At 37.6% G+C, this 72,089-nt stretch overlaps 1 protein-coding gene, 2 long non-coding RNA genes and 2 other non-coding genes across 6 annotated transcripts; 4 read left to right on the forward strand and 1 right to left on the reverse strand.

The window, feature by feature from the left end:
* The first annotated feature begins 17,098 nt into the window (after positions 1–17,098).
* LOC145559774 (uncharacterized) lies at positions 17,099–20,516 on the forward strand. The gene is made up of 3 exons (XR_014092944.1): positions 17,099–17,269; positions 19,203–19,366; positions 20,220–20,516. It is a non-coding gene; the product is annotated as an uncharacterized LOC145559774 (long non-coding RNA).
* Positions 20,517–26,363: 5,847 nt separating this feature from the next.
* On the reverse strand, positions 26,364–26,470 carry LOC145561073 (small nucleolar RNA R71). Its single transcript, XR_014093658.1, has one exon. It is a non-coding gene; the product is annotated as a small nucleolar RNA R71 (small nucleolar RNA).
* Positions 26,471–55,824: 29,354 nt separating this feature from the next.
* On the forward strand, positions 55,825–55,931 carry LOC145561134 (small nucleolar RNA R71). The gene has a single exon (XR_014093712.1). It is a non-coding gene; the product is annotated as a small nucleolar RNA R71 (small nucleolar RNA).
* Positions 55,932–59,042: 3,111 nt separating this feature from the next.
* Positions 59,043–61,703, forward strand: LOC145559775 (uncharacterized). Of its 2 annotated transcripts, XR_014092946.1 has the most exons (5): positions 59,043–59,738; positions 60,327–60,396; positions 60,748–60,813; positions 61,120–61,218; positions 61,322–61,703. It is a non-coding gene; the product is annotated as an uncharacterized LOC145559775 (long non-coding RNA). The 2 variants fall into 2 exon arrangements; XR_014092945.1 differs by having other exon boundaries at positions 60,748–61,218.
* A 442-nt stretch (positions 61,704–62,145) lies between these two features.
* Positions 62,146–64,099, forward strand: LOC145557641 (uncharacterized). Its single transcript, XM_081618816.1, has 4 exons — positions 62,146–62,248; positions 62,693–62,943; positions 63,057–63,645; positions 63,741–64,099. Exons 1-4 carry the CDS (start codon positions 62,146–62,148, stop codon positions 64,097–64,099), a joined length of 1,302 nt encoding a protein of 433 aa, XP_081474942.1.
* The last annotated feature ends 7,990 nt before the right edge of the window (positions 64,100–72,089 follow it).

Genomic DNA, 72,089 nt, shown 5'->3' on the forward strand with positions numbered 1-72,089 from the left:
AAACTCCGTTTTCATGAACCAATTCTCGCTAATCATTCACCAATTGTTTTCATTCATCATCAACAATCATTCATCTCTCTTAAAACATTCAATTCTTTCTTTCAAACTTTTCTTTTTCATACAAAATTCCGCATTCGCAAGATCTAGAAACACCTAGCCATATTCGAAGTTGCCTTCGCCCTAGACGTGAAAGGTTTAATTATTGAGGGTTTGGTCCCAAATCTCTCTTCCAATTATTTAATTTAATTTTTTTGTTTATTACTTTCCTTGAAGTTACTAACTTGTGTATTTTGTTATTAGAAAGAGATACGAGGCATCAAAGTAAGTACTTTATTGATTAATTGATATTATGATGTAGAGATCATGTTTATATTGTTATTGATATTCCTAGTATCATGTCTAGGGTATTTTTAATATTAAATATGATTGTTATGATGCTTCCTACGTTCTTCCTAATATTTATGATTGTTAGTATCATGTTATGGCTAAAGCTTTGATTTTTATTGCTTAGTGACATGCTAGGGTTTGTTATTATTCTTGTTAGTATCATGCCTAGGATCTTGCTATTTTTATTATGCTTTAATATTAACATGAACATGATGATGATTATTTTATTTATGAATATTATTATTATTATTATTTTGATGATGATATTATAATTTTATTATTCATGATATTTATTATTATTATGTTGCTTGATTTTTATTGTTATTGCTTGATCACACCTTTTATGCATGTTTAAAGGGAATTTGTACTTGTCATCACGCTTAATAAGATATTAATAATCTTGTTTAGGGTTAATTGTGATTATAATTCAAGTGATCGCCAATGATAGATTTATTTGTGCATTAAATTCAACCAACATAGATTAAACAGGTTTAGGGTTAATCATATTGATTGCATGTTAATTAAAAAGCGCACATGAATACGATCAGAATAAAGTAGAGGCCTATTATTAGGGCAGGTTCAATCTCTTTTAGGTTGGATTTGTACCTTCATCCCCGAACCCTTATTTGGTTCTAGACCTTATGGAGTTGACGATCTCTTAGATCGTTAAGGGGTGTAACCTTGACCTCGTGAACGGTTTACAAGTTCCTAAAACTTGTTGGCGACTCTTTTGCTGTATCTTCTTCCCTTTTGGACGCCACCGTACTTTAGTGTATGATCACAGTGGGGTTCAAGCTTGTGGGATTAAAGCTTGAAATTATGCCCTACAGTAACAGACGTTTCAGGTGCCCGTTACGAATAACTACTTATTCGTATATTCGTAACGGGCGTTTCAGGTGCCCGTTACGAATAATCTCCGAATAAGACAAAAAATTAGGGGCATTTGTAACTAGCATTTTAGGTGCTAGTTACAAATACCCCTATTCTTCTTTCCATTTACCACCCATATTATTACATTCTAAAAGACTTATTATTCCTTGACCTTGACAAACAACAATACTAATAACACCTGCATATTTGCAGTAAAATATCATGTAAATGCTAGACAAATCCTGTATTACATACTGTACTACTACTTCTTTTTTTATACTCTCCTATATACACTTATGACTTCCTGTTAAATTCTCAACAAATTTCATCTGACATCATTAGAACAGTTGCATCTGCATTCTCTTGTCAGCATTCTCTTCCTAACCTTGTTTTTCATCTGCATCAGTTGCAAATAACATATCCCCTGCAGGCTGCAGCTGTATTGACCGGTCTCTTGGACTCATCGATATTCCCTGAGGTCGAACCAGGAAGATTATGGATGACAGAGGAAGATGGTGGTAAAACTAACTCACCACTCCCATGAGCAGACTCCATAATAATAATGCATGACCCAGCACAAGCCTTCTGTGTACTTTCAAGACCTGAAACCAAAACAATATTAATCTAATTGTCCGGATAAACTGAAACAGTAAACAAAACACACTAGTAGAGAAAGAATTATACATAACACCACATAAAAATTATCTGGTCACAGCCCATGTAAAGAACTAAAGAAGGCATCTTGATAAATATTCTCATCACCTTCACAAGTATATTATCTTTTTTAATCCATATAAAACTCTAGTGTATACTCAATTTACAAAAGAGAGTCAATGTTCCAACTTTGGCCATTAGGAACAAAACAACATTATACACTCTTATCAATTAATTAAAGATAGCAAGAGATAATATAAAAAGAGGCCAACATAAACCAAATTGATATAGAGCTCTAGAAGAATAGTTTGATGTAAACCAAATTGCTTTACATAGAAATGTTACAAAGATAATAGAGAAAACAAAAGAAATTTGGTCTAATATCCCTAAATAAAAAGTAATAAAAAGAATATGATCCTTCTTCCTCCTAATAGACATATTAGCATCTATATATCCATAGCATACCTTCAAAAATAGTCAAAAGTCAGACCATAAATCACTGATGGGCATACATATCATTTCCAAGATACCATTAGTCACTACAGAATTGTAAATTATCAATCTATGTGAAAGTAAAAGGCATTATAATACACTTATCATAAAATTATGCATAAAAGAATATTAATCTGACAAACTAACAATAATTCCACACATTAAATTAAAATAATAATAAGAATAGTAATTAATGATTCAGTTGTGCCATGGCTATATGCTTTAGATCAATTAGTTCAATAAGGCCCATATACAGGGTCTGTTAAACATCATGCTTTGACAGGACACATTAAACTCCATTAACCTAATAAAATCCACATTATTTTATTCCAGTATTGAGTAAACTAAATTACGTTACTTGTTCTTGGTTAGGTCAAGCCACCATGCCTAATACATCAGAAAAAGGAAAAAAGTCAGATATTCCCAGAATTCGATTGTTATCATTTTAACAAGGCAGCCAAATCTTTTATACTGTGCATAATATAATTTATTTGTTAGAAGTCCGCAAACAATTAAGCCTCAACTCATATTTTCCTCCCTCATAATGGATATGACATACTACCACATAGGCATATAAAACTTCAACCATCAATAGAAACATGTTAGATGATGATACGAAGAAGAATCATATAAAATGTAGATACACACCATTTTATATATTTCATCATTCTAATCAATCTAACAACTTATAGAAATTAGGTAGACACTAAGCCCTTGAAAATTTCTACGGGTATTTAAACCGATCAAGAGTCTCACCTGTCTCAGTAGAAAAGAGCATAAAACTAAGACTAAAACTACATTAACAAATTCCCCTTCAATTGACAGCAAAACTCATTTTTTTTCATCAAAACTCAGTCATCTAGCTCAATTCATAACAATTCAGAGTAATTCTTTCCCTCACCACACATTTTGCAACATCTTAACCACAAATCAAAACCACCCATCAAAATTTACCACCAGTTAATTCCACAAGTACTCTTTTACGACGAAAAGACTTCCCAAAAAAATTCTTGTCACGCTAAACACAAAGAATTTGAAAATTGAATTACAATATTATTGTAACTACTATAAAAAGTTTTTTTTTTTTTTTTTTGAAAAAATTATTTTAGTGGATAAAATCAAATTGTAATGTATCCAATCTATCCATTATAAAAATAATTGAAATAGGAGTCAACCAAAAAATTATAATTATTAAAAAAACTTGCCCGACAAATGTTTCATTTTCCTTACATTTTGCAGCCTGTCAATTTAAGAATACGAAACTTGACTTAATGATTTGGGACAGGAACATGGCCAAAGGTGACCATCACGAGCCTTTTTACTATCATGATCCATGGCTGAACTAAGAATTAAATTAACGACAAACCCTCAAATGTAAAACATATATTCAATGAAAAAAAGGTATTTTACCTCAGATCTGCTTTATTCCTAACTATAGCCAAGATCTCCAGTCGACAGAAGACACCATCAGCGATGAACTTTCGCTTCTTGCTTATCTTAATCGCCATTGTTATTGTGATTTTCGAGTTACAAATAACAGAGAAGATAACCACCGAGGAGAGAGAACTGAGAAGAGAACCGAGGAGAGAAAAGAGAGAGACGGCTGCAAGCTTGCAAATGAGGAGCAAAAAGAAACAAAATGAGGGTTTTTTAAAAACATAATATCCAGCAAAATTAACCCAAACCCATAAATCATCCAAATCAAGTCACACATATTAGATCAAACAAACCCATAAAGAAAAAAAATCAAAATGAACCCAGAAAGAAAAATTTTAAAAAAACCCCCCAAAAAAGAGAAATTAGTTCACCTTCAGAGATAGAATTTTGAATCTCGGCACATTTTGCATTCTGAATCTACCTAATCTTCGCGAGTAATTCACCAACAGGACCTGGAACCACCATCGAAGCATCTTCAGTCGTAGAAGTTAGGGTACTATCTTATGCTTGTTCCGTTGTTCGTATATCCACATAGAGATGAAAAAAATGGAGGAGATTGAGTGAGGAGAAGAGGGATATTGAGTGAGGAGAAGAGGGAGATAGAGTGAAATGATAGAGGAGAGAGGAAAGAGGAGCATGACGGCTTGAGAAGAGTGAAAGTAAGAAACCCTAGTTATAACTATAAAAACGGGCTTTTCTCATTAGTTGGGCCAAATTCAACATTTGTAACGGGCGCTATCTTGTCTATTACGAATAAATAAGTATTCGTAACGGACATTATATTGTCCGTTACGAATAAATAAGTATTCGTAACGGACATTTTATTTCCCGTTACGAATACTTATTTATTCGTAACGGTCAATATGGTTCCCGTTACGAATAATATGTATTTGTAACGGACTTTTATTTTGTCCGTTACGAATATGTTTATTGTAATGGGCATAACTTTTCCCGTTACAAATAGCCTGTTACGAATGACAATTTTTCCACTAGTGCATAACTCATAACGAGTGGAGTGAACACTCTTTTTTACCTTTGGATTCGCGATTTAGAGGCGTTCGTAGCATGTACCTCATTAATGGGAGAGGAAGAAGAAGGATGGTCGTACTTCTTTGCTCTCACACTATTATCTTTCAGAAGGTCATCTTCAATGTCAATGCCTATATTATACATAGCCTTGAAAGTATTCAAGTTGTGTCTGTATTTTAAGTGCTTTGAATACTTCCCTTGAAGATTCTTGATAAACATCCTCACATATTCTTTTTCGGTAGGAACCTTGACCATATTAGCAGAAGTTTCCCTCCATTTGTTGAAGAAAGAAGTGAACCCTTCGTTTTCTTTTTGTTTTAACATCTCAAGTTGTCTGTGGTCTGTTTCGTCTTGAATGTTACATTTATATCTATCTATGAAAGCATTTGTTATGGAATCCCAAGAAGAGGTTTTCTCTTTGTCAAGGGAAAAGAACCATTGTTGACAAACGGTCTCAAGGGATAAAGAAAACAAAGAATAAAAGACTTTCTTATCAATCCCCTTAATATTCATTACAGTTTCAAAAGCTCTTAGATGAAAGTAAGGGTTATCTGTTGCCTTGAATTTTGGGATGTCGTTGGCATTGAACTTATGTGGAAGAAGTTCCTTGTCCAGCGAGACCCCTTGTGAACTAATGCCCTGAAATTTATAATCACTAGATAGCTTGCTCAAGCTTTCTTGCATGAGGTTCATTTGTTGTTGCTTCACAGGGTCATCAATTTTGAGGGTTAAAGCCTTTAACGCCTCAGTCACGTCAGTCAATTGACTCCTAAGTTCATTGACCTCTTCTTGACTTGCCATTATCTTTTTAGCTTTCTTCTTTTGACGGATCGGTTTTATCAAAAAGTAAGATTTGAATAAAGAGGTTGTCCTTGATTAATCTCCCTTCTCTCCTCGACCAAGTATTGTGGAAAAGGAATTTGGGGATATTCATTGTTAATTGTTTGACTCAAACTCTATTCAATATGCAATGGATGGAGGAAGGTAGGAAGAATGAAGTTTGTAATGTGAAGAAAGCATGTAGAGAATGGAAACGTGATGTAGATGGAGAAATATGAAAAAATTAGGAATAGAATGTACCCCCAACTGAAATGACTGAGAAAACCGACTCATGCATGAAGCTAAGAAATGGTCATGGTTTATATACATATTAGGGCGTGCTTTATTGTGAGTGCAAGTGACATGTTAAGACTCGTGTCATGACCATGTGGCTAAACTATGTGACTAGACTCAAACAAAGACTAAGTTAAGACCTCACGTATATGCATTAAACTGGACAGGCTGTGGTATTGTAGTCATAACTTTTGATCTGTGACTCTGATTGGGATGAAACCAACGCCAAATTAAAGATAGAACTCGGGGCTACAGATCCATAGTCTGTACAACTCGTAGTTTTTCCTAGAACTCCGTCTATGACCAAAACACTTTGACGTTTGTGCAGTATACAGGAATAATAATCCGGGTTGATTTAAAGGAACTATGACTCGATTTTAGGCATATTTATTAGCACAAATTAATAAGTCAATTAATTAAGCAATGTCCTTTGGTTATTGATTAGTTTATTTAGGCTTAATCACAAGTCAAACCAAACGGTTAGGAAAAAACACATAGAGTATGCACAACAAATAATGCACAATTAGTCAAGTAGACACAATATGATGCAATGAGTTTGCAACCTAACCATGGCTCTAGTTCTCTAAAGTTCGGGATATGGGTTATTCAAAGAGGGTCCATGGTTAATTGTCCGGATGCACCGTGCGGAAGCCTAACCGTGAAGGGTTGGCGCGAGTGGATGGGACACCGCGAGTTTAGAGCGTTCAATCAGGTAGATGAGGCATGAATTCCCTGGGGGTTATGTCCATATGTAGAACACATATGGGTTTCAGAAAAGTGAGAAAAACTAAATCAAGAAGTAGGATCGAGCGAACAATGCTAAAAATTAGTCGAAATTAGAATGCATATTTTTGGCTCGGTATTGGAAGAATTTGGCGCCAACAAATAGAGGTTGGCGCCAGCTTTTGGCTTTAGCGCCTAGCGACAGAGCTGTCGTCTGGTGCTAAAGTCAAAATACTGGCGCTAATTTCTTTTCGCTGACGCTAATTCCTACATGCCTCAGCACCTTTCTGTGCTCGATAAAAATTTTCCAGTTTCGCGCAGTGTTATTTCGATCCTAGTTGTGAAATATATTTCTCAAATTTCCTACGTGTAAAATCCTATGTTTTAACTCATTACGGATGGTCTTTCCAATGAGATCTTTTTTATGCATATGTCAATAATGTTAATCAAAATTGCGCACATGAAATACTTAGAACGTTTCGAGTCTCATCCACTCATTCTAAATCATTGCCGAAATAAATTTCAGGAATTAAAATAGAAATCCTCCCCAGTGGAGTCGCCAAAAACTGTAGGGAATATTTCAAGCGTTAACCCCTAGCTTGAACCCCACTGTGATCATACACTAAAGTATGGTGGCACCCAAAGGGAAAGAAGATAGAGCAAAAGAGTCGCCAACAAATTTTTTTAGGAACATGTAAACCGTTCACGAGGTGAAGGTTACACCCCTTAACGATCCTAGAGATCATCAAATCCATAAGGTCTTGAACTAAATATGGTTCGGGGATGAAGGTACAAATCCAACCTAAAAGAGATTGAACCTGCCCTAAAAATAGGCCTCTACTTTATTCTGATCGTATTCTTGTGCGATTTCTGACTAACATGCAATCAATAGGTTAACCCTAAACCTGTTTATCTATGTTGGTTGAATATTAATGCCCAAATAAAACTATTATTGGCGATCACTTGAATTATAATCAAATTAACCCTAAATAAATTTATTAATTATCTTATTAAGCATGATTACAAGTACTAATTCCCTTTAAACATGTATAAAAGGTGTGATCAAACAATAACAATAAATATCAAGCAACATAATAATAATAATCATAATAGTCATGTTAAAGCATAAGAATAGCAAGATCCTAGGCATGATACTAACAAGATTAATAACAAGCCCTATCATGCCACTAAGCATAGAAAAATCAAATCTTTAACCCTAACATGATACTAAGAATCATAAATATTAGGAAGAACATCGGAAGCATCATACTTTTAATCATACTTGATATTAAAGTTACCCTAGACATGATACTAGGAATTTATTGTTGTCACCCTAAACATCAAATTAAGGAAAACATCCTAACATGATACTAGGAATTAAAATAACAATCTAAGCATGATTTCTATATCATCATATCAATTAAACCATTAAAGTACTTACTTGGATGCCTCGTACCTCTTTCTAATAACAAAATACACACATTAGTAACTTCAAGGAAAATAATAAAACAACAATTAAATTAAATAATTGAAATAGAGATTTTGGACCAAACCCTCAGAAATTAAACCTTTTATGTCTAGGTCGAAGACAACTTCGAATATGGCTAGGTGTATCTATGTCTTGCGAATGCGGAATTTTGTATTTAAGAAAAAGGCTAGTTTAGAAAACAGAGAGAGAGAGAGAGTAATCAAGAAAATCTTGATAAGAGTTGGTGATTGAAAATGGAGTTTTTAGAAGACTATTTATAGAGAAAATCGACCAAAAAGATAGAAAATCGAAATACAGTTCTGAAGCGCATAAAACTTGATTAGCGTCGACGCTGGCAATTAGCGCCAGGCGCTAATAATCAGTTTCACGCGTTTTTGTTTTTATCATATCTTTTTCGTCCAAATAAGGCATATAATATGTCGTTGGAAAGCTCTTGAAGTCTACTTTCCAATCCAATTTGATTCAGATTAAAATCTATTTTAGATAAAAAGATATGGCAGAAATAGTGGAAGGGTGTCAGTTTTGGATAAAGTTTCATGTCTCATTCATATCTTTTTCGTTATAACTCAGATTTATTATTATAATATATCATTGGAAAGATAATTTCAAGATCTATCTAACCATACAAAATTTGGATAAATATTATGAGTCACAAAAATAAAATCATAATATATTCCACTTCGTAAAAAACAAGGATTCTCAAAAGGAGTAGTTTTATTCAATTTCAAACTCTTTAAAACATAATTATCAATCCTTACTCCATTAGGATTTAAGAGAACCTTCTAGAGTATTATAAAAGACTATAATCAATCCTAATAGCTTTAGGAATGATAATTAAAAATATACCCTCCCCTAGATCATTGGGCCGCATATAAAAACCAAATCGGGCCCAATTTAGTATTTTGGCCATAACTTCCTCATTATTCATCGGTATTGGGCTCATAATATATCGTTGGAAAGGTCTTTTCAAACCCCATCCAACTACACCCTTATTAGACCCTTATCATGGACCAAACTAAACTAGAATGCACGTTTTTCAAAAATAAGGTAAGAAAAGAAATATTTTCAAAAACAGAAAGAAGAGATATTTTAATAAAAACATCCTCATCACTAGACTGTTCACACTTTCACTTTATTCGATAATCAAATGACGTGATAGGTATTCATCACTGGATTTGGTTTTGGGGAGACACAAATGGGTGTCAATAGAAGCCCCCACTTTGACTGAGTTTGGAGAAACGCAAGTTTCGAAAACAAAAGTCAAAGTATTGATAGGGACGGAGAATGATTCAGAACGTTCTGCGATCCTGAATCATTCTTGTAACGCCGATACCTGCAAACTAGCGTTAGTTAAACAGATAAAAGAGTTAAGAAACGCGTATCTTGCACCGTCGAGCACACGTCTCTGAAGTAACCGATTTGTTGCATTTTGCTGTTGTGACAACCTTCTACAATCTATGGAACGCCATCTTGTTGTTTTGATGTTCACTCGTCTCTGAAAAATAGAGCTTTTTTGGAAATGTTCACGCGTCTCTGAACAAAGAGCTTCTTTTTAATATGAACTTATGAATGATGTGTCCACGCGTCTCTGAACAAAGAACTTGATAATAGGATGCCCACGCTTCTCTGAGCAAAAGAGCTTGATAATAGGATGCCCACGCGTCTCTGAACAAAAGAGCTTGAAAGAAATGTCCACGCGTTTCTGAACAAAAGAGCTTGAAAGAAATGTCCACGCGTCTCTGAACAAAAGAGCTTCGATACTTTAATGTTTGTTGCGATAATATTCTGAAGAAAACTTCTGAAGACCAACGCTTGTCGATCTTTAAAGCCTGCTTGAACTTTGCTTTTGCTATACCAGTACGTCGGCGCTTTTGATGCTTGTTAACCAGTATGTTGGTGCCTCTGCTGTTTATGAACCAGTATGTCGGTGTCTCTGTTATTTAGGAACCAGTACGTCGGTGTCTTTGCGATGAGCCAATGCTTAGGTGCTTAAAGCTAAGTGAGACGATCTTTCGTCAGGTCGATCACCTATTGCGATTGTGATCAAGCTGACTACTTGATCATGTCAAATTGCTTATAGGGCTAACTAGCGTACCAAGGAACCCGAAATTGCTGAAAGAGGTTGAAATATACTGCTCTAAGTGGTTGAGCTCTGTTACCGTTGCAATGCCTCTGGCGCCGCGATTTGGCTCTGTCACCAGACGCTGGGATCTAGCGCCAGGAGCTGAAATCTGTTGTTAGACGCTAGATGTTTTCGTCTGGCGCTGGAGTAGGGTCTTCCCTATTTTTCTCTTGCTGCTGCTGGAATGCACCTGTATTTATCTTTGACTATAGCACTTTGCAAATCTCTTTAATTATTTTAGGGTTGACCTAAGGTTTAATGTCGCTTGACTCATTGATTTGACATGACTCAAGGTATAAACTTGACTCGCTGTGATTGACTCGAGGATGACTCGACTCAAAGTAATTGACACATGTGTTAGACTCAAATTAAGGTTATATGAAACGATATGACTCAATGTGTACATGACTTGTGTGTGCATTGTAATGAGATCGTGCGACTCGAAAATGCAAAACAGCAAAAATATTCCGTCATTTTTGTGGAGGGTACCGACTTTCTCCCAAAAAAGAAAGACGCGAAAAAAGAATTAAAGGTTTTAATGGTGCATGTTGAATGAGCTTAGTCAAATGTTGTTTGATACTATCTCTCAAGGTGCAAGGATTAATTCATCCTAGGCTATCTCAAATGTTTGACCCCATGATGAAAGTATTTAGGTAACTTAGGCACGGAGGCTAAGCACTTCATACTTCGATGCAATGATGATTATGATTGATGATAGATTTTGATATGACAAGGCATGCTTCAGCGTTGTATTAAGATTTCATGACAAAGGGCTCGTAAGGGAAGTATATTTGGTCATGTATCTGTGATGTGTGTGATAATGACACTAAGGTTAGGCCGCAAGGGCTAAGTGTGTGGAAAAATATTATTTTTAGAAGAGTCAAATAATGGTGACTCTTTAGGCTAGGTAAGCTAATGATGTAAGGATGAAGCCTCCAAGTATAGCTCCAAGTGAATAAGGATGAGCATTGGAGATCATTTGATATGATCATTGTGTGAGTGTGTGAATGTGAATATGAATGCATTTTTATTACTGCCGCACCTCGATGTGAGGTTTCCTACGTATCTGTTAGGAATCAAGCCGAACGTAGCTTTAGCCGAACCTCGCACAAGTGTGTGTGTATACCTCAAAAAGGTCTTTTAAGGGTTGTAACGTGGTTAGGCTAAAGGTTATAGAAGAAGGGGATAAAGGCTCAAGACCCACGATAAGCCCCCAAGGTGTGCAACCTTGCTTTTGAATCTTTATATTTTTATGCTTGAGGCTTACTTCTCGTTTTTAGCTCTCTTTTCTCTCTTTTTTTTTTTTTGTTTTTTTTTTTTTTTTTTTTTTTTTTTTGCTTTAGCATTTATTTTTATTTTTATAAGTGTGGGCAATCCCGATCATGCGATCTATCACTCACTTGGCATTCATGTTTTTCAGGCACGGTACCAAGCACTCGATAAGAGACGCAATCCGAGACGTGTTCTTATTGAAGATATTTTCATTTTAAAGACATTGGAACACTTTCCCTTTTGTACACTTTTATTTATTTTTTGCTTATTTTTTGCTATTTTAATTATTTAAAGTCACTCAAGCTTTTGTACTTTGAAAATTGCATTAGTTGCACACTGTCCCATCCCAAGGTTAGGTAGATATGGGTTGAAAAGTGAAAGGTCTATCATTAGACGAGGCTCAAAGTGGTTTTAAAAAAAGATTTCATATTTGAAGGGTGATAAGTGATATGATGTGGCTACAAGGGGTGCCTCAAATCATTGGTATACCTTGTTCTTAATTCGACATGAATATTTTGTTTTTATGCAATGCAATGCAATGTGATGATCATATGTAAGAGAATAAAATGCTCATTTTATTTAAGGAAAAGAAATAATGATCCTACATACAAAATAAATCTTAAGAGAATAGAAAGGTGCCTATGCTAGACTTATTGGGGAAAAGGTGAATAAAAAATAGAAAAAAGATCATGAAATCTTGTCGTTGAAGCTTTCTTCCTGTCCCTTGGATCATCATCATTTGGTGTTCTTGCCGATTGGAGGTATTGGAAGCCCGTTATTGTCGATCAAATATTGGATTGTTTCCTTTAGTTTCCAACAGCTCTCGGTAGTATGACCCCTACCTTGATGGTACTTGCAGCGTACATTTGGGTTCCAACTAAAAAATCTCTTCTCAAGTGGGGGATCTTGAATAGGTCCAATAGGAGTAATGAGTCCCTTGGCATGGAGTCGATCGAAAGCATTATCGTAGTTAATTCCAATAGGGGTGAAATCCTTTCTTAGTTGCTTTCTAAATCCTCGATTATCCATGGCTAACATCTCATTATGGTCAAAAGTACCAACACTATTACTAGAGTAGGTGTTTTCGGAAGAAGAAGGATAATCGTTCTTCTTTCCTTTACAGACACTATTTTTATTGTTACTAATCTTGGCCTTCTTGTCGCGCGGGGGAACATGAAAGAGATTTGAATCAATGAGATGTTGAACACGATCTTTGAGGGCGAGACAGTCTTCGGTAGTATGACCACGACCTCTATGGTATCGATAGTAAGAATTTGGATCCCAATTGGGAAACTGTTTTTCGGGCGGAGGGTCTTGATTGGGACCAATGGGGTGAATAAGACCTTGATCGTGAAGATAGTCAAAAGCTTCATTGTAAGTCATTCCTATTGGTGTGTATCCTTCAATGGTCCGTTTTGCACGTGGCTTAAGAGCATTGAGTTCTTCATTAAATCCTTAGCGAGAATTTTGTTTAATAACCGTCACCCGTTTTGCTAGTCCTTCTACCACATTCAAGAGCATGGCAACGACATCTTGCAGTTTTCGAACATCCTCTTTTAAACTTGACGTGTCTTCCTTGGTATTATCTAAGAAAAGACTTTCATCCTCCTCAATTATGGCCACTTCATCGAGAGAGGTTATATAAGTTGTCTCGATCATGGGCTCACCTACAGGTGTGATAAGAAGTGATGGATTGAAGGATGTTTGATCTTCTTCAATGGCTAGGACCTCGGAATTTTTATTGTCATCGACCAGATCTTGAATAGCTTCTTTGAGTTTCCAACACTCCTCAGTGTCGTGACCCTTTCCTTGGTGATATTTGAAGTGCTTATTAGGGTCCCACTTGGGTGGCCTGGCTTTTGGAAATGGATCTTTGATGGCCCTATGGGCATGACTAGTCCTTTGTGATGTAGCTTCCCGAAAGCTGTTTCATAACTCATACGAGTGGAGTGAACACTCTTTTTTTCCTTTGGATTCGCGATTTAGAGGCGTTCGTAGCATGTACCTCATTAATGGGAGAGGAAGAAGAAGGATGGTCATTCTTCTTTGCTCTCGCACTATTATCTTTCGGAAGGTCATCTTCAATGTCAATGCCTATATTATACACAGCCTTGAAAGTATTCAAGTTGTGTTGGTATTTTAAGTGCTTTGAATACTTCCCTTGGAGATTCTTGATAAACATCCTCACATATTCTTTTTCGGTAGGAACCTTGACCATATTAGCAGAATTTTCCCTCCATTTGTTGAACAAAGAAGTGAACCCTTCGTTTTCCCTTTGTTTTAACATCTCAAGTTGTCTGTGGTCTGTTTTGTCTTGAATGTTACATTTATATCTATCTATGAAAGCATTTGTTATGGAATCCCAAGAAGAGGTTTTCTCTTTGTCAAGGGAAAAGAACCATTGTTGACAAACGGTCTCAAGGGATAAAGAAATCCAAGAATGAAAGACTTTCTTATAAATCCCCTTAATATTCATTATAGTTTCAAAAGCTCTTAGATGAAAGTAAGGGTTATCTGTTGCCTTGAATTTTGGGATGTCGTTGGCATTGAACTTATGTGGAAGAAGTTCCTTGTCCAGCGAGACCCCTTGTGAACTAATGCCCAGAAATTTATAGTCACTAGATAGCTTGCTCAAGCTTTCTTGCATGAGGTTCATTTGTTGTTGCTTCACAGGGTCATCAATTTTGAGGGTTAAGGCCTTTAACGCCTCAGTCACGTTAGTCAATTGACTCCTAAGTTCATTGACATCTTCTGGACTTGCCATTATCATTTTAGCTTTCTTCTTTTGACGGATCGGTTTTATCAAAAATTAAGACTTGAATAAAGAGGTTGTTCTTGATTAATCGCCCTTCTCTCCTCGACCAAGTATTGTGGAAAAGAAAGTTGGGGATATTCATTGTTAATTATTTTACTCAAACTCTATTCAACATGCAATGGATGGAGGAAGATAGGAAGAATGAAGTTTGTAATGTGAAGAAAGCATGTAGATAATGGAAACATGATGTAGATGGAGAAATATGAAAACATTTGGAATAGAATATACCCCCAACTCAAATGACTGAGAAAACCGACTCATGAATGAAGCTAGGACATGGTCATGGTGTATATACATATTAGGGCGTGCTTTATTGTGAGTGCAAGTGACATGTTAAGACTCGTGTCATGACCATGTGGCTAGACTATGTGACTAGACTCGAACAAAGACTAAGTTAAGGCCTCACGTATATGCATTAAACTAGACATGCTGTGGTATTTAAGTCATAACATTTGATATGTGACTCTGATTGGGATGAAACCAACGCCAAATTAAAGATAAAACTCGGGGCTACAGATCCATAGTCTGTACGACTCGTAGTTCTTCCTAGAATTCCGTCTATGACCAAAACACTTTGACGTTTGTGTAGTTTACGGGAATAATAATCCGGGTTGATTTAAAGGAACTATGACTCGATTTTAGGCATATTTATTAGCTCAAATTAATTAGTCAATTAATTAAGCAAAGTCCTTTGGTTATTGTTTAGTGTATTTAGGCTTAATAACAAGTCAAACCAAACGGTTAGGAAAAAACACATAGAGTATGCATAACAAATAATGCACAATTAGTCAAGGAGACACAATATGATGCAATGAGTTTGCAACCTAACCATGGCTCTAGTTCTCTAAAGTTCGGGATATGGGTTATTCAAAGAGGGTCCATGGTTAATTGTCCGGATGCACAGCGCGGAAGCCTAACCGTGAAGGGTTGGCGCGAGTGGATGGGACACCGCGAGTTTAGAGCGTTCAATCAGGTAGATGGAGCATGAATTCCCAGGGGGTTATGTCCATATGTTGAACACATATGGGTTTCAGAAAAGTGAGAAAAACCCAATCATGAAGTAGGATCGAGCGAACAATGCTAAAAATTGGTCAAAATTAGAACGCATATTTCTAGCTCGGTATTAGAAGAATTTGGCGCCAGCAAACAGAGGTTGGCGCCAGCTTTTGGCTTTAGCGCCTGGCGACAGAGATGTCGTCTAGCGCTAAAGTCAAAATACTGGCGCTAATTTCTGTTCGCTGACGATAATTCCTACATGCCTCAGCAGCTTTCTATGCTCGATAAAAATTTTCCAGTTTCGCGCAGTGTTATTTCGATCCTAGTTGTGAAAGATATTTCTCAAATTTCCTACGTGTAAAATCCTATGTTTTAACTCATTACGGATGGTTTTTCCAATGAGATCTTTTTTATGCATATGACAATAATGTTAATCAAAATAGCGCACATGAAATACTTAGAACGTTTCGAGTCTCATCCACTCATTCTAAATCATTGCCGAAATAAATTTCAGGAATTAAAATAGAAATCCTCCCCAGTGGAGTCGCCAAAAACTGTAGGGAATATTTCAAGCGTCCAAAGGGAAAGAAGATAGAGCAAAAGAGTCGCCAACAAGTTTTTTTAGGAACATGTAAACCATTCACGAGGTGAAGGTTACACCCCTTAACGATCCAAGAGAACATCAACTCCATAAGGTCTTGAACCAAATATGGTTCAGGGATGAAGGTACAAATCCAACCTAAAAGAGATTGAACCTGCCCTAATAATAGGCCTCTACTTTATTCTGATCGTATTCATGTGCGATTTCTAACTAACATGCAATCAATAAGTTAACCCTAAACCTGTTTATCTATATTGGTTGAATATTAATGCCCAAATAAAACTATTATTGGCGATCACTTGAATTATAATAAAATTAACCCTAAACAAGTTTATTAATTATCTTATTAAGCATGATTACAAGTATTAATTCCCTTTAAACATGTATAAAAGGTGTGATCAAACAATAACAATAAACATCAAGCAACATAATAATAATAATAATAATAATAATAATAATAATAATAATAATAATAATAATAATAATAATTAATAATCATAATAGTCATGTTAAAGCATAAGAATAGCAAGATCCTATGCATGATACTAACAAGATTAATAACAAGCCCTATCATGCCACTAAGCATATAAAGATCAAAGCTTTAACCCTAACATGATACTAAGAATCATAAATATTAGAAAGAGATTGAATCTGCCCTAATAATAGACCTCTACTTTATTCTGATCGTATTCATGTGCGATTTCTGATTAACATGCAGTCAATAGGTTAACCCTAAACCTGTTTATCTATGCTGGTTGAATATTAATGCCCAAACACTACACCAAAAACTAGATTAGAGAACGCAAAATATAGAACGGTTATCAAAGGTAGGCGTTCTCCAGAAGAATATAGATCGTTTTTATATAAGAGGCGTTTTGTATGCTAATACATATAGAACAGTTAGCATAGTTAACCGTTCTCTATTTCTTTTTACTCAAATAATTTAAAAAAATAATTAATTATTATAAATGATATAGAACAATTATCTTGATGACCAGTTTGTATTGCATTAATTAATATTGTTTTAAAATTAAGAGGAAATTAATTTTGTTTTAAAATTAGGAGGAAATTAACATCACTCTCACTTTCACAGTTTCACTTTCACTTTCACTAGAATACCTTACAAAAATAATGTATTGTTTATTGCTTCAAAAAGTGAAACCTCCATAGCAAAACCTTCAGCCGCTTACTGTTCTGTCGCACCGCCGCTCCAACGCCGCACAACATCTGCAGCACCGCACCTCTCCGCTGAGCAACCAGTAAATTGAGGTAGGGCTCGATTTTTTATTTTTTTTTTTGAAACCAAGGTTCGAATTTTTCTTGTCATAGAGTAATTGGATTTGATAATTGTCAATCTAATTGCATGAATCATTCAAATTATGAAGGAAACTGAAGTAAATTCGTAGTTTTCATCTATTAATGTAATTTGCAATTCGAATTTTAGGTGATTGAAAAAAACTTCAAAGTTCTAGTTTTAGGGATAAATTCATCGATTGTTTGTATGTAAATATTTCTGCCGAATTATTGCAATAAGATCAATCAAATTGCCCTTTATTTTTGTCGAATTTACATTTATTTCAATTGTAATCAAAATTATTTTAGCCAAATTAATCTTACCTTAGTTCAATTTATAACAGTAATCAATTTTTTTTTAAAAAAAAGGAACAAAGAAATAGGACTTAAAACAGTGACATAAGCATACGATTTTTGGTTTTGGTTTAGTGGTGGTAATATATGCTGTTGGTAGAATTGATGAGGATATGGCTGAGCCCTTTTTGTGAATGGGGTTCGTTTAAAAACAAAATATTTTGTTTTTTCTGTTTACGTCTGCTTTTGAATAAGATTCAGAGCTACATAGACTTGCTATTTTAGAAAACCTTTTGCTGCTGCTTTAACTTCTGTAACTTTTTAGACCATAACTCATTCTTAGACTATATTTCATAACCTAGTCAAGACCAAGGGGAGGGCAAAACCCCCTAAAATCAAGCAGGAACACAACTGAGCTTTGCTTGATCTGCTGCATTAACTGATTTGCTCAAAGCTAACTCATTTGCTCCTAAATTAGTCCATGTACTGAAGTTAGTGGTCTGCATTCAGTCCAAGTGAAACCTAAGATAGTCATAAGCTATTAACTGAGCTTTGTTTTTGTTAGCTGCATTAACTGACCTTTGTAATGACATTGAAAGAATAGATGTGGAATTGGTTCAGTCCTTTCAAGGCCATTCTCACTGTAAAATGCCTACTAAGGGGTCTGACAGCTGCCTTTTGTTCTTGTTTGTGTGGTGTAAACCTTAGCAATTATACAATGCTTTAATCTAATAGTTATGATCAAATGGGCATTTTTATGAGGTATAATGGGCTCATATTCACATTTTTGTGAATTTTGATTTTAAGGGAATCCTTGATACAAGTCTCCAGTGCTCATTGCCCTTCAAATTGATACAAATTACAAACTGAAAACTAAAATGATAATTTTCCAAAGCTAACTTTGCCTGCATCTCATACACATACTCCTCACATTTTTGATGCTACACATCTTTAGACACAAAATAGTATAAATGGCCAGAATTCTATATCCAGCTGCTGCAAGCTTTAATTTCTTCCTCTCACCTCTCTCTTGCATCTCTTTTCTGACTTTACCAATCCTGCATAGCATAGCTACAATGAAAGTGACTCCATCTGGTTTTACACCTAAACTCTACATTTCATGCCAGACCTATTACAAACCTAGTTGCAGGACATGCAAAGAACGACCATTGCAGGTGAATCAACATGGCTCAATTAATTTAGACAAAAGCAAGTCCAAGAAACCAGCTTTTTGCATAATTTGCAAAAAGAGTAGACAATTAGACAATTAATTGAAACCTTAAATTCACTTAAGCTTTATGTTTTATTGATGTAGCTAAACTATATTCAAATAATCAAGATTGTAGTCTGCCTTCCAGAGAATAATCTAGCTTCATAAAAGCTTGTACATTATAATGAAAGGAACTAAGTTACAAGAATTGAGAGAGGGCGAAAATGAATACTTCAAGATATCGAGGAGGTTGAAAAGGGTACTTGTATTATGAACAAGAGATTGTAAGTTTAGAAATGATTATTCTTTGTTTTTGTTGATATTTTTTTAAGGAATAATAGTAAAAATTCAATTTTAGTGTTGACTTTTAGTTGTTAAAGGGCATTTTGTTATATGTATTGTCAGGCCGCTGAACTTCAGAAACAAGGAGTGCAAATTAGAGATGTGCCTCAACATTTGGTTTGTTTTGGTGTCCTCATTAAGCTAATGGCTCTAGTGATAGTGGATATTACGTTTGTCGCTACATGATTGAGACAATTGAATCTAGGCAAATGATCATCCCCGACAAGGTACAACATTTAGTTTGAATGTATTTTGAGTGCTGATGCACACATGCATCTTGCAAATTTTATATGTTGTATGCGAACCAACCTTGTGAGCAGGAGTATGAACTTGTACACTGCTAGGTTTTTAGCTGGGGTGCTGATGAATTCCACCTTGTGTGTATTAAGATTAAACATATCTTTACCTAGCTTTGTGTGTATTAGCTTGGGTTCAATTTGGTTACGAGTGAAAACCATGTGGACACTAGGGTTTCTCTCTGTCACATAACTGTTAAAGACGAGTGAGTTTTTATTTCTTGTGCATTGTTGTTGACGTATGACTTAGTTGCTAAATCCTCTTGGAGGTTTGTGTCTCCAAATTTCCTCTTGGAGCTTCTCTCACCTTCATTGGTTTCAGATATTCTGTCGGAATTGAGCTTGTATCCCCTATAAATGTGAATTTGCTTCTCTTTGTTTAGGCGGTTTTTAGGATGTATTATATTCTTTTTTGTCAGTAACTGCTTCTTTCTTAGGATCGTCATGATTTCCCTTAAGTATCTGTTTAGGCGGTTTGTAGGATGTATTATAGTCTTTCACTAATTGTGGTTTGGGTTCTTGTTTTGGCCTTTTGGGTTAGAAACTTCTATTGTATACTAGTCCCAACCATGTGAGCATGGGTATGAACTTAGATCAAATATGTACTAGATGTGGCACTGACAGAAAATTATGCACATGGTTGTTATGTGTATTATGAGCAGCCTTTTTGGTATCAGCTGTTCTTATGAACTTAGATCAAAAAAGATATACTTATTTTTATTTAGTTAGATAAATTTATTGTATATTATTAACTAATATGTATGTATTTTACATTGTTTTGTAGTTTTCAAGCAAGTTCCTCCTACATGATCTCAACAAATGATCGACGAGCTTAGGGAAAGGTGGATTTCATATGTTATCGGATACCATCACCCAATTGACGACGACGATGATTTATGTGAATTGTAGATCAATATGGTATTGCTATATTTAAGCATAATTTTTTTTAAAATCAACATTAATTAGAAAGGATTTTTGATATTTAACTCACGTATTTGTTTGTATAGAATAAATTTTGTATGAATGATTCAATTATATTGTGGTTGGATGTTTTAATTTATATATATGAATTATATTTTGATGGCTTTCGTCGTATCTGGAAATATTTTTGTTCATTTTATTATACAGAAATTTATATTGCACGTATACAGGATCAAGAATTTATTTTACATAGCAAATAATGATTTTTTCTCACAGGATAAATGTACAAGATAAAATACAGGAATACAACAAATACAGGTCTAAAATGAAATAAAAAAATAATACAGATTATCAAAATACATGAATAATACAATATAAAATACGTATGGGGTAATTCGAATTATCAAATACAAATGGCCAGTTTTTTTTTTTTTAAAAAAAAAAACATTAAAGAATTGTTATCTAACTTAACCATTCTCTATTGTAATGCAATATAGAACGGTTAAGTGGCCTAAACCGTTCTTTTTTCCTTCCTTAATGTACGAATTTAAGAAGGGAAAAGAGAACGGTTGTGACTAACAACCGTTCTCTATTTGTCAATATATAAAACGCCTAAACGACCCGTTCTCTATACTTTATACATCGCTTAGCAGAAGAACGCCCCTAAGGCGATCTATAAAGCCTATTATAACAGTTCTCTAAGGTCTTTTTTGTAGTAGTGAAATAAAACTAATATTGGCGATCACTTGAATTATAATCAAATTAACCCTAAACAAGTTTATTAATTATCTTATTAAGAATGATTACAAGTATTAATTCCCTTTAAACATTTATAAAAGGTGTGATCAAGCAATAACAATAAATATCAAGCAACATAATAATAATAATAATCATAATAATAATAATTAATAATCATAATAGTCATGTTAAAGCATAAGAATAGCAAGATCCTAGGCATGATACTAACAAGATTAATAACAAACCCTATCATGCCACTAAGCATATAAAAATCAAAGCTTTAATCCTAACATGATACTAAGAATCATAAATATTAGGAGGAACATAGGAAGCATCATACTTTTAATCATACTTGATATTAAAGTTACCCTAGACATGATACTAGGAATTTATTGTTGTCACCCTAAACATCAAATTAAGGAAAACATCCTAACATGATACTAGGAATCAAAATAACAATCTAAGCATGATTTCTATATCATCATATCAATTAAACCATTAAAGTACTTACTTGGATGCCTCGTACCTCTTTCTAATAACAAAATACACACATTAGTAACTTCAAGGAAAATAATAAAACAACAATTAAATTAAATAATTGAAATAGAGATTTTGGACCAAACCCTCAGAAATTAAACCTTTTATGTCTAGGGCGAAGACAACTTCGAATATGGCTAGGTGTATCTAAGTCTTGCGAATGCGGAATTTTGTATTTGAGAAAAAGGCTAGTTTAGAAAATAGAGAGAGGGAGTAATCAAGAAAATCTTGATTAGAGTTGGTGATTGAAAATGGAGTTTTTAGAAGACTATTTATAGAGAAAATCGACCAAAAAGATAGAAAATCGAAACAGAGTTCTGACGCGCATAAAACTTGATTAGCGTCGACGCTGAAGGTTAGCGCCAGGCGCTGAAGGTTAGCGCCAGGCGCTAATAATCAGTTTCAGGCGTTTTTTTATCATATCTTTTGATCCGGAAGTTCTAATAAGGATTATAATATGTCGTTGGAAAGCTCTTGAAGTCTACTTTCCAACCCAATTTGAATCAGATAAAAATCTATTGTAGATAAAAAGATATGGCTGAAATAGTGGAAGGGTGTCAGTTTTGGATAGAGTTTCATGTCTCATTCATATATTATTCGTTATAACTCGAATTTAATATTATAATATATCATTGGAAAGATAATTTCAATATCTATCCAACCATATAAAATTTAGATAAAGATTATGAGTCACGAAAATAAAATCTGAATATATTCCACTTCGTACAAAACAAGGATTCTCAAAAGGAATAGTTTTATTCAATTTCAAACTCTTTAAAACATAATTATCAATCCTAACTCCATTAGGATTAAAGAGAACCTTCTAGAGTATTCTAAAATACTATAATCAATCATAATAGCTTTAGGAATGATAATTAATAATAGACCCTCCTCTAGATCATTGGGCCGCATATAAAAACCAAATCGGGCCCTGTTTAGTATTTTTGTCATAACTTTCTCATTATTCATCGGAATTGGGCTTATAATATATCGTTGGAAAGGTCTTTTCAAAACCCATCCAAATACACCATTATTAGACCCTTATCATGGACCAAACTAAACTAGAATGCACGTTTTTCAAAAATAAGGTAAGAAAAGAAATATTTTCAAAAACAGAAAGAAGAGATATTTTAATAAAAACATCCTCATCACTAGACTGTTCACACTTTCGCTTTATTCGATTATCAAATGACGTGAAAGGTATTCATTACTGGGTTTTGTTTTGGGGAGACAAAAATGGGTGTCTACACTTACCTAGCCTAAAGAGTCACCATCATTTGATTCTTCTTGAAATAATATTTTTCCACACACTTAGCGCTTCCAGCCTAACTTTAGTGTCACTTTCACACATCACAGATACATGACCAAATATTTCTTCCCTTAGGAACCCTTTGTCATGAAATCTTAACACAACATTGAATCATACTTCGTCATAACAAATTCACTCATCAATCATAATCATCATTGCATCGAAGTATGAAGTGCTTAGCCTCCGTGCCTAAGTTACCTAAATACTTTCATTATCGAGTCAACTAGGATAGTTTAAAATGTTACAATCCTTGTAATGTGAGAGACAACGTTAACGGATTAAGCTCATTCAACATGCATCTTCAAAAAAAAAAAAACTTCACTTCGATTCTTTTTCGTGTCTTTCTTTTTCGGGAGAAAGTCGATACCCTCCACGAAAATGACGGAAATTTTTTTCTTTTTAGCATTTTCGAGTCCCACGATCACAATACAATGCACACATGAGTCATGTACACGTTGAGTCATGTCATGATATCACCTTGATTTGCGTCTAACACATGTGTCAAAAACTTTGAGTCGAGTCAATCACAGCGAGTCAAGTTCATACCTTGAGTCACGACAAGTCAATGAGTCAAGCAACCCTAAGTCTTATGTCAACCTTAAAGAAAGATAAGCAAAGTCCTATAGTCAAAGATATAAATGTAGGTGCATCCCAACAAGCGAGGACATTCCCGAATCATTTTTTTCGAAAAAACCGCGAATATGACACATGAGATTCGTCCAAGATAAGAGGAGTTACATGGATCAGTAAATTAGAGATGAAGAGCTTTAATTTAAAAAATATTTGAGCGGATTTGGTTGAAAGGAAACGACCAAGCTCAAAGTTCGGAGCAAAACCAAGCAAGAGCGGCAACAACAGCAGAATAGGGAAGACTCGACTCCAGCGCCAGACGACAAGGCTGGCGTTTGGCGACAACATCTGTTGTCTGGTGACAAAGTTCAGCGCCTGACGCTAGATCCCAGCGTCTGGCGACAGAGCTAGTTCTTGGCGCCAGCGATATTTCAGCAGCGATAGAGCTCGAAGCCTCTCAGAATGGTTATTTCGTTCTCATACAACAATTTAGGGTTCCTTGGTAAGCCAGTTAGCCCCTATAAGCAAATTGACATGATTAGTAGTCGGCTCGATTACAATCGTAGTAAGTGATTGACCTGACAAAAAATCGTCTCACTTAGCTTAAGCGCCTAAAACACTGGCTCACTACAAGCACCAACGTATCGGTTTAAAAGCAAGCACTTAAACAACAATATTTCCAAATATGGATTGTCGTGCATTCTTCTTAAACGACAATATTTCCAAATATGGATTGTCGCGTGATATGTCCATTTTATATAGTAATTCACCCCCGTCCCTTGGTCATAATTAGTAGTGTTTTTGGCTCTTTCGAGCCACTTTTATTGCTAATTGGTGTTTTATAGTGTTTTCGTAGTCTTTGTTGAGTATTGTAGGAAATTGCACCTTTGGAGCATTTTCTTGGGATTTTCATGGAGCGACTACGAGAATTAGAAGAGCACGACCATATTTGAAGCCCAAGGCCGGTTAGAATCATCGAGCCGGTGATTAAGGGCTCGGTAATCAGGATACTGAGGTATTTGGACCGAGTATTCAAGATCCGAGGAGGAAATCCGGATTGGGCCGAGGAATCAAGCCCAATCGAAGTCCAAGCCTCGAAGAGAAGCAAGGGCCCGATCGGGCAAGCTAGCACGATCGGGCGCGACGTGCGATGTTGGTGCGTGGCCTAAGGCGCGCCCAATCGTGTGAGCATGTAGCTCGATCGGGGGCCGCTGCGGAGAAGAAGCGCAAGGAAAAAGGCGCGCCCGATCGGGCGGCCTCTAGCCTGATCGGGCGCGTGTTTTTCTCGGACCTGATTAGTTTAGTTTTAATTTTTTTTTTAGGGATGTTTAAGTACGAGTTATGTACGTAATTTGAGGATTACCTTCTTTTTTAGATTTTCTCTCTGTACTTAGGATATTTCTCTCTCTAAAATTCTCTCTCAACTCTTGTTCTTAATTACTTCCATTAATTCGGATTTCCTTTGGTAACAATTTCTTCTCCTTTAATTTCAGCTATTTCATTTGCTTCTTTGATTATGTTTTGTTTTATTTATTTGATTAGTTTAGTTATGATTATGTGTGAGTAGTTTCATTCTAGGGTTATGGGGATCTATAATTAATATGAAGGGATAATTTGTTATTATTGATTATTGGTATTGCATGATAATAATTTCTTATTGAATTATTTTAATGCTTTGCAATTAGATTATGGATTGAGAAGATGTAATTTGATTGTGAGTGTTTAGCAATATTGAATTGATGAATCGAGCAGATGTTAATTTAATATTAAAGGCTATTTTTAATAGGAACTTCGATCTAGTAAATTGCGAGAGCCTGTTAGATCTATGTTGATTAATAAATTGGGAGAGCCTGTTTATCATGTTATTTGTGCAATGTTAATTATTAGTTATTATGTTTTATTCCAGAATATTCATTATTGGTAAACCTGTGACCCTAGGCTTTCCTATTATTGTTTCTTTTCTCCCTAAACTTATTTTTCGTAGTATAGAATTTATTCCCAAAAATATTGGTTACTTAGATAATTTAGATTATAATAAATAATTAGGAGTAAAAAGACTTGATTCCCTGTGGAGTTCGACCCTACTTCCCTATCTACTTTAGTTAGAGGACTTAGGTATTTACTTTTGATTAGGGGATACGACTTTACCCTGTCAAAATTTGGCGTTGTTGCCGGGGAAAACGGTTTTATTTTTATTTTCTGATTATTTTTTTGTAGTCTAGATTATCCCCTTTTGTCTCAGAAAACGTTAGTTCTTTGAGGCAATTCTCATATTTGTCTTTTAGTTCCTTGTTTATGCCCAGGTGTTCCAGATCAGGTTACATCCCATTCGATCCTGAGATCGAGCGCTCTTTTCATAGGCAAAGGAAAATCTATAGACAAATTCTGGCGGGTTCTCAGGAGGACAACAGTCGAAGAGATCCTCCCTCTAATTCTAGTGACACAGATATTCCTTTAGATTCAGAATCAGAGATGACGACCCAGAAGAAACTCAGTGACTTCTCGCAGCCGATGCTCACAGATTTCCCGCACCTTACTCCCACTCCGGCACTAGATGGAGTTCAATTCAAAATCAAGCCCCAATTTATCACTATGATAGAGAGGTAGCAATTCAGTGGAGCTAAGGGTGAAGATCCTAATGTTCACATCGCAGATTTCTGCCAATATTGTAACACCATTAGACAAGCCGGGGTCACGCAAGACCAAATCAGGGAGATTCTCTTTCCTTTTTCATTATGTGGCAAAGCTAAATTATGGTTTAATGGTTTGAATAGAACTGCACTTGGTATTACTGACTGGGAAACTCTTGCTTTGAATTTCTATAATAAATACTATCCTGAAGAGAGAACAGCGGTGCTAAGGAGTGCTATTCAAAACTTTGCTCAAGAGGCTGATGAAACGCTATGTGAGGCTTGGGAGAGGTTCAAGGATCTACAGAGAGAGTGCCCCCACCATAATCTAGCACAATGGCAATTGATCCAAGCATTCTATAATGGACTTGGAAATTCTTCTAGATTAGTGTTAGATTCTGCAGCTAGTGGGAGGTTTATGAATTTAAATGTGGACGATGCAGGACAGGTTATCGAAGACATGGCAATACACAATTCCCAATATGGGAATCCGAGAGGGTTTGCAAATAAAGGAAAACATAATGTCGATTCCGTATCCTTTTTGCAAGCTCAATTAACGTCTATTTGTCAAAAATTAGATAATCTTACTGTTGCTTCTAACTCTGTAGCTAATGTTTCTGCTGTTGCTAACAATGAAGCTTTTTGTGAAAATTGTGGAATTGTAGGTCATTGGGAGCAAGATTGTAGGAGCTCTATGGAACAAGTTAATGCCTTTCAAACCAATAGGAAGAATAACCCCTATTCCAATTCCTACAATGCCGGTTATAAGAACCATCCATATCTTTCATACCGGAGCACCAATGTACAAAACCCTCCACCTCTACAACAACCACAACAGCAAACCCCACCGCAGCAAAAATATTATCATCCTAATTCCGACCAGAAAAGCCAAGCATCACCCTCATCATCTTCCGACCCTGCCATGACAGAAATTAGAGCAATGCTTACTAATATGCAAAAGCATATGGAGAGTAGGGATGCGCAAATTGATTCTATCCTAGCCCATAATAAAATCATGGACAATCAAATTGCACAACTTTCATCTACCCTACAATCCCTTCGGCAGGGAGCTCTACCATCACAACCTATCCATCCTACAGATCGTGCCAATGCAATCACTCTAAGGAGTGGTTCACATTATGATGGACCTCCTATGCCAAAGGAAGATAGACCAGTTCCTGATCTAGATTCCTCTATATATACCAAACGCTAATCTTGCTAGCCCTGCAAGGCTACAAATAGATACTAACTCTACTAATGTTTATGTGCAGGGTAAATCGCAGGATAAGAGAGGAGATGTGCAGAGCCTAGTTATCAAACTTCCATTCCCTAATAGACAACTGAAGAGTAAGCTTGATAAACAATTCGGTAAGTTTTTAGAGGTTGTGAAAAACCTGCAGGTAACAGTTCCTTTTACTGACTTAATCACTCAAGTTCCTGCTTATGCTAAATTTATGAAAGACATTCTGACTAGGAAAAGGGCCTTTAATGAAGTAAAAACTGTAGCTTTCACAGAGGAGTGTAGCGCTTTATTGCAAAACAAATCCCCTCCTAAATTAAAGGATCCCGGTAGTTTTTCTTTCCCTTGTCATATAGGGAACATTTTTGTTGATAAAGCTTTGTGTGATTTGGGTGCTAGTGTCAGTGTCATGCCATCGTCTGTCTGCGCTAAACTTAATATGGGAGAATTAAAAGTTACTAATATAACTTTGCAAATGGCAGATCGTTCGGTAAAATACCCCTTAAGTATTTTAGAGGACGTCCCTGTCAGAGTTGGTAAATTTTTTATTCCTGTTGATTTTGTTGTTTTAGACATGGCAGAGGATACACAAATACCCATTATATAAGGTAGGCCTTTTCTCCATACTGCAGGAGCAATTATTCATGTTAAAAATGGTAAACTAACCCTTTCTGTAGGTGACGACAATGTTACTTTTAATTTAGGGAAGGTTTTGAAAGGGCGTATGCTAGAGGATAATTGTTGCTATATTGATATAATTGATATAATGGATGACATTTGTGATGATAGCTTGCCACAGGTTCTTGCGAGGGATCCCCTAGAGGAAGTTCTCTACGGGAATTTATCTAGAGGCAATGCAAGCGTTTAGGGTAATGAGGTACAAGATATAGAAAAGCCCCAAGGAAACAATAAAGGTAGTAAATTTAGTTCAGGAATCAAAACCTGCAGAGGTCAAGAAACCTGAGCTAAAACCTCTCCCTTCTCATTTAAAATATATTTTTCTAGATGAACAGGAACTATACCCTATGATCATCAGTACTGCACTTACTGACCTACAAAACTTCCCAACTTCTAAGGGTTCTCAAAACCCATAAGAAAGCTATTGGGTACAGTATTGATGATCTCAAGGGTATTAGCCCTTATTTTTGTATGCACAGGATACAACTAGAGGACAACTATAAGCCCTGCATTCAACCCCAACGAAGATTAAATCCCAACATGCAGGAAGTAGTCAGGAAGAAGGTTATGAAATTACTTGATGAAGGTATTATCTATCCTTTTTCTGACTCCAAATGAGTAAGTCCTGTGCAGGTATGTAGTCCGAAAAAAGGTGGGATGACTGTGATAACAAATGGAAAAAATGAATTTATTCCCACTAGAACTGTAATAGGGTGGCGTATGTGCATTGATTATCGTAGATTAAATATCGCCACTAAAAAAAACCACTTCCCTCTTCCCTTTATAGATGAATTGCTTGAAAGGTTAGCTAATCATAAATTCTTTTGCTATTTTGATGGGTATTCGGGATTTTTCCAAATTCCGATTCACCCTGAAGATCAGGAGAAGACTACTTTTACATGCTCCTATGGCACTTTTGCATATCATAAAATTCCCTTTGGTTTATGTAATGCACCCGTTACCTTTCAACGTTGTATGATGAGCATTTTTTCTCATTTCATAGAGTCTATTATGGAAGTCTTTATGGATGATTTTAGCGTGTATGGTTCTTCGTTTGATTCATGTTTAATTAATCTCGCTAAAATTTTGAAAAGATGTGAAGAGTGCAATTTAGTTCTAAATTGGGAAAAATGTCACTTTATGGTGAAAGAGGGAGTAGTACTAGGTCACATTGTATCTGATAAGGGCATACAAGTAGACAAGGCTAAGATATCAGTGATTGAGCAATTACCTCCTCCAGTTAATGTTAAGGGAGTTAGAAGTTTCTTGGGTCATGCGGGGTTTTATCGCCATTTTATCAAAGATTTTTCTAAAATTGCTAAACCGCTGACTCAGCTTTTTCTCAAGGATGCTCCTTTTATTTTTACTTACGAGTGTCTTGAGGCTTTCAACAGGATTAAGCAGGCTTTGATATCGGCACCCATCATATGTGCTCCCGATTGGAACCTTCCTTTCGAGATCATGTGTGATGCAAGTGACTTTGCGCTAGGAGCCGTGCTTGGACAGAGAAAGGACAAGGTTTTGCATGCTATTTAATATGCAAGCAAGACTTTGGATGAAGTTCAAGTCAACTACGCCACTACGGAAAAGGAGTTTCTTGTTGTTATTTATGCTTTAGAAAAATTTAGATCATATCATGTTGGTTCTAAAGTTATTGTTTTTACTGACCATGCAGCATTGAAGTACATGATAGCTAAGGCGGAATCAAAGCCAAGGCTACTCCGATGGGTTCTTTTTCTCCAAGACTTCAACACTGAAATAAAAGATAAAAAGGGAGCAGAGAACGTAGTGGTAGACCACTTGTCACGAATCAGGTATGATGAGGGTAAGGATTCTCTTCCTATAGATGATTCATTCCCTGATGACAACCTGTATGCAGTTGTAGAGCAACACCATTGGTATGCGGACTTTGCTAATTATTTAGTGGGTGGTACTCTACCTCCTGACTTATCCTACGAACAGAAAAAGAAATTCCTTTCTGATGTTAAACATTATTTTTTGGATGATCCTTTTTTGTTTCGTGAGTGTGCATATGGATTCTTTCGCAGGTGTGTTCCCGAATGGGAAGTTCATGGCATTCTTACCGGCTGTCATACCTCACCTTATGGAGGACATCATGGCCCCACTAAAACGGTGGCTAAGATTAATGAGTCAGGCTTCTATTGGCCCACTATGTTTAAGGATGCTAACACTTTTGTGCGGGCTTGTGACTCTTGCCAGAGGACTGGCAACATTTCGCGGAGGCATGAGATGCCCCAAACCGGGATTCTTGAAGTCGAAATACTTGATGTTTGGGGTATTGATTATATGGGGTCGTTCCCATCTTCCAATGGGAGTTGCTACATACTCGTAGCCGTCGATTATGTGTCCAAGTGGGTCGAGGCCATAGCGTCACCAACAAACGATGCCAAGGTAGTCATCAAGCTTTTCAAGAAGACCATATTTCCGAGGTTTGGTGTTTCACGGGCTATCATTAGTGATGGAGGTACTCACTTCCATGAAAGACAATTGGATAACCTCCTTAAGAAGTATGGTGTATATTATAGAACCGGGCTTAGTTACCACCCTCAAACTAGTGGTCAAGTTGAGGTCTCTAATAGGGAAATCAAGGCGATCCTAGAAAAGGTAGTAGCCAAGTCAAGGAAAGATTGGAGTATGAAGCTTGATGACACACTTTGGGCATACCGAACGACATTCAAGACACCAATTGGTACTTCGCCTTAAAGATTAGTTTATGGTAAGGCATGTCATCTTCCCGTGGAGTTGGAGTACAAAGCTTTTTGGGCGATCAAGGAGCTTAACATGGACTCTAAGGTCGCGGGTAAGAGAAGACTCCTCCAACTCAATGAGTTAGATGAGTTTAGATTGTCGGCATATGATAATGCGCGAATCTACAAGGAGAAGACCAAGAAGTGGCATGACAAGAGGATCTTACCAAGAGAGTTTGCACCGGGTGATAATGTTCTTCTCTTCAATTCTAGATTAAAGATTTTCCCAGGAAAGTTGAAGTCTAGGTGGTCCGGTCCCTTCACTGTCACAAGGGTGAACAAATTTGGTTCGGTAGAGTTGGTCAATGACAAGGGTGAAGAGTTTAAGGTAAATGGCCAACGATTGAAAGTGTATCATGAGGGCGCTACTAGTAGAGATGTGGAGGAAAACCTCCTAACTCCACTTCCAACCTAAGAATCAAGGTGGTAAGAGGGTCGTGCGGGACCTAGATAAACCAGCGCTTTGCGGGAGGCAACCCGTATTTCTTGCTTTCTAGACTAGTTTTCCTTTTTCTTAATTTTTATTTTTATTTTAGAGAGGCGAGGAGAGTGAAACTTTACCTTTTATAAGTGTTTTTGTACAGGTATAGGTTTGAGAGGTAAAGAGACTTAGAAAAGTTTGAAGACGAAAAAAAATCAAAGAAGAAGCTAAGATTATCTGACCGGGCACGGGCCCGATCGGGCGCGAAAGCGAGGAAAAATTTCAACTCTTAATTCGCCCGATCGGGCGCGCAACTGGAGTTGGAAATTGGAACTTAATTCGCCCGATCGGGCGCGCAACTGGAGTTGAAAATTTGATCTTTATTTGCCATGTCGGGCGGGGCTGCCCGATCGGGCGCATTTTTGTGAAAAATCGAGTGAAGGAAAAGAAATGTCAGGCGAAGCTCGCCCGACCGGGCGAGTAAAAAGGCGAAATTTTACTCCGTATTCGCGCCCAGTCAGGCGGAGCTCGCCTGATCGGGCGCGCAACCATACATCTGGAATTCAGTATTATTCGCCCGATCGGGCGCGCCTTTTTTTGGGGAATGTTCTAGGGTTGATTTCCATTCGTTGCATTCCTTGTAGATATCCATCCTAGCCTGGAACTTGCTCCTCGGGGTTGCCCGATTTTTTAAGAGCACTAGCTCTGATACCAATTATTATTTCGGATGGTATACTACAATAGGGGGTGAATTGTAGTAAGTTCCAATCGCGGAACTTATGCGGAAATTAAAAACAAAACGTAAAGGAACTTAAAGCACACAACAAGTTTTACAAGGAAACCGTCCAGTGCCTAGCTGGAAGTAAAACCTCGGCCCTATTGGGACTTATAAATAAATTCCACTATAATAGGCAACTCTCCTAGTGCAACCTATTACACAGACTTTTGCTTCGCAAGTTCCTCCTCGGACACTTGCTAATTGATAAGAACATATCCTATCAGACCAAAGACACACTCAGGCACCTTTTTTGACTAAAGACACACTCAGGTTCCTTTCTCGACCTAAAGGAAACTGAAAAGAGAGAGAAAAGAGTAGGCGATTACCAGAAAGAGATATTAATTAAGTTGAACAAGCCGTCTAGGTCAGGCGGCAAATAGCAAGCGGCAGACAGAAGTGCTTTTTCAAAGAAAAGTCAAAGATTCTCTCAGATTCTCTCAAGACTTTTTTTTGTAAATGTGCGAAAATGTGAGGGGCAAAGTTTCTATTTATAGAGGGGTAACTCCAGGGGCATCCTGGTAAATCCCCAAAAAGTGAACAGTAATTCATGTTCCACCGCTGTGTGAATGACACGTGTCATAGAAGCTACGTGGCTTGCCACGTCACATATGTGAGGGGCAAATGTTTTGGGTAAAATTACCCCTCCACGTGGTCCAATGAGAGCAGGACACGTGTCCACCCTATATTTTCCTAAATTAAGCCACTTACGAAATGACACGTGGAACCCACTGTCATCAAATGGAATGACGGCCTTCAAAGGTCTAATTTCCAAAAAGCCGCCAAAAGTGCGGGCAGCCCACCAAATCTAGGTCAAATGACCTACGTAAGGGTACACTTATCCAGAATGACCCTATAAATGGGGAGATTTCCCCCATTTGTGGGATAGATTGAATTTATTATAATAACACTGACATTCTCTTACATCAGAGAAATCTCCTGATCTTAGAATCCGAGAAGATCTCACCTTTATATTTTTCCTCCCCTTGTACTTACTCCAACGCGTTCTAACTTAATCATCGGAGGCGGAGCTCCACCCACCCGGAGTCTCCGTTGTTTTACAGGTACAGGTGCTCCTCAACTAGACTTCGAGTTGTAACTCTCTCGAGGGACAAAACACCCAAAATAGCAAGTACCATCAAGGAAATGGTCATACCAATAATGAATGCTACATATTTAAAAATATCATTCAAGATCTCATAGAAGCAAACAAGATCACATTGCCTCTAGCTAGCCAGAAGACCGGGTGATGATAACCACTAGACAAGAGGCAATATTCAACGACAAGATTTCATGACCTCTTTTTTCTAGTTCTTTTTCTTTTTTTTCCTTTCCCCAATAAGTCTAGTATAGGCACCTTCTATTTTCTCTTAGATATACTTTGTAGATTTTTTCTTTTTCCCTTTTAATAAAATGAGCATTTATTTCCTCGCATATGGTAATTGCATTGCCAAAAAAAAAAAAAAAAAAAAAAAAAAAAAAAAAAAAAAAAACCATGTCAAACTAAGCACTAGGTATACCAATGATTTGAGTCACCCTTTGTAGCCTATAATATCATCTTCACCTCTTCAAATGTACAATATTTTCTTGATAAACCACTTTAAGCCTCACCTAACAATAGGCCTTTCTTTTTTTAACCCACATCTACCTAATCTTGGGGTGGGATAATGTACAATTTATGTATTTTTCAAAGAATAAAAGCTTGAGCGATTCAAAAGATTAAAATTGATAAAAAAAAAATAAGCAAGAATAAAAGTGTAACAAAGGGCAAGTGTTCCAATGTCATTGATATGAACATGTCTTTGATATGAACATGTTTCAGATTGCGTCTCTTGTCGAGTGCTCGGTACCATGTTTGAGAGACATGAATGCCAAGTGAGTGATAGACCTTATGATCGGGATTGCCCACACTTATTAAAAAAATGCAAAAAGCAAAAAAAGTGAGGGAAAAAAAAGAAAGAACTCAAAAAGTGAGAAACCTCAAGCATAATAATACAAAGATTCAAAAGCAACGTTGCACACTGGGGGGCTTATATAGGGTTTTGAGCCTTTATCCCTTCTTCTTCAAACATTTATCCTAACCACGTTACAACCTTTAAAAGACCACTTTGAGTTATACACACACTTGTGTGAGGTTCGGCTAGAGTTACGTTCGGCCTGATTCCTAACAGATACGTAGGCAACCTCACTTTGAGGTGCAGCCGTAATAAAAATGCATTCATATTTACTTTCATAATTGATCATATCCAGGGGATCTCCTCTGCTCATCCCTATCCATTTAGAGCTAAACTTGGGGGCTTGATCCCTACATTATTAGCCTACCCAGCCTAAGAGTCACCATCATTTGACTCTTCTTGAAATAATGTTTTTCTATAAATTTAACCTTTGCAGCCTAGCTTTAGTGTCACTTTCACACACTACACGGATATATGACCAAAAATACTTCCCTTAGGAACCCTTTGTCATGAAATTTTAACACAACGCTGAAGCATGCCTTATCATATCAACATCAATCATCATTGCATCAAAAAGTATGAAGTACTTTACCTCCGCGCCTAAGTCATCTAAATACTTTTATTATCGAGTCAACTAGGATAATCTAAGCGGTTACAATTCTTGTACTATGAGAGACAACGTTACGGATTAAGATTATTCAACATGCACCTTCAAAAACTTCGCTCCTTTCTTTTTCGCGTCTTTCTTTTTCGGGAGAAAGTCAGTACCCTCCACAAAAATGACGGAAATTTTTATTTTTCTACATTTCGAGTCATGTACATATCGAGCTTCATGAGTCAACACTATGCACACACGAGTCACACGAAGTGAGTCATCATTAAGTCAAATTTATACCTTGAGTCATGTCAAGTCCATGAGTCAAGCAACACTAAGTCTTAGGTTAACCCTAAAGAAAGATAAGCAAAGTCCTATAGTCCAAAATATAAATGCGGGTATATTCCAGTGAGCAAGAACATTCCCGGATTTTTTTCGAAAAAAACGCAAATGAAAACCTAACTCTAGCGTCAGATAACAAGGCTGTCGCCTGGCGACAGAGCGAGGACGCGTCGACAGCGGTTTACAGCGTGCGCCGGAGAAGCGATGAGATACATAGCCCCATGTTGGATTATGCGGACTTCATACAACAATTTCAGGTTCCTAGGTACGCTAGTTAGCCTCTATAAGCAAAATTTACATGATTAGTAGTCGGCTCGATTACAATCGCAGTAAGTGATTGACCTAACGATGATCGTCTCACTTAGATTAAGCACCTAAGAATTGGCTCATTACAAGCACCAAGGCATCGGTTCAAAAGCAAGCACTTATACGACAATATTCCCAAATACAGATTGTCGCGTATTCTTCTTAAATGACAATTTTTCCAAGATTGGATTGTCATCTGGGGCAAATTTTCCAATCGTGGATTGTCGTGCTCCTTCTCTGTTTGGAAATTTTTTCATGTTTGGATTATTATCTCTGGCAAGTTTTCCGAGATTGGATTGTCATACACCTAGTTCCTTATGGCAAAATTTCCCAAAGGATTGTCGTAGGTCTCTACTCATCATAAATTTTGGCAAAGGTTCCTCAACGTGGATAGTCATTCATTTTAGTAAGTGGCAAATTTTCCCAAAGTGGATTGTCGGTCGACTCTTTTTTGCAAATGTTCCAAGACACGGATTGTCAATGGTGGCAATATTTTCCTAAAAGGTTTATCGCATAACGTTGGCAAATTTCCAATGTGGGTTGCTTTCAAGAGTTATATTCCAAGATGTGGATTGTCGATCGTAGCAAAGTTCTTATGACAAACTGTTACGAAGCATTGGAAACTTTTCCCAAAATTGGATTTTGGCAATTTTTCCGAGATACGGATTGTCGCTTCATCGTAGAAACATTTTTAAGGATGGATAGTTACGTGGCTTTAACAACATTCCCTAAATCGGAATGTCATACATCATATAAGAGCCGTGTTGGAAACTGTTCCTGAAGAAAAGAGGATTGTCATCACCGAAATCATCAATTGCAAAATTCAAGTAGCATTAAGGATCGACAGTGTAGGGCATATTTCAAGCATTATCCCAGGCTTGAACCCCACTGTGATCATATACTAAAGTACGATGGCGTCCAAAGGGAAAGAAGATAAAGCAAAAGAGTCACCAACAAGTTTTAGGAACTTGTAAACCGTTAACATGGTGAAGGTTACACCCCTTAACGATCCAGGAGATCGTCAACTCCAATAGTTCTGGAACCATGACTGGTAGTTCGGGGATGAAGGTACAAATCCAACCTAAAAGAGATTGAACCTGCCCTAATAATAGGCCTCTACTTTATTCAGATCGTATTCTTGTGCGCTTTCTGACTAACATGCAATCAATAGGATTAACCCTAAACCTGTTTTTCTATGTTGGTTGAATATTAATGCACAAATAAATATATTATTTACGATCACTTGAATTATAATCAAAATAACCTAAAACAAGATTATTAATTATCTCATTAAGCGTGATTACAAGTACAATTCCCTTTAAACATGCGTAAAGGTGTGATCAGTACTAATTGAATTAGGAATGAAAAGAACCTTCTAGAAGAATCTAGAAGACTAAAATCAATTCTAATTGCACTAGGAATGGTAAATCAATATTAGGTCCTCCTCTAGATCACTGGACCGCATAAAAATATCAAACCGGGCCCAGTTTAGTAATTTGGCCATAACTTCCTCATTATTCATCGGAATTGGGCTTATAATATATTGTTGGAAAGCTCTTTTCATGCCCCATCCAACTACGCTATTATTGGACCCTTGCCATGGACCAAACCAAACTGGATTGGCTGTTTTCTTAAAATAGGTTTTCAAAAACATAGAGAAAGAAAAGAATTAAAAACTATCCGCAACACTAGACTTTCCACACTTTCACTTCATTCAATTATGATTCGACGCGAATGGTACTCATCACCAGGTTTGGTTTTAGGGAGACACAAATGGGTGCCTACAGAAGCCCCCACTTTGACTAAGTTTGGAGAAACGCAAGTTTGAAAAACAAAAGTCAAAGTATCGATAGGGAGGAGAATGATTCAGAATGTTATGCAATCCTAAATCATTCTTGTAACACCGATACCTGCAAAACTAACGTTAGTTAAATAGATAAAAGAGTTAAGAAACGCGCATCTTGCACCATCGAGCACACGTCTCTGAAAGTAGCCAATTTGTTGTTGTATTTGTTGTTGTGACAACCTTCCAGAAGCTAGGGAATGCCATCTTTCTATTTTGACGATCTTCCGCAAGCTAGAGAATACCGCCTGAAGACTGCTACGCTTGTAACTCCCTCTAATTCCATCGTGATAGACTTCTGCAAGCTAGAGAACCCCATCGAAGATTGCTTTGCCTGAAACAACCTTCTAGTGATTTGTGACCATCTTCCGCAAGCCAGGAAACACGATCAAAGATAACTTTGCCTGAAATCACCTCCAGTTGTTTGTGACAACTCTCCGCAAGCTAGGGAACGCTGTCGAAGATATCTTCTCCTATAGCTATCCTCATTTGTTGCGATAATATTCCGAGGAACATTGCTGAAGACCAACTTCTGTCGATCTTTTGCTTTTGCTATGCCTGTACGTCGGCGCTTTTGCTGCTTTTGAACTAGTATGTCGGTGCTTTCTGAATTGTGAACCAGTATGTCGGTTCTCATGCAGCATGAACCATTATGACGGTGCCTTTTCCATTTATGGACCATTATGTTGGTGCCTCTGCTGTTTATGAGCCATTATGTTGGTGCCGCTGATGAGCCAATGCTTAGGCGCTTTAAGCTAAGAAAGACGATCATTCATCAGGTCGATCACTTTATGCAATTGTAATCAAGCTGATTACTAAATCATGTCAAAGTGCTTAGTGGGGCTAACTAGCGTACCAAGGAACCTAAAATTGTTGTATGAGGTCAAAAATAACCGTGTTGAGTGGCTGAGTGTTCTGTCGCCGCTAAAACATTGCTAGCGCCACCATTTTAGCTCTAGCGCCAGGCGCTACACACTAGTGTCTAGCGCCAAAGCTTGTCGTTTGGCGCTTGAGTCAGGATTTCCATATATATCCCTTTTCTTCATCATTTTCGCTGCTGCTGCTTCTTTGCTTTCGAAAATCGCCGCGGAACTTCTTCTTGGTCGTTCTTTCTCGTTTCTCAACCAAATTCGCTCAAATTTGTTGCAAATCGAAGCTTCTTTCATCTACTTTCCCGATCTATGTAAGTTTTCTTCAAACTCACTCCGGTTTTGATGAATTTTGCACATGTTTGCTCACAAATTTCTTGAAAATTCGAAACTTAATTTGCTTAATTCGCTTTGTTTGTCAAATTTTATGCCATGAAATTGCTTGATTATGTTTATACATTGCCTTGGGAGTAATTTGAGATTTGTTTGACTCAATTTGGTGAAGAAACGAACAAATCACCATTATTGGACCTCTTAAGGTCGGGAATACAATGTGGTTGTTCTTGATGTTTTTGCTAGCAATTTTTGTCCAATTTGTCACAATAATTACCATAGTATTGCAAGAAATTGTTTGGATGCTTGAAAAATTTCGTGTACGCTCAATTTGAAATTGTGGTCTGTTTTAGTACTACGTACTCTTTTTTTTTGTGAACATAGCATCATGCGGCTAGGCGAACCTAAGATACTACAGAACCTTAATTTATGTTGATTTTGCACAAAGTAGTATGGCTAGACAGCGAGGTTCGGGTTCACGTTCCCAAGACACATGACGGGAGCATGAGCCCGTAGAGGAGGACGCCGACCGTCAACTTCTCTCGGTCCCCTCCCGGAGTGGGATGAGCGAACTTTGTACTTCTCCCCCGTCCACCACATTTCTGAGAGGGTGCGGCGTGGGATTACTGCTGGTAGGACGCGTTGCCATGGCTTAGGCAGCGATACTCTGAGCGACCTATATAGGATGCACATCAGCGTCGAAAGAGATGTGAGACTTCTCTTGGAGTCTTGTGGGCTGACTGCGATGTTCGAGGCCGCGGAGGCCATGATTGCTTCTAACGAGGGTCACCGCGTGGCTCGCGCCCTGGTGGAGTTCTTCTGGGACACCACCAACTCTTTTCACTTTCCTTGGGGTAAGATGATGGTCACCCCGACCGACTTCAGTCTCATTATAGGACTGGAGTTTAGTTCTACTGCGCTGCCGTTTGACAACAACATCAGCGTCTTCTCTCCTGTGGTTGAGGAGCTGTTGGGTCCGATTGTTGTTCGGGCTCGTGCCGAGGTAGAGTCGACTCCGTTTAGTGCTAAGGGTTTTTGCCGATCAACTCTGACGACGGCTTTTGAGGATGATGCGACCACCCTAGAGCAGCGGGTGCACATCTTTGCGCTTATCTTGCTGTCACGGATGTTTTCCCCTGACAAGGGTAGTAGAGTTTTACTTTACTACCTGCCTGTGGTCCGTGATCTTCACTTGATCGGGACTTATGAATGGGCCAGCTTGGCCTATGTTGATTTTGTTCGAGCATTGCGAGACTCGTGTCGACACCGGTCCTTCACGGGGAACGTCGCTCTGTCTGGCTTCTTGAGAGTCGTAGAGGTATACTTTATCTCCCATAAAGTTTAGCTCTAAGCTTTTGGTTAGCACTTTCTGATACTTCTTGTCTTTTGTAGATTTGGTTCTACGAGTACTTTCCTTCAGTTGCGCCGACAAGAACGTCGCCACGTGAGTTTCCGGTGAGCACCTGTTAGGGAGGTCGCCATATTCCGATGTCTATCGCTTATCTTTGAGATCAGATCCTCTCGGTATGGTTCTTTGCATAGTTGAACACTTTCATATTATCTTTGGTAGATTCTTATCTCATAGGCATTCTTCGTAGGAGCCTGATGTGCAGTACCGACCGTGGAACGGCTTGGTCGTCCCGGGGTTAGCTGCGCAGTACACCGCTGAGCGTCACTACTTCTTAGGGACGTATGGAGCGGTTGCGTACCTTGGATAGAGGGTTGCTATTCAGAAATCCTCGGACACTTTTGTCGTTCCTGCGCAAAAATTTCGTCACTTTTATTATTGATGGAGGGTATCCGACTTTCTCCCCCCAAAAAAAAATGAAAAATAAAAAATTAGGACTTACAAGAAACTTAAAATTAAGTCTAAATAAAATAAAAAAAAAAAGAATATAAGTAATATATTAAGTAAAAGGGTATAAAAAAGGATAAAAAAAATTGTAAAGCCATTGTTCAGATTCGAATTAGCAAAAAAAAACGTGGTTTTTGAAAAGCTCGCTGATAAGACACGTCAGCGTCACGTGGCGCCACGCGCTTTGCGTTGGCGCCACACGTTACTGCTAGCGCTTGGCGCTGGCGCTAATGAGCGCTGACTCCGAATCCTTTCCGGAGTTGAAACTGTGCCGATGTTGTGTATAAATAGCCCCCTGGTATGCCGATTTTCTTCATAATTTCAGCAGATTAAACATAGTCTTAGCTTTTGAAAAATAATCATGTCTTTAATTACTAAGAGTTTTACCAACTTCACTCACGAATGGTGTCCGTCTCTAACTGCCAAGAAGAGAAAAAAATTAGACTTTTTTCATATGGAGGGTATTTATGGTGTCAAGGGGGTAGATCTTAATATAGACTTCATTCATACCGCCTTAGAATTTTGGGATGTGGATACTCATTGTTTTAGACTAGGTCGTGATGAAATTTCCCTTTACTGGAAGAATTCGGTGCTATCTTAGGCTTCCTTGATTAGATGTTGCAGTAATTCCTAAAATAAATTAATATTATTTTAAAGATTTTGAGCGCTTCTTTAATTTAAAAGACAAAGATCTAACAAATATTGTAGATGGTAGCATAGTTAATTTGAAAGAATTTGCACGCCGTTACTTTGATAGACCTTATTCTGAATCTTTTCATGTTTATAGAAGAAGGGCTTTTCTCTTTTGCATGCTTAAACAATATCTTCTCACCAGTGGTAGAACAAATGAGGGCCAAGCAATTATATCAACTGTTTTGGAGCAGATTGAATCTGGGAGAAATCTAATGCGATTAATTGTTGGAGAGACTATGCTTAGTCTTGATGAATTGAAGAGAAATCCATAAGCACCTTTTCGGGGCTCTAATTTTATTACAAGTTGAAAATTAATATTTTTAATTACAGAAATCAAAAACATATTTTTGTATAGTAATATTAATTTATTTGCATTGAATTTTTTTGTAGATGTGGCTAATGGAGAGACTAGAATTAATTGGTCTTCCCGACAATGTTGAAAATTACACTCCAAATTGCTTTGTGAGAAGAAAGAAATGCTTCTCTAAGATGGGGAGCCATGAATGGAATAAAGTCTTTGCCTCTTGCAACTTTGCCATCAAGTGGGTCATCCCTTGGTGGAAAATAGAGAAGATGGTTGGTGTCAACAAGCAACCTTTTTGTCGTCTTCCAAGCATAACCAAGATGACTTTTTATTATCCCTGTAGGGTAAAAAGACAGTACGGCCTACTTCATACAATTCCTTCTGGGGATCTTTTTCGTCCCTATGAATTCCCTATTTCTCAAGAAGTAGAAAAATTTGATGCATATTGGAGCGCTAGACCTTTATGGGAAGTGATTACCCAAAAGGTTCCTCCTTCCTAATCCAATGATGTGAAGAGATGGCTTCTCAAGAAACCTTCAAAGGGCATGAAGAAAAATCAGAGTAAGACTGATGTGAAGAGTCGTCTAGGTGACAAGGTAATTCTCGTTAAGAAACGCTTGGGTGAAAAGGTTGAATTCAAAACACCTACGATGCCTAAGAAGAAGAGCTCTACAAAGGATAAAGGGAAAAGAACAGCTGACACTTCAGAGAAGAAGACTTGGGTAGAGAAGAAACATGGAGTCCTAGCTAATGGAGAAACTATTTACTCCAAAATTGAATGTAGGTCTTCTAAAGGATGCCTACTAGCCAAAGCCATGGATGATGAAGAGGATGCAGATAAAACTTGGAAGAGAGCAAAGAAAGAGAAGAAAGATCGAAGCATTGCTTAACTTTCAATTATTAGACTTAGTTTTAAATTTAAAGTTTATTTGTTTTATTAAGCTTTATTTAAATTCATCAATAATGTAATTTTTTTTAGTTTATTTTATTAATGAAATTTCAGCTTTTTCATTAAATCATCTCTTTTAAATTTAATTTATTAAAGCAATGAAAACAAAAATTTTATTTTTCCAGAAATTTTTTCGAGCACGGAAGTCGAAAATTTTCCAAAAAACACCAAAATATTCTCAGGTGCTCCCTGAAAAATGGTGTCGCTTCTTTACGACTGGCGCCGACTTCGGCAGTCTGGCGTCAGACGACAGACGCTGTCGTCTGGCGCTAAGGATCATCGACCGGCAACGGAGATTTTTCTAAGACGCTGATGCTTCGTTGAATTTATTTTTAAATTTGGGATGCAAGATTTGTAGAAGGTAAAGTGGTCGTACCCGTAAAGGGTTGCCTACGTATCCTTTCCTAAGGAATCAGGCCAAACGAAGCTCTCTTGAGTATCCTACTCAAGTAATTATGGGTAGTACTTTTTCAGTTGGTCAAGATTTGTCATGTTCGAGAACTCATTGCCATCTATATCAGTTAATTTTGCTGCATCTCCTGATATGATTTTTTTAACAATATTGGGTCCAGACCAATTAGGCATAAATTTGCCCCTTGGATCTACAACATTTTACCTTAATGCTTTTAACACCAAGTCTCCTACTTTGATTTTTCTTGTCTTGACCTTCTTATTAAAATGCCTAGCCATATGAGTTTGATAGCATTGAGTATGATGTAGAGCTTCTAATTATTTTTCATCAAGTAAAATTAGCTCCTCATATCTCGCTCTAGTCCATTCAACTTCATCGAGTTTACTTTCTAGTGCAATGCATAGAGATGGTATCTCTAGCTCTACTGGTTGTACGACATCCATTCCATAAACCAAGGAGAATGGCATATTTCCTGTTGATGTGCGAATTGACGTGCGCTAACCCCAAAGTGCGAAATGGAGTTTGTCAGGCCAATCCTTGTAATTTTCTGTCATCTTCTTGATGATAATCTTTAGATTTTTATTAGCTGCTTCAACTGCATCATTTGCTTGAGGTCTATAAGGAGAAGAATGATGGTGTTGAATGCCATATTTTTGTAACAATTCTTCATACTCAGCTTGAAAGTGAGTTCCATTGTCACTTATCATTTCATGTAGGACTCCATATCGACAAATAATGTTCCTTTCGATAAAGAGTGCTACATTTTTTGCAGTGAGTTTAGCATATGATTGTGCTTCAACCCACTTTTTGAAGTAATCAATTGCTACTAGGATGTATTTATGACCTCTTATTCCTGGAGGAGTAATTTTACCAATAATATCAATTCCTCATATAGAGAATGGCCATAGTGAAGTGTATGTGTAGAGTAGAGATGGAGGAACATGTTGTAAATTGGCATAAAATTGGCATTTAGGGCATCTTTTTACATATTGATGACAATCCCTATTCATGGTAGTCCAATATTATCCTTCTCGTATTATCTTTTGGACTAGCATTTTGCCATTAACATGAGTTCCACAAATGCCTTCGTGGACTATCCTCATAGCTCTTTGAGCATCCTTTTTTCCTACACATAAGAGAGCTCGACCCTTAGGTACCCTTTTGTGTAACTCGTTGTCTATGAGTACATATTAGGAAGCCAAGAGTCTTAATTCTCGTTTTGCTCTTTTGTCAGCATGAGGAGGGTATTCTCCTTTGGTGACGTAGTTAAGTATATCCGTATACCACGGTTCTTATTCTTCTTCTTCTTCATCTTGGATCACTTCATCATCTTCTATAGCTTAAATATAAGCCATTTTATGCCTTTTTTCTAGTTAGAGGCATTTGCTCGATTTCCATAGGAATCCTAACCATTGAGGCTAGTCTTGACAAGGCATCATCAAATTGATTTTCCTCTCTCGGTAGATATGTGTATTCTACTTTTTCTAACTGATTGGTGAGAGTTTCCAGATAAGTTTGGCAAGGGCCTAGACTTTCTCTCCTTACTTTCCATCTTTTAGAAATCTGGTTGATGATCAATGAAGAGTCCCTGAATATTTGCAATTTCTTCAATCCCAATGCCAAAGCTGTTTCAAGGCCTACCACGCATGCTTCATACTCAGCATCATTGTTGGTAACGTCGAAATCTAGCTTTATGGAGATTGGAACATGCTCTTCCTTAGGAGATACTAATATACTCCAACGCCACATCCCTTTTTGTTTGAGGCTCCATCAAAGTATAAGGTCCAAGTATCATCTTCTGTGACCATCAAGTCTTCGTCTGGAAATTGATTGTCGTGTATTGGTGTTTAATCTTCTATTGGGAAATCCGCTAGAAAATCTGAGACCACAGATCCTTTGATAGCTTTTTGAGGCATGAATCTTACATCGAACTAGGCTAAGTTGACTATCCATCTTGATATGCACCCATTGAGCGTAGATTTCTCGAATAAATACTTGAGTGGATCCATTGGGGAAACTACAAAGACTGTATGCACGAGGATGGAATGTATTAACTTAGTTGTGGCCCACACCAATGCGAGGTACAATTTCTCAAGTGGTGTATAGCGTACTTCATATTCGAGCATCTTTTTACTTAGATAGTAGATTGCATTTTCTTTACCTTCTACTTCTTGTGCAAGCATGGCTCCCATTGTTTCCTTGGTGACTGTTAGGTACAACCTAAGGGGTATTCCTGGAAGTGCTGGTGCTAATATGGGAGGATTTGCGAGATAGGATTTGATCTTTTCAAAGGCTTTTTGACACTCATCATCCCATATTACTGGTACATTCTTTTTGAGCTTCTTTAATATTGGTTCACATATTGTCGTTAATTTAGATATGAACTTACTTATGTATTGCAACCGGCCAATAAATCCTCAAATTTGTTTCTCGCTTTTGGGCGGTGACATTGACATGATTGCCTTGATCTTGGTTAGGTCTATCTCTATTCCTCTAGAGCTTATGACATAACCCAAAAGCTTGCCTGAGGTGACTCCAAAAGCACACTTGGATGGATTCAACGTCATGTTGTATTTCCTTAGCCTTTCAAAGAATTTTCTCAAGGCTACTTGATGGCCTGGGCGATCTTTTGATTTTACAATCATATCGTCCACATATACTTCAACTTCTTTGTGCATCATGTCATGGAGTAAGGCAGTCGCTGCTCGTTGGTAAGTAGCACCCGCATTTTTCAACCCGAATGGCTTTACCGTGTAGCAGTAAGTACCCCATGGTGTTATAAAGGTTGTTTTTTCCATGTCTTCTTCTGCCATGAGAATTTGATTGTATCCCGTGTATCCGTCTATGAACGAGAGAAGTGCATGATTCGCTGTATTATCTACCAAAATATCGATGTGTGGTAAAGGCAAATCATCCTTTGGACTTGCCTTATTTAGATCTCGATAGTCGACACACATTCTTACCCTTCCATCCTTTTTCGGAACTGGGACGACGTTGGCCACCCATTCGGGGTATTTAGATAACTTGATAAAACCTACAGTTATTTGTTTTTGAACTTCTTTTAATTTAAGAGCTACGTCGGGTTTCATTCGACGCAACTTTTGTTTTACATGTTTCATTCCTGGAATTAGCGGTATAGTGTGTTGAGCTATTTCTCTATTAATACCTGGCATATCTTCATATGACCAAGCAAATACATCAATAAATTCTTTAAGTAGATTGATTAAATTGGTTCTTTCTTGTTCATTAAGTTTTAATCCGATTTTAACTTCTCATTTAATGGTTGAATCATTTGAGATATCAACCGTCTCATTTTCCTCAATTATCGGTGTTTTCTTTTCAAGTGTTTTCATTGATTTAATAATTTCTTTGTCATTTTCATTGTTAGTTAAGCGGAAGAAGTAAGCTCGTCATCTTAGGTTAAAGAAAATCACGAGGAGTAAGTGGAAGAAGACATATTATTGAATTCAGAAATCATTACATCAAAAAGAGAGATGTCCTCAGGGGTTTGATTGCTAACTATCCTAGGGGAAGAGATAGAAGAAGGGGGTGCTGCAACTAAGGACTTTGATGACTCTACAGGAAAAGACTCAGACTCAGACTCAGACGACTCTTCAAACATATGTCCTTGCCCTGTCGTCATGAAGATTTTCCTTCCACTTGGAGTAGTCACCTTGACTATCTTGCACCACCCTTGTATTGATCATTCTGCTGGAGTGATGAGCTTTGATGGGTCAAAATTCTCGCTTTGTAAGACCGTTTGGATGAGCAAGGAGTTATTTCGTATGTACATCGGCTCATCTTTTTCTCGCCCAAATAATAATCCCATGACATTAAAGTCAAAGCATTGAGGTGCTTTCTCCTTGTGGATAGGAGTTGGGATTTCATCTAGAAAATAGCAATCTAAGAAAATTTCAAATCCCGGTTGCCTTAAGTCAATTACAACAAAAGGTTCGGGAAATTCATAGCACGGATAGTCCTCTCCTTCTTTTATGAATTGTCCATTGAGAGTAAGAGGATACTGATCCATTGGGATTGCTTTCTTTTGGATGCGAGCGTTCCAACGCGCCGTAGACCTTTCCTAGGCTCGCCTGAGATCTTCCCGAGTCAGTTCTAAACCAAGTCCAAAAGTATCTAACTTAGGGAGGCCAGGTAATTCCAGCAGTTTTGCTATTCCTTTTTTCTTTCCTAGAGTCATTCCAGGAAAATGCCCTTATTTCTTTATAATAGCATTTATTGTCATATTGGAGTGGGGGTCGTGGAAGAGAGGGGTCCTTTGATTCTCCTCGATTAAGGAGACCTCTTCATTAAAGCCTCACAAATCTTCATCGTCTTTATCGTGCTCCACATTAATGATTAGATTTTCTATAGCTTTAATCCTCATGGATGAAGCATCAATCGTGATAGGAATTCCCCCAACTATGGCTTTTACCTGGTGGTGGAGAGATGAAGGGACGACCTTTAGGTCATGAAGCTAAGGGCGTCCCAACAATAAGTTGAATGAAGCTTTGATATCTACCACTGGAAATGTAGTAGCATGTTGACAGGGTAAAGTCATATCACATAATCAAATGTATTACCTAAAACCACTAACTAAATATAGATAGGGAAGTAGGGTCGAATCCACAGGGAAATAAGTCTTTTTATTCCTAATTAACTAATATAATCTAGATTATAAAGTAACCAAAATATTATAATTAAAAGGAACTAAACTACGAAGATTAAGAATAAGGAGAAAATAATGAATTAAAAGGCATAGGGCGTAGGTTCACCAATAAATAATATTACAGGGTAAAACATAATAATCAATTATCAATGCATAAATTAATCATATTATAAAGGGCTTTCGCTACGTATTACAATCACACAATTAATTTACCGGTATTTAATCTCATCTCTCGAATCTCGACTTAACCATTTATAAATTAACCTTCCTATTGAAACTAAACCTAAACATAAATTCTCATCTTTTGAATCTCGAAACAATGTTGTCAAACTCATGCATAAAAGATCTGCGCAAATCTAGTCACAGAGCATTAAGTCAATCAATAGGAAATTAATCTAGCATTGACAATTAACAATAATAAATTACTCCATCATATTATTTATTGATCCCCATAAACCCTAGAAATAAAACTACTCACACATAATTAAACCTAAACAAATCAAAGTAATAAAACAAGACATGATCAAAGGAATAAAAATAAATAACTAAGATTAAGAAAAGAGATATCGTTACCAAAGAAATCTGGAATTAAGAATAGAGTTAAGAACACAGTATATGAGAGAGAGAAACTAATCTAAAAGCTAAGTAGAGAGAGAAAATCTAAGAAAGAATTAAGAAAGAGTAAAAAGAAGATCCTAATCTCGCTTAACGGAAAAGTATTTATATTAAGCAAGAATCCTAAACTAAAACAAACTTAAACGTCGATAATTAACCCCTAATAATAACACGCGCCCGATCGGGCGACGCACCGCCCAATCGGGCGCGCCTTTTTCCTTCAGGTACATTCCCTCGCGCCCGGCCGGGTGCGAGTTCGGGCGCCAGCCTTGCTTCCCTCGCCCGGCCGGGCGCGCCTCCGGGCGCCAGCCTCTTTGGCCAGGCGACACTCTTGGGCCACTATTTGGACTTCAATTGGGCTCCAATTCTTCGGGCCAATATGGATTTCCTCTTCGGGTCTTGAATACTTGGTCCAAATGCCCAGGTATCACCTATACCGAGCCCTTAATCACCGGTTCGATGGCTCTAACTGGCCCTGGGCTATAGAAACTGGTCGTGCTTCTCCATAATACCTCGGGAAAATGTTCCAAAAGTGCAAATCCCTAAAAAAGTCAACCAAATTTACAAAAACACTAGAAAACACCAATTAGTAATAAAAGTGGCTCTAAAGAGCCAAAACACTACTAATTATGACCAAGGGACGGGGGTAAAATACTATATAAAATAGACAAATCAAACTCCCCCAAGCCAAACCTTTGCTTGTCCCTAAGCAAAGATCTCATCAATGAATAAATAAATATGTTGCACCCCAAAAAGTAAAAATCAAGCACAAACAATTCAAGGTAAATCCAATAAACTTGCTTCAAAGTCAACCAATCAAATCCATCCAATAACCCTTCCTCCCAAACAATTGTCAAATAGAGCAAACCACAAGAGCATATAGAATTCAAGACTAGTGCTCACACACTCAACTCTCATTTATGTGGCGAGTAAAAGATGTACTCGATCGCTCTCCAACCAACCCCTTTAATGTGAACAATGCCCTCCTAACTCACACTCTCGTGTGTATAAAAAGATGTAAGCTCAACCTACTAGTCGACTCGAAATACGTCAAATCATAACTTGCATTGATAAACAACACTTTCACATTCATACAACTCTATTCACAAAGGTCGGAAGGTCTTTAAACCTTGTAATGTAAGGCTAGGGTAAGGGTTGGAATAATTTGGGAGCAAGTGAGAGAAAAGCTATGCTTAATGGAGCAAATCCTAGTAAAACCCATGATCAAAATAAATAATGATCAACATCTCCTACATAACTCAACTCTAACAAAAATCCACCAAACACAACTCCAAACAATATAAACAATCTCAACTCTTACAATTTCACACATAAGATATAATACTGAAGAACTGGAGTGAATAAACAAACTTTATTTTCCAAACTTTAATTTTTTCATAGAAGCTCAAAATTTTTCCTCCTTTTGATCAACCTCCAACTAGAACATTTGAACATTGAACAATTTTTTTGTTTTTGCCTTTTTTTTTTATTATTGAAGTTCACTTATTTTTTCACTTATTTTTTTTCTTGAACTTCTCTTTTTTTTCATAACATCATACTTTATTTTTTTCAAGAAGATATAACATTCCAGCTCATCAAAAATAAACTACGATCAAGAACAAAATAAATCCTCAAAACCCACCCAAATTGTGCAAATAATAAGCACACTACAAACTCCCTCGCCTCACTCACTAATAGCTCCCCCAAGCCAAGCTTGGGACTAGTAACCAATGAGGCAAAATAAGCTTTTAATGTGGCTAATAAACAATAAAAAGTCAAGGCAACAACTGTTGGGGTTTGGTGAGTCCGACTCACCGCGGAAACAACCCCGACCCGAGGAACCACTCGCAATAATTAAAATCATAAAGCATAAATAAATAATCACAAAGAAAAGATAACGAATCTTACCCTCGAAGCGAGCTTCGCCCAAAAACCGGGGCTCTTACTTGAAAGCTACGAGCACGTCAAGCGCCGCGCCTCCGACGGTATCCACCCACAAAAAGGCGAACACAACTTTAAGGTCCGCTACCTTGGGGTTAGCAAGGTCCGACCAAAACCCGAGTGTTATTAGAGTTTAAGAGTTTTCCCAAAAATATGGAATGCTCTTTCTAACTCCCACTCAAGCAAAGAATTCTCAAGCCATGCCATGACTATTTATAAGGAAGTATGCCTTGTGAATTTCACTCATCTTTCAATGTGGGACATTTCACAAAAAGATCCCACATGGAAAGATTGGTGAATTCAACCCTTAGTTAAATAAACAAAGGAACAAGTAACAAGTGTCACATGGTTAGGTGTGGACCACTTTCTCACTTGGTCCCCAAGGCATTTCACATGCAATGTGAACTAACCATGTGTCACCCAACCTTTAGCCCCAAGTTGGGTTCGGTTGGCCCATTTTATTTTGGCCCGTGTCCATGACCCATCAACCCGGGTCCACGGCCATTGCCACATGTGTCGCCACCGTGGCGCGCCGCCACCATGGCGCTGCCACGTGGCACGCTGCCACTTGGCGGCTGCCAACGTGGCGGCCATGTGTGCTGCCACGTGTGCTGCCACATGGCGTTTTTCCATGTGTGCTGCCACGTGGCATGCTCCTATTGGGCATGCATTCCTAGCCTTTTGCGTGGCTAGGATTTTACTTGTTACTTGATGCATTTTTCCGTCTCGCCAAATCCTAAATTTTGGCTCGACATTTGAGATTCTCCGACGCTCGGTTTCGACGCTCCAAGGTCGAATTTCCGACATCTAAATGTTTAACACTCGGGCGACGAATTAATTTCTTCCGAATTAATTTGTCGAGTTGGTTCGTATATTTTGCTTGGGTGTGACCCGAAGGGTTCAGTCAAGATTAAGCTGTAATATTAATTATATTAATATTACTGATCGGAAGCGGCCTCCACCCAAGCATTCCGATCACTTGACCTTACTGAATATATTAGCTTTCTAATAATTCTGAACCCGCTATCAGAATAATACACTTGTTCGAAGGACACCATTCCTTTCAACAACATGGGTAGCAAGAAGGGAACAAATTTATCTACAATCATCTGAAGGCTACCTAAAAGAACAAATGCCTTCGTCCTCCACAATGTGCATGTGCATATTAATGAGTCATACAAACATTACTTATAGTTGCAAATCAATACTCAAATTCATTGACATACCATGAACTAACACACATTCCTAACCAAATCAACTAGTCAAGCACTATATTTACAAGCAGTTGGGAAAATTGACTCATGTTAAGGTTTCGAAGCAATCAAACTTCAAATCATGATTAACAAATCCACAATATTTATCATCATATACCAAGAATCAAACAAATTTTCTCAAGTAAAGGGCACAGGGAAGCATGCTTTATAATTCATTGGAACGTATTTTTGGATTTTTTTTATTTTTCAATTTTTATTAATTTTTTTTATTTTTATTTTTTGTATTTTCATATATAAGAAAGCAATAAAACTAATCTAGAAAGAAATAAATCTAGACTAAGAAAACACACCAAAAATAAAAGTAAAGAGAAAAAGAAAGATACCAAATCCAAAATCTCCCCCAAGCCAGAATCAGACAATGTCCTCATTGGCTCCAGAACTAGCCCAGCATATCTAGTCCTGATCATCCTCATCCATGGAGCCGAAACCATCACCTCCACTGCCACCTGCACCACCTACACCAGAAAAGCTACCACCAAAATAATCAGCATGAAAACTCCCTCGGTCCCCTGAAAAGAATGTCCTGGCCGTATCCATGGAAGGAAGAATAATCAGTATAAATACCATGGGCAGTGGGATCCCTATTGTATCCCTAGGGTGGAGGCTGAAGTCAAGGTGAATAGCATCGTCGGGAATGTTGCCCCGACGAGCATAATCATCGTACATAGGGTAGAGAGCTCTACGATAGTTCCTCTCAAGGTACCCTAACCTCTGGTCAATGGAGCCTACCATCCTCCTAAGGTCAGTGTGAGAATGCTCGATACGGCCTAAAGCCTGACCTATACTCTAAAAGTCCCAAACTAGGTCAGAGTCAATATGGGGGACAGAATGAGACATGCGAGGTGGAGAAAATGCTACCTCGGGCTCAGGCTGGGGTGGTGGAACCGGTGATGGTACTGGTGGTGCTTGCCCCCTAGCGTTGGCAACTAAAAGGTCGTATGTGTAGGACACTTGCCCGGGGGGAAAGGCGGTCAAATCAGGACTAGGCAGGGAAAAGATGGGCAATGGCTGCTCGATCCCAATCCTAATACACCAGTGGGGTGTCTTCTCGCCATCCGATCGTACCCAACCAAACTCCTCTAGGTACGTAGTGGTCATGTAGGCATTTGGTCCACAGTTGGTCATCTGGTGGGGTCTAGTCTCTACAAAACTGGCCTTCTTAATAGTTATCCTAGTGATAAGGCCATCTAGACGGATGAGGGTACTAGCGGCGTTACTAGCCGTGGCATGCCTAGCTAAGTGATGGATGATATACCTAGCTATGTTAATCTTCCCAAACCCGTACACATAATGGCCAATAACAGTAAGTTCATTGGTCTGACAGTTATGGGGCTCGTTCCTACCTAAAAAGCTAACACCCGCAAATCTTTGCCATATTTTGGGAACGGGGTGATGGATTGGTTTAGCACTAGCATGTTGGGCGTTAGGTGCCGGCAAACCAGTCAAAGCAGTATAAATATCATCCATTTTGTATTCAGCATGCCATTGGTGAGGTAAATCAGATTCCAAATCAAATAATTTACAAAAATTAACAAAAGTTAAAGTAATATTTCTATTATTTAACCTAAATATCAATTTTGGCCTAGTTTTATGGTTATGAACATGCAAAGAAGAAAGAAATTTACAGGTAAATTCACGATAAGTGGCATACTTCATATCAACAAATTTCCTCATACCAATATCGTTTAAAAATCTCCTAACATAATCATATAGTCCTAAAGCTTCTAGAGTAGGGCGGTGTAACCACCGTGAAGGAATTACCTCACGCTCGTAGAATTGCTCAAGCTTTTCCTTCTGTTCCTTGGTTTCTATCTTGATCGTCGGCCAATGTGGTAGTTGCAACGCCGGGTCGTATTGTTGGCTTGAGCTCGAGCTTCCCCCTAGAAGTGATCTTGCCCTTTTTGCCACCATTTTTGAGAATTTTTGAAAATGGGTCTAAAAATTATTTGAATGGAACTTGAAGATTTTTGTAAAAATATTTAGATTTAAGAGGAAACTTAGAGAGAAGGTAGAGAAAATTAGAGTTTTAGAGAGAGAAAGTTATGGAGAAAAAGAGAAATGAAGGAAGAAAGAAGAAGAAAGAAGAAGATAAGGGTGGACGGGCACCTCGCGCCCGGTCGGGCGGCCTGTCGCCCGATCGGGCGATCTGGGTATGAATTAAGTTGCTGCTCTTGCGCCCAGTCGGGAGGCCTTTGCCCGATCGGGCGATCGAATGCCCTATTTTTCGTCCACTCTCGCGCTCGGTCGGGCGCCCTTCGCCTGATCGGGCGATCTAACTCCCAGAATTTACTCATCTCTCGCGCCCGGTCGGGTGCCAATCACCTGGTCAGGCGGGCTAATATATCCGTATACGTCAAATCTCGCGTCCGGTCGGGCGGCATTGGCCTAATCGAGCGAAATAAAGCTTTATCTAATCTTCCTCTCGCGTCCGATCGAGCGAGCTTCGCCCGATCGGGCCCGCGGCTAAATGGCTGATTTTTATATTTTCTTCTTTTCTTCAATTTTTGGCTAAATCTTTTCCTTCAAACCTGTACAAAAACTCATAACACTCATTAAATTCCCTCATCTCTCCTCTCATAAGAAAAAGAAAGAAAATCTAGTATAAAAACCATTAAAATATGGGTTGCCTCTCGCAAAGCGCTTGTTTATCTAGGTCCCGCACGACCTTCTTACCAAGTAAAAGAATTAGGACCCTTGACCTAACGCTTGGTTGGGTGGTTTCTCACCCGGTCGAGCGGTGTTTAGGCTACGACGCGGCTTCCTGACATACCCTGTGAGACGCCAATTCACCTTATCTGGTGGATCCTCCTTGACTTGGACTGGGGTTTCTTCAATGCTACGCACTAAAGATCCCTCTTCGATCGAGCAATGTTTAAATTGTCACTGCATTTAGCACTTACAACTCGATCTGGCGGAACACTCACCGTAGGCTCAATTTCCACAACTTGCTTGATTGATTCCACCATTTCATCCTCAAAACCAAGACCAATAGTGTAGAGGGTTATTTCTATTGCATCAACTTCCTTCTGCCATTTGTCTATCTCATCTGAAAAGGATGCGACACAAGATACCGCCTCCAAGGGATCTTTTACAAGAGCTTGGGGCTTGTTAGAAGAATTTTGAACCACATTAACACTAAAGCACTTCTCCTCTATCATGGGGCTTTTAGGGGTATTATTAAGATTAAAAATAATTTTATTGTCCCCTACTGATAGTGTTAATTTGCGACTTCTCACATCTATAATTGCTCCTGCATTGTTAAGGAATGGTCTACCCAAAATGATTGGAGTTTTCATATCCTCAGCCACATCAAGAACAACAAAATCAACAGGTATATAAAATTTACCTACTTTAACAGGAACATCCTCTAAAACACCTAAGGGGTATTTGAAAGAACGGTCAGCCATTTGTAGAGTAATATTAGTAGCTTTTAATTTACCCCTTTTAACTTGGAACACATAGATAATGGCATAACACTAACGCTAGCACCCAAATCACACAATGCATTATCAATCATTAGATTGCCAATATGACAAGAGATAGAAAAATTACCCAGATCTTTTAATTTAGGTGGAGATTTATTTTGAAGTACGACACTACACTCTGCAGTGAAAGCTACTAGACCTTTTTATTTTGAAGTACGGCACTACACTCTACCTCACTAATAGACCTTTTTCTTGTCAATATTTCCTTCATAAATTTTGCATATGCAGGAATTTGTGTGATTAATTCAGTGAAGGGAACTGTTACCTTCAAATCTTTTACCATCTCCAAAAACTTACCAAACTGCTTATCCAAATTTGTTTTCAAGTGACGATTGGGGAATGGAAGTTTGATAACTGGCTTTGGAGCATTATTGCTCTTATCTAGAGTGGCCACCTTCCCTGGAGTCGTACCCTGCAATGTAGAATTAGATATATTAGTACTATGCTTTAGCCCTTCAGGGATATTAGCTACATTGCCAGGTTTAACGGAATCAAGATTAGCATTATTTATTAAAACAGGTTCATCAACTCTGGGCACAGGGGGCCCTTCATAGTTTGAACCACTCCTTAGAGTAATTGCATAGGCTTGATCCGTAGGCCTGGTCGGCTATGCTGGCAGGACTCCCTGTTGACGGGCTTGTAGAGTAGCGAAAAGTTGCATAATTTTATTATCTACAATTTTATTGTGTGCTAGGATTGAATCAATTTGGGCAACTCTACTCTCCATGTGCTTCTGCATATTAACCAGCATCGCTCTAATTTCTACCAAAGCAGGGTCGGAAGGTGAGGAGGGTTGTTGTAGTTGGTTCATCTGGCCAGCATTGGGGTGGTAATATTTCTGTTGTTGTTGTTGTGGCGCCTGTGGTTCTTGTGGTGGTGGTGGATTTTGAACATTGGTACTCTGGTAGGAAAGGTACGGATGATTCCGGTACCCAGGATTGTAGGTGTCGGAGTATGGGTGATTTTTCCTATAAGCTTGAAAGGCGTTAACTTGCTCCACGGAACTCCTGCAATCTTGTTCCCAATGACCTAAAATTCCACAATTTTCACAAAAAAGCCTCATTAGCATTATTATTAATTGCAGAGACATTAGCTATATTAGCAGTGCTATGATTATCTAATTTTTGGCAGATAGAGGTTAATTGAGCTTGCAAAAAGGATACAGATTCAACACTATGCTTCCCCTTATTAGCAAAGCCTCTGGGATTCCCATATTGGGAATTATGTATCGCCATATCTTCAATAACTTGACCTGCATCATCAACATTAAGATTCATAAACCTCCCACTAGCTGCAGAACCTAAGATTATTCTAGATGAATTTCCAATGCCATTGTAAAAGGCTTGGATTAACTGCCATTGTGCCAAATTATGGTGGGGGCATTCTCTTTGTAGGTCCTTGAACCTCTCCCAAGCCTCATATAAAGTTTCATTGGCTTCTTGGGCAAAGTTCTGAATTAAACTCCGTAGTACAACTATTCTCTCTGCAGGATAGTATTTATTACAAAAATTCAAAACAAGAGTTTCCCAGTCAGTTATACCAAGTGCAGTTCTATTTAAACCATTAAACCATAATTTGTCTTTTCCACTTAAAGAAAAAGGAAAGAGAATCTCCCTAATTTGGTCTTGTGTGACCCCATCTTGCCTGATGGTATTACAGTACTGACAATAGTCTGCAATATGAAGATTTGGGTCTGATCTTCACCCTTAGCTCCACTAAATTGCTTCCTTTCTATCATCGTTATAAATTGGGGTTTAATCTCAAACTGTACCCCATCAAGAGCTGGAGTGGGAGTAAGGTGTGAAAAATATGTAAGCTTTGGTTGTGAGTAATCACTAAGCTTCTTTTGAGCCGTCATCTCTAATTCTGGATCTGATGATACCTCTAAATCGCTAGAATCAGTTGGAGGATCTCGGTGATTATTATTATCACCAGAATCCGCCAGAATTTGCTTGTAAAGATTCTTCTGTGTATGGAAGGATCGTTTGATCTCAGGATCGAATGGGATGTAACCAGATCTGGAACACCTGGGAATAAACAAAAAAAAAAACTAAAAGCAAATATGAGACTTTCCTTAAAGAACTAACGTTCTCTGAGACAAAAGGAAATAACCTAGACTACAAAATAATCAGAAATAAAAATAAAACCGTCTCCCCGGCAACGGCGCCAATTTTGACAGGCTAAAGTCGTATCACCCAATCAAAAGTATTACCTAAAACCACTAACTAAATATAGATAGGAAAGTGGGGTCGAATCCACAGGGAAACAAGTCTTTTTATTCCTAATTAACTAATATAATCTAGATGATAAAGTAACCAAAATATTATAGAAAAAATTGATGGGAATAATCCCACCTTTGGTGCGTCGAATTTTAATAATCCCGCCTTTGGGTTTTTTTTTAATAATCCGACCTTTACCCCCCGATATTTTTTAACACTCCTATTTTACTTGAAACCGGCTTGCATGGTAAACTATTCTGACGTGGACTTGGGTACTCTAATTCCCTCTAATTTCCCTCCATCGAAGATTACAGGTCATTCCTCTTTCCCTCCCAACTACCCTCTTTAATGTTTGAAAGTGAAAGAACTACTCCTCCATTACTAACTTCAACAGAGCTCTGTTGTCATCCATTTTTGCCTTCAACCACTTGTGTATGGTGCATTGAAGGCTAAAGCTTCCATTTTTGGGCGAAATTTGGACTGCGCAGAACTCCATTTTAGGTAAGTTTTTGAACCCTTAAAATTCGTGTAAAATTTTGTGAATTTAGTTGGGTAATGTCGATCCATACACAATTATTCTCGAAATTGTTGTTTTTGCGTGCTGGATTTGAATTTGGATCTTATTTTTTAGTTAGAATTTTAGGTTGTTAATTTATTTTGTCAAAATTGATGTTGATTATCTGTCAATTTAGTTTGAACCCTAAATGCTAGGTTTTTGTTGTGTTGTTTTTGTTATTGATTGTTGACTGTGTTGTAGTTCCTTTTAAATTAGGTATGGGTATAATAAGCTTGAAAATGTGGCATGGAGGGGTGTTTAGGACTCTTGAAAATGGTACCTTGTGTTATATGAATGGAGTAGGGAAAACTTTTAATGTGGATCCTGATGAATTGTGCTCATTTTATCTTATGGTGTTGGTTATGAAGTTTGCTAGATATGAAAACAGAATTAAGGGATTTTTATACTTAGTTCCAGGATTGAGTATGGTGGATGGTTTGAGGAGGGTGACAGATGATGATAGTATGAGGGAAATGATAAAGGTGGCAGAGAAGTACAGGGGAGTGGAGGTTTATGCTTTGCATGATGAGAATGACCCACTGCCCTTCCCTTCAGAGTTACAGGCTTCAGCAAAACAAAACCAACCCAAAACTGTGAGGTCCAAAACTATGACACCCAAAAAAAATAGAAGTGAGGAGGGGACCACCAGTGAAATATAGTCCAAGAAAGCAAAGTCAGCCATTGACTATTGTTGAACCTTCCCAAAAAGCCTCTAACAGCTCACCCAAGCCAAAAAAAGATGCTCCCACAGAATTTATTCCAAATCCACCATCCATTTTCTTATCTAACCAAAGTACATTTAAAGTAAAATATGTTATAAACCCTAGTAGCACATCTGAAATAGGGCAGCCCCCTAATGTTTCTGAAATTATAGCAGCCTCCAAAAACATAAACACATACCCTATTGACAACTATGAGAGGGAAGATTCAAGGCCTGACAGCCCTATCCCCATTAATGACTTGATACCAGATTACTCTAGTGAGAGTGACAAAGATGACCCTAGTTACAACCCAGTAGTTGATAAGGGCAAAGGAGTGGTGAGTCAGCCTTTCTTTGGAGATGTTTACACAGATGAGGAGGAGAGTGGTGAGGATTTAGATGCTGAGGAAAAAGGAGCTGAGGGTTTAGGTGCTAAGGTTTATAGTTTAGAGGAGATAGAGGGATAGTTTGAGAAGGAGACACAAGAGATCTTGGATGAGGAGCTTCAATATCAGTCTAATAGTGGGGATGAAGAGTATAACATAGCTAGGCAAAGGGTAAGGGATACCACTGCTCATCTTGTTGAGGTAGCAAGGAAAATTCAACTTGAAGCAGCTAAGGGTTTGAGCATACAGCAGGAAGTGGAAGGGAACAGGACAGTGGTTGGGAACAAAATAGAGGCTGAGCAAAGTGCAATAGCTGATGCTTCAGGGCCCCATAGTGATTATCACTAGTAGAAAAATGTACATTTGTGTCACCATATTTGCGTCACTCATTCTAAGGAGCGAAGCAAATGTTTATTTTTACCATCCTTTTAAGTTATTTGCGTCGCATGTTATTCAAGAAGCGACACAAAACTCAACTGCATTTCAGCTTTCTCTCATTTGCGTCGCTCTTATTTATTAAAGCGACGCAATTAATAAACTTATTTGCGTCACTCATTTGTTAACAAGCGACGCAAATAAGTGATTAAGTAATTTGCGTCACGCTTTTACTACATGAGCGACGCATATGAGCTGTGTACAATATCATAAACAAGGTTATTTGCGTCGCTTTTTTATAATAAAGTGACGCACATAACTCTTTTGGCTTTAGGTTTTCTGCGTTTTTTTACCTTAGTTTTTCATCACATACGCCTACATTCACTAAACAAAAAGAAAACAATACAAGAGTTCTTCAATTCCAATGAATTGCTACAGCAAAACACCCACAAATTCGTTCCTGAAATCCAACAAATTAGGCCAAAAAACTGCGATTCCCCAGAAAATTTAACATCTAAATTAAAATTGCAGTCAAGTTGAAGCAAATCCGAGCAATTTCGAGCAAAAATTTAGACCAAAAACCCTAAGAAATTCGAACCCTTAAACCCAAAAATAGATTGTTTCCGACCAAAAATCCCCCATTTCGAGCAGAAAATCAACTCAAAAGCATACGAATTCGAACCCTAGAAACCCCAAAAAATTCGATTTCGGTCTTCAAGTTCGATTGGGGGATTTCGAGGGGGGATTTCTTGGGTTTTTGGCAGCGACGCAGTATACCCTAAGAAATTCGTCCCATTTCAGTCATAAATAATTTTTGTTCGAATTTCAGTCAAGAAATTACAACAACAATAGTTTCAGTCAAGAAATTACAGCAACAATAATTGTTCGAATTACGTCTTTTTCTGGGTTTAAGGGTTCGAAATCCCCCATTTCAGTCATAAATAGAAATTGTTCGAATTTCAGTCAAGAAATTACAGCAACAATAATTTGAGGGGGGATTTCGGCTTGACATTGTTGAATTTGTGAAGTCAATTTCACCTAAGGTAAGATTGCTTCTATTTATGTTCATTCTTTTCATGGTAGATAGAATGTAGCATTTAACTTGAACAATGACTTAGTTTAATTTCAGGTTTAGTGTTAGTTCATTAATTAGAAAATATATATGGCAGATTTTAGTTGAATATATAACTGGTTGCATCTTTGAGCTGCTGATTTTTGTGCTGCTGGTTTGCAATATATTACTGATTTCAAATATATAACTGAAATCGAGTGCATAGTATGACTATATGAGCGGTTTTGCAAAAATAGATAAGCCACGTGATGTCGATCTTCATCCTGGCCATTAAATTCAGTAACATTGACCCTTGTTTTTCAACTGTCTTATCTTTAATTTGCTGTAAAAATGCTGCTAAATAAATTACAAAATACATGTAAGACTTGCACTCGTTTAGTTGGAAGTCAGTGTTTACATATATGTTATTTAGTTGGAAGTCAGTGTTTACATATATGTTATTGGGTCTCTTATTTAGTTGGAAGTCAGTGTTTACATATATGTTAGAAGAGTGTTTTTTGAGGTTTTTTGTGGACTGATACTATGAAATCTTGTTGCCTGACCATTGTAATTGTATTAGCTTTGTTGTGCTGTTGATTGAAAAGAGAGATGCAGAAGGGCAATTACAAGTACTATCAGCTGCACTTGAGGTAAAATACTAAAATCCTCTGGTTCCTTTCAACTGCCCTTTGTATTAAGTTTCTGTCTTATGTGTTGATGCAATTAAAACTATAGCAATCTTATAATGCTTGCTCAGATTCAACTGTTCAATGGGATCATTTTGCATTTATGTTTGAGAATGTAGGAATATATTAATAAATTTTGATTGTATACAGTGGCCAACAATTACTAAATCTGTTTGGAAAACTTAAAAGATAATTTAAAATCGAGGATTATTTGCGATGCTCATGGATTGAGCTTACAAATTGTTTAAGTATAATAATGCAGAAGTGCTACTTTTATTTGCTGGGTAAAAAGTTTGATTTATTCTCTGGTTGCAGATTGCTGAAGCAGAGAGTATTGATCTAGATTCAAAATTTCGTGCCCTGGTTGCTATTGGATCATTGGTATGTTGTCTTCTTATATCTGTTGTGTTATGAGAATGCCACAGCCCACTGGGTAATGTCAAGAGATACTTTCAAGTATAAAGAGGCTGTTTTTGCAATTGTTTACTATACCGGCAGCTCTTTGTGGAGCTTCTGGAGGGGTGATTGCCATACAGTTTTGCTGTGCAAGTCTTTGGATGTTTGTATGGTCTTTTGAGTTTCTTGTTTTCAAACTATCTTGTCTGCTTATTTAATACAGAGTACCAAGTATAGCAATTTAATTTAAGTATAGCAATTTAATTCAACTTATAAATATATTACATGTAGTGTCCTCAACAATTGGGTGGACGTGAGTGTGGCTACTACGTCATGAGTTATATGTAAGAAATACTTGAACATCACCATAGCAGTGAGGATCTTATTCAGGTATGAGTTGTCAAATATTTCATTTTTGTTTGATAAATACAATTTGTTGTTAGCTACAATCTTGAATTAAAACTTTCCTCTTGTATATTTGTTGTGTTGATAGGATTTTTCAAGAACTACACTGTACACCGAGGAGGAGATAAATGAGATTCGAGATATTTTGGCAGAGTATTTTATATGTAATGTTGAACTTTAGATTTACACTTAGCGCTTGTTGGACTCTTGTTTTGGATTATAGGCTTGAAATGAATGAATTTGGTTAATTGGTGTTGGGATGATGAGTATAATGTCTATAATATTGAGATGTAATTTATTGGACAGGTTGTTAATATAATGCCGTCATTCCCAATTTTATGGGTAGGCCAAATTACAAAGGAGACTCTGCCGAAATTTACATTTGCATTATTCAATAATATTGCATTTTAATTTCAATTATATTAGCGTTAGCATATTACTTTATACCACTAGTAAGGAAAACAGGTACTACAAACATATACAAGGCAATTATTATAATTAAAAAAAAATTCACCTCATTTGCGTCACTCATTAAACAAACAAGTGACGCAAATACAACAATTTTGTATTGTCTACTCAGTCATTTGCGTCACTCCTATATAAACAAGTGACGCAAATAACAAATAAGAAGTTTATCAGAAGAGTCATTTGCGTCGCTCTTTTATAGAGGAGTGACGCAAATAACAAAAAAGAAGTTTATCAGAAGAGTCATTTGCGTCGCTCCTTTATAAAGGAGTGACGCAAATAAGAGTCATTTGCGTCGCTCCTTTATAAAGGAGTGACGCAAATAACAAAAAAGAAGTTTATCAGAAGAGTCATTTGCGTCGCTCCTTTATAAAGGAGCAACGCAAATGACTCTTATTTGCGTCGCTCATAGAAGCGACGCAAATACACTATAAATGAGCGACGCAAATGAGCCTTTTTCTACTAGTGTACGAAGAGAGTGATGAGGAAATACACACACCTCCTGAAAGTGGTGAGGAAGATTTGATTGCTAGAAGGAGAAAAAGATTGGGTCTGTTGGTGTCCAAGCATACATATTTTGCAACTTTTGAGTGGAAAGTTGGGCAAAAATTTGCAAACAAAGAGGAATTCAAGAATGTTGTAGCTAAATATGGAGTGTTGTAGGGAAGAAATGTGAGAATTGTTGTGAGTGATTAAAAGAGTTCTCAAAGGTTGGCTGTGAAATGCATAAAAAGTTGTCCATTCTATGTGTATGCTTCATGGGATACTAGGAGAGCTACAATAGTGGTTAAGAAAGTGAAAGGCTCTCACACTTGTCAGAGAAATATGAAAAGGAACATGATATTGAAATCAAATTGGGTTGCACAGCACTTTCTTGATGTGTTTAAGACAAGGCCACATTGGCCAGCAAATGAAATTGTTGAGTGTGTTAGGAAGGCATACAGGATGCTTGTAACAAGAGACTTTGCTTACAGGCTATTTTTATGTTTTTAAGGTCTCAAAACTGGGTGGTTGCAAGGTTGTAGGAAGGTCTTGGCAGTTGATGCATGTTTTCTAAAGACCTTTTTGGGGGGTCAACTGTTGGTTGTTGTTGGTAGGGACAGTAATGATCAAATGTTCCCTGTGTGTTGGGCTGTAGTTGAGGGTGAGAACAACTCCAGCTGGGAGTGGTTCTTCATGAATCTTGCTGCTTGTCTACATCTTGGAGAGGGAGAAGGGATCTCAATAATTTCTGATGAGCATCAGGTATCACACTTAGCTCTGTTCTGTCATTAAGAAAGGTTGTTATGTTAGTGTTTTGTGTTCAATCTGCTGATGTTTTGTTGATTCTGATGCTTGGCTATGATGACAGAGTATAGTGCACAGTGTCTCAACTGTTTTGCCTATGGCATAGCACAGACACTGTCTTTAATGAGGGACTGAAGAAGCTTAGAGAGTTGAATATAGAAGCTGCAAATGATTTCAAACTACATAGGCCTGAATTGTTTTGCAGAGCCTTTTTGAGTCCTAGAGTGAAGACAGATGCTATTACTTCAAATATAGCTGAGACATTCAATGGCTTCATCATCCAGGCAAGGACTAAACACTTGCTTTTCATGCTAGAAGACATCAGAACAGCACTGATGCAAAGACTGGTGGTCAAAAGACAAGACATGATGAAGGGCACATCAATGCTATGTCCAAGAATCCAAGCCAAGTTGGAGGTGGAGAAGGCAAAGGCTGCAGACTGTGAAGTATCTATATCATCTGAAAATCTGTTCAATGTCAATTACTACTTAGATCAAGTGGTGGTGAACTTGGAGACAATATCATGTACATGTAGGAAATGGGATATGCTAGGCATCCCATGCTGCCATGCAGTGGCATCCATCTACTTTGTGGGCAAGGAACCAGAGCAGTTTGTGGACAAATGCTACTACAGGGAGACTTATTTGTCAATGTATGCAGGTAATAGGATGCTACTTTGTGACTTTTTTTTCTCCAAGTCATTGTTGTATGTATTGAATTTGTGAGTAATCCAAATTTTTTGTGGCTTTTGTTAGGTTCCATTCCACCAATTCAAGGTCAAAGACACTGGCCTGAAGTGTCTATGCCTATTGACCATCCACCAGTTAAAATTAGTCAAGGGAGGCCAAGGAAAAATCGAATCAAAGATCCCTTTGAGAACCCAAAAAAGTCAGGTTCTTTGACAACGACAGGGATTGAAATGACTTGTTCCTTGTGCAATACCAAAGGGCACAAAAAAAGGAAGTGTCCAAACAAGGACTCTGTACAGCCATCTGAACCAGCTCCAAAAAGGGCAAAAGGGAGGCCAAGGAAGGATGCTGACCATGCTGCAAGTACTCCAAATCCAACTGCATCTGCAGCTCAAACTACAACATCATCTGTCCAAGATTCTTAAGCTACAACACACCACTCCATGACTGCACAACCTACCATACTTGGTAGAGGAGGAAGAACAGTGTTCATGGGGAGGGGTTCAAGGGGTGGCAGGGGTGCTGGAGTTGCTGCAGCCAATGCAGGAAGGGGAAGAGGTTCTGATGCTGTAAGAAGGAGGAGGGGTTCAGAAGCTGTAGGAAGGGGAAGGGGAATAAGTTCTGATGCTGCTGCAGGAAGGGGAAGGGGTGCAGATGCTAGTGGAAGGGGGAGGGGTAGGACAAGGGGTAGGGGCAGAGGAAGGCACTAGGTTCCACAAGGTGTTGGTGTTTACATTGCACAAGATGGATCTGCACTGACTAGTGTAAGTGGAATTATGTGTTTATGTAACTTTTGCTTGCAACTGATGTCATTTTTTTTTAAAACAGAACCAAGGTAACCAGAGAAGAGGAAGGTCAGCAATGGATTGGTTCCAGTGCAGTCAAGGAAGTCAAGGCTCCACCTTACATCAACCAACTCAGTAGTTAACTATGAAATGCCATGATTGTACCTAACTTTTGGTGTAACAAGATATTTTAGTGTTTAGGCAATAGTTTGTTAAAGTCAGCTTTTAGAAACAGTCTTTTAGGCATGTTGGCTTTAAGTAAATTTTCCTATTACAATGTCATGGCATGAACCGTTGCAGGGTTCTTTTTGTGTCTTTTGGACAAAACAATTTCAAATTATTATGTTCAATATAACAACTATCCTTAATGTGTTCATTTGTTCTAAATTTGTAACCAAATTCTAGTCAAAGTACAAACTTTTTATTCATCAAATCATTGATACATATCTTGCATTAGCATCATGTTCTTTCACCATACATGTCAACCTAAACTAATACACTCTAACAACCTAAACTAATACAATCTAACAACATCACTATCATAGCTTCAAATACACCAAAAGAAAAGCAAAGAATATCCAAGACACAAACAAAGCAATGGAGAAATTTTTTTCATTTCTTGAAGCCTTCATCAGTTCAATTCTAGTGTGGCAAAGCTCCATTTTTGTATCATTCAACTCATCCTCCTTAATTCCCCAATTCTTCTCCAATTTGCTCAGTTGCTCCTTCATGAAGTCTATTTCAATCTCCTTTTCAGCAACTTGGGTATCTCTCTCAAAAACTTGGAATCGTAGATCTTCTAGGTCCTTAGGGTTAACATTAACCCACTGAAAGAATCCACAATCACCCTCCTAAAATAGAATCAATTAAACCCCTAAATTAATTGCCTTTCAAACCCTAATTTGATTTAGCCAATTCAATTTTGTTACAACAAATTAGCAAGTTTAATCACAAAATTGAATGTTAAAATAACACTTACAGGCTATTTTGAGCATCCATAGAACTTCATACCCGCGTCATCACCATTCCTCACTGTTCGAATTATAGCTTCCACCCCGCATCTGCACTTAATTTTTGGGTAAGAAGAACCAAATGACCTAGACAAACTTGAAGCAGAACCAATGTCACGCCTATTATTCATTGTCTTTATTTCCAGAGAGAAGAGAGGGATTTGAAATTGGAAGCTAAGAGCAACAATGGAGTTCAAATTTTTTTAACAGACAGAGAAAGAAGAAGAACAAGATCAAGCATTTAAAGGACGAGGCATTTAAAAAAGAATTAAACAAAAAATTTAAAATAATAAAACTGTTGAAAGCCACGTAGGACTAAAACCGGCAACAGTAAGTGAGGTAACCTGTAAGGAGTGTTAAAAAAAATCGGGGGGTAAAGGTCGGATTATTAAAAAAAAACCCAAAGGTGGGATTATTAAAATTCAACGCACCAAAGGTTGGATTATTCACATCAATTTTTCTAATATTATAATTAAAAGGAACTAAACTACGAAGATTAAGAATAAGGAGAAAACAATTAATTAAAAGGCCTAGGGCATAGGTTCACCATTAATTAATATTCCAGGGGAAAACATAATAATCAATTATCAATGCATAAATTAATCAGATTATAAACGGCTTTCGCTATGTATTACAATCACACAATTAATTTACCGGTATTAAATCTCATCTCTCGAATCTCGACTTAACTATTTATAAATTAACCTGCCTATTGAAACTAAACCTAAACATCAATTCTCATCTTTCGAATCTCGAAACAATGTTGTCAACTCATGTATAAAAGATCTGCACAAATCTAGTCACAGAGCATTAAATCAATCAATAGGAAATCAATCTAGCATTGACAATTAACAACAATAAATTATTCCTTCGTATTATTTATGGATCCCCATAAACCCTAGAAATAAAACTACTCACACATAATTAAATCTAAACAAATCAAAGTAATAAAACAAGACATAATCAAAGGAATAAAATTAAATAACTAAGATTAAGAAAAGAGAAATCGTTACCAAGAAATCTGGAATTAAGAATAGAGTTAAGAACAAAGTATATGAGAGAGAGAAACTAATCTAAAATCTAAGTAGAGAGAGAAAATCTACGAAAGAATTAAGAAAGAGTAAAAGAAGATCCTAAACTCGCTTAACAGAAAAGTATTTATATTAAGAAAGAATCCTAAACTAAAAGAAACTTAAACGCCTTTTTCCTTCAGGTACATTCCCTCGCGCCCGGCCGGGCGCGAGTTCGGGCACTAGCCTTGCTTCCCTCGCCCGGCCGGGCGCGCCTCCGGGCGCCAGCCTCATTGGCCGGGTAGCACTCTTGGGCCACTATTTGGACTTCGATTGGGCTCCAATTCTTTGGGCCAATCTGGATTTCCTCTTCGGGTCTTGAATACTTGGTCCAAATGCCCCGGTATCAACTATACCGAGCCCCTAATCACCGGTTCGATGGCTCTAACCGGCAGTGGGCTATAGAAACTGGTCTTGCTTCTCCAATGCTCGTAATTGCTCCATAATACCTCAGGAAAATGCTCGAAAAGTGCAAATCCCTACAAAAGTCAACCAAATCTACGAAACACTATAAAACACCAATTAGTAATAAAAGTGGCTCTAAAGAGCCAAAAAAACTACTAATTATGACCAAGGGAAGGGGTAAAATACTATATAAAATATACATATCACATGTTCTATGGCTCCCATCGTTATATTCATGGTACTCTTACCAAGAGCTTGACGACGAGTGTTGCCATAAGCTCTTATTCCTTGCGTTGACGGGGTTAAGTCTTCATCCCTTATGCCTAACATCCTCGCAGTTCTGAGTGGACAGACATTAATTGTCGATCCATTGTCTACAAGAGTCATTAGGACGTTCATTCTCTTGCAAACCACTGTGAGGTTTAGAGCCTTATAATGCTTGTCACTTTCTAGAGGTAGATCTTTGTCAGAAAAGGTGATCAAGTTGATAGGGCTAGGGAGATCACTTGTAAGGAAGTTAGCCAACCCCTCAAGAGTGGTGTCAGAGTCTATCCCTGTCTTATCCAAGGGATTTATCACTGTCAACCTACGTTCTCGAGATGTTGCTAGAAGCTTCCATACATTCATCTCAACCTTGGTCTTCTTGAACTGCTTTACAATATCATCGTCTTCTATGATAGGTATGGGAACTTGCTGCGTAGTCGGCATAGGTTGTGTTAAAATGGGAGGTTTCATTCTCCCTAACCTTGTGAGGGCGTCTATAGATGAATCCTCTTCAACCCAGAAATCATCTATTGAATATGACACTAAAGGTGGAGGTCCTTCCATATCTTTTAGGTAGACATCTTCTTCATCACTGTCCCAAACTCCATTGATGTTTATGTCTTCTTCTTGTGGAATTTGGACTAGCTTTTTATCATCAATCATTTTCTGAATTAAATCTTTAAATTTAAAACAGTTTTCAATAGTGTGTCCCCCTGACTGATGGTATTCACAATAGAATTTGTCTGTCCTCTTTAGGATTCAAATGGTCTCGGTTTGAGAGGTTTGACCTTACCACTCTCGGAGAGAATTTTGAACATTTTGGCGCATGAAGTCCCAATTGGAGTATTGAGTTTATTACTATTCTTGGGTCCGTCAGTTACTTGTAGAGAGAAGGGTTTCTTCTTCGTGGATGGAACCTTATCACACTTTTTCTGAAGCTCTTCTACTTTTTTCTTTGCGACTTCGAGAGCTTCACGTAGTAAATTTGATCCCTCCCACATGGACCATATAAGTAGCCGTACATCTTCTTTGCTTGCTGGTTCAGGAAAGTCATCCATGGCATCGAAAAAGATCTCCTCCTCTTCTTCGATAGCATGAATTTCTTTAATAGGTTTGATGAGAGATGAGGGATCAACCTCGTTTTCTTCATCAGAGATGGCCAAGGAATGAGCAAGAGGTGCATTGTCAATGCTTGGCTTCTTACTGGCAGGAGGCAATGGCAGTTTATTGTTATCAATTAAATCTTGGATAACTTCCTTAAGCTTCTAATAATTTTTAGTAAGATGGCCTCTACCTTGGTGATATTTGTAATGTGCACTGGGGTTTCAGTTTGCTGTCCTCTTCTCAACTGGTGGGTCCCCAAATGGTCCAATAGGAGTTATAAGACCTTTTGCATTTAGTCGGTCAAATACGGTGTCGTAACTCATACCTATAGGATTAAAGTTCCTCCTAAATGGTTTCTTTTGTCCTTGGTTGTTCATAGCAAGGACTTCACTCAAATTAACGTGCTAACATTGTTTGAGTAGGTGGTTTTGGAAGAAGAAAGATTGTCGTTCTTCTTACCGTTCCAGCCACTGTTGGAGTTACTGTTAGCAGCTTTCAGCTTAGCCAGGTCGTCTTCAATATTAATTCCAATGTCATAGACAACCTTGAAGGTATGGAGATTATTTTGGTATTTGAGATGCTTGGAGTACTTCTCTTGAACATTCTTGATGAACAACCTCACAGATCCTTTTTCACTTGGTACTTCAATCATTTTAGCAGAGGTTTCTCTCCATTTGTTAAAGAAAGAAGTGAAACCTTCATTCTCCTTCAGCTTGAGTATTTTAAGTTCCCTATAATCAGTTTCAACTTGAATGTTACACTTGTACCTATCAATGAACGCGTTCACTATTGACTCCCAAGTAGTGGTTCTTTCTTTCTCAAGGGAGAAGAACCATTGTTGGTAAACGGTTTCAAGAGATAGAGAAAACAAAGAGGGAAACACTTTCTTTTCAATACCCTTAATGCTCATTATTTTTTCAAAAGCTCTTAAATAAAAATAAGGATTGTCAGTTGCTTTAAATTTCGGGATGTCGTTGGCATTGAACTTCTGTGGAAAAAGGTCCTTGTCCCCCAAGACCCCTTGTGAACTAATGCCTTGAAACTTGTAGTCACTGGACAACTTTCTCCGGCTTTCTTGCATGAGGTCCATCTGTTGTTGCTTCACAGGGTCATCAATTTTGAGGGTTAAAACCTTCAACGCCTCAGTCGCAGTAATCAATTGGTTCCTGAGTTTATTAACTTCCTCTTGAGTTGCCATTATCATCTTAGCTTTCCTTTTTCGAGCAATTGGCTTGTTGAAAAGTTGAACTTGAATGAAAAGGTTGTCTTTGATCAAACGCCCTTCCTTTCTTGACCACGCGCTGTAAATTGAACCATTTTTGTTTTAATGACTTGACTCAAATTGACTTTGACTTTACGGGTTTATAAAAAGAAAAAAGCAAAAATAAGGTGTATATATTTGGGAATCGAGTATAGGGTTCAAACAAGTGGTTTAATTGGAGGATTAATATCCGACTTAACCCCCTTAAAAAAATGACAGAAAAACACGCGCATACAAGACCCTCTTAGACATGGTCAAAGTGTGCATACATATTAGTGTGTGCTTTATATGGTGAGTGCAAGTGACATGCTTTGACTCTTGTGTAAGACCATGGGACTTAGTGCCTAGACTCGATTAAGGACTTAACAAGGTATTATTATTAATAAAAATTAATTGAATTGATTAGACACAAAGTGATGACTCGAGCAACATACCGAACTGTCGTCAAAACGACAGGACTGGCGCCGCACTGTGTAGTGTAGCGCCAAACGAGTTCTTTTAGTCATACTAAGTCAATTCTGATTAAATTATTAGACTTTGATTACTCAAATTAATTAATTAATTAATTAGACAAAGTTCTTTTAGTCATTAATCAGTTTATTTAGTCTTAACACAAGTCAAACAAATGGTTAGGAAAAACACATAGAGTATGCACAACAAATAATGCACAATTAGTCAAGTAGGCACAATATGATGCAATGAGTTTGCAACCTAACCATGACTCTAGTTCTCTAAAGTTCAGGATTTGGGTTAGTCAAAGAGGGTCCTTGGTTAATTGTCCGAATGCACCGCGCGAAAGCCTAACCTTGAAGGGTTGGCGCGAGTGGATGGGACACCGCGAGTTAAAAACTCGCTTCCATGGTTTGGTGAATTCAACATTCTTGGATGTACCCTTTGTTGCATAGAGCGTTCAATCAGGTAGATGGAGCATGAATTCCCAGAGGGTTATTTTCATATGTAGAACACATATGGGTTTTAGAAAAGTGCGAAAAACTCAATCAGGAAGTAGGATCGAGCAAACAGTGCTAAAAACTGGTCAAAATTAGAACACATATTTCTGGCTCGGTATTGGAAGAACTTGGCGCCAGGGAACAGAGGTCGGCGTCACGATTTGGCTTTGGCACCAGGCGATAGCTGTCGCCTGGCGCAAGAGTCAAATCATCGGCGCTAGACTCTTTTTTCTGACGCTAGTTCCTACATGCCTCAGCAGCTTTCTGTGCTTGATAAAATTTTCTAATAACGCGTAGCATTGTTTCGATCCTAGTTGTGAAAGATATTTCTCAAATTTCCTACGTGTAAAAATCCTATGTTTTAACTCACTATGGATGGTCTTTCCAATGATATCTTTTTTATGTATATGACAATAATGTTAATCAAAATTACGCACATGAAATACTCAGAACTTTTCGAGTCTCATCCACTCATTCTAAATCATTGCCAAAACAAATTTTAGGAATTAAAATAGAAATCCTCCCTAGTGGATTCGCCAAAAATTGTAGGGAATATTTCAAGCATCATCCCAAGCTTGAACCCCACTTGTAGGCGTCGCTCGAAGTGCGCCTACGTTAAAGCATGTTGTGAATATGCTTGGCACTAATAGGAAGTGGGAATTGACATATACGATTAGGAACAAGGAAAGTAGGGAGCCGCCAACAAGTTTTTAAGGAACTTGTAAACCGTTCACGGATCATAAAAGGCAACCACGAACAAGGGACAACGAAGGAAACAACGATTAACCCGTGAAGGTTACACCCCATTCATAATCCTTGAGATTACTAACTCCATATGGTTCGGAACCACGAAAGGAGGATCGGGGATGATGGTACGAAGTGAGTCATGGAGTCAGATTCGCCCGTATTGGCCTCTACTCGATTCTTATAGTGAAAAGTGATTCCTGCGATCTCAAAGACATACAAACAAAATATTCAATTTGTTCCAATCTATTATTAAGCTAAATTAGTTTAATATTAATGCAACATATTATTCTAAAATATTGTGATCACTTGATTTAATAACAAGATTAAAAAGGAACCTAAGCCGATTGTCCAAATTATCTTATTAGGCGTGATTTTCAATTACATATTCCCTTTAACATGCAATATGGTGATAAAAAAAATAATAGAATAAACATTAATATTGGAAGCAATTTAACAATAAATTTTTAGTCAAATCAAATATAAAATAACCTAATCATGATACTAGCAATATTAAAATAAAATAAGAGTAATTAAATTAATTAATTACTCACATTGTGCGCGTTCCTTTAAATTGCTACATCATGAATAAACTGTTAGTAATTTCAATAAAAATATAAATCTAATGGAAATTAAATTAAAGTAGAGTTGATTTGGGCCAAACCCTCAGTTAATTCTACCTTTCACACCTTTGTTTAAGTATAGAACTTTGGGTAATGTATGGACTCCTTGGAGTGCTTAAGGAAGGAATGAAAGAATAGGGAGGCTAGTGTTTTAGGCTAAAAATGGAGAAGAGAATTATTTTATGATCAAACTTGTTGA

This window comes from Chenopodium album, chromosome 9 (genome assembly GCF_948465745.1).
Source record: "Chenopodium album chromosome 9, dcCheAlbu1.1, whole genome shotgun sequence".
In the NCBI taxonomy this organism is placed as follows: Eukaryota; Viridiplantae; Streptophyta; class Magnoliopsida; order Caryophyllales; family Amaranthaceae; genus Chenopodium; species Chenopodium album.

Excerpts from the sequence above, each read along its gene's own strand:
- LOC145557641 (XM_081618816.1), top strand. The coding sequence starts at position 62,146 with ATGAGCCTTTTTCTACTAGTGTACGAAGAGAGTGATGAGGAAATACAC. Across the intron at positions 62,944-63,056 it reads TAATTTCTGATGAGCATCAG|TGCACAGTGTCTCAACTGTT; the intron begins GTATCACACTTA and ends GACAGAGTATAG. Across the intron at positions 63,646-63,740 it reads TTATTTGTCAATGTATGCAG|GTTCCATTCCACCAATTCAA; the intron begins GTAATAGGATGC and ends GGCTTTTGTTAG.